Here is a 60,948-nt window from a genome sequence, read left to right on the forward strand (position 1 = left end):
GCAGTTAAAAATTGGGAGGGATATCTCGGCTTTAGAGGTCTCCCCTGAAGAACGAGGAGTCCAGCCCCACAATGGGATCCCCAGTCCAGAATTCCAGTGCTGAGGGGAGAAGTTCCCATAACTTCTGGCTGTGAAAAGCAGCAACTATGGTGGCTGATTGAAACAGAGTGCTGCTGGAGTCCTAGGAACTCCTCTTAGCTCCACTCTTAGCTCCAGCATTGGAGCAAATAAAGTAGCAGAAAACACCAAATCTGAAAGGCAACAAGAAAACAAATCCAAAAAAATGAGAAAAGTTAAGAAGCATCTATGAAAACATGAAGTGCACCAACATTTACATCATAGGGTTACTAGAAAAAGAAGAGAGAGAGCAATAAATCAAAAACCATTTCAAGAGATAATGACAGAAAACTTCCCTAACCTGGTGAAGGACATAGACATACAAACCTGACAAGCACAGAGTCCCAAAGACAATGAACCCCAAAAGGCCCACACCAAGACACACTATAATTAAAATATCAAAGGTTAAAGAGAGAGAGGGAATCTTAAAAGCAGCAAGAGAAAAGTAGTTAGTTACCCACAAGGGAGTTCTCATAAAACTGTCAGCTGACTTCTCAAAAGAAATTTTGCAGGCTAGAAGGGCTTGGCATGAAATATTCCAAGTGATAAAAAGCAAGAACCTACTACCAAGATTACTCTACCTAGCACAGCTATCATTTAGAATCTAAGGACATATAGAGAGCTCCCCAGCCAAGAATAAGCTAAAGGAGTTCATCACCGCCAAACCTAAAAAGTTAAAGGGACTCTTTTAAAAGATTTTTTTTTAAAAAGATAAAAAATATGAATAATATAATAAGGGGGTCAAATATATGGTAAGTAAAGGAGATTTGACTTTGGGTGGTGAGAATGCAATGTACAGATGATTTGTTATTAAATTGTACACTTGAAACCTATATAATTTTATTAACCAATACACCTCAATAAATTTAATTAAAATATGAATAATAAAATGGCAATAGCTACATATCTAGCAACAATTACTTTTAATGTAAATGAATTAAATGCTGCAATCAAAAGACAGAGTGGCTGAATGGATAAGAAAAAAAAAAACAACTCACATGTACTGCCTAAAAGAGATTCACGTCAGGTCAAAAAACATACAGAGACTAAAAGCAAAATGATGGGAAAAAATTTCATTAAAATGAAAAGGAACTCTCATACACTGCTAGTGGGACTGCAAATTGGTACAGCCACTATGGAAATAGTATGATGGTTCCTCAAAAAACTAAGAATTGATCTACCATATCCAGCTATTATTCTACTGGATATTTACCTTAAAAACTTGAAAACCCATATCCGAAATGATATTTGCACATCGATGTTCATAGCAGCATTATTCACAGTGGCCAGGACATGGAAGCAACTAAAGTGTCCTGTGATAGATGATTGGCTAAAGAAGCTGTGGTACATATATACAATGGAATATTACCCATTCATAAGAAGAAATGAACTATTGCCATTTGCGACAACATGGGTGGACCTCGAGATAATCATGCTAAGTGAAATAAGCCAGACAGAAAATGTTGGAAACCACATGATATCACTTATATGTGGGATATAAACCTAAAAGCAACAAATGAACAGAACAAACAGAGACTCGTGGACATGGACTATAGACTAGTGATTACCAGAGAGTAGGGGATGTGAGAGGAAGGGGAAGGTAGATAGGATAAAGGAGGTCAAATATGTGGTGACAGAAAGAAATCTAACTATGGGAGATGAACATACTGTGTAAATATATATACGCCTTATTTTTAAAGTATACAGCTGAAACTTATTGGATTTAGTTAACCAATGTTGCCATAAAAGTAAATTAATTAATTAATTATTTTAAAAAAGAAGAAGAGGTGGTACATATATATGCAATGGAATATTAACCATAAAAAAGAATGAAATCTTGCTATCTGCAACAACATGAATGGGCTAGAGAGTATTGTGCTGAATGAAGTAAGACAGACAGAGAAATACAAATGCCATGTAATTTCACTTATATGTGGAATCTAAAGAATGAAATAAACAAAGAAACAAAAAACAAATAAACACAGATACAGAAAATATTTGGATGATTTCCAGATGGAAAGGGGATTAGAGGATGGATAAAAAAGAGGACAAGCATAAGGAATGCAAATTGGTAGTTACAAAATAGTCATTAGGATGTAGAGTATAGCATCCTAAGGAATATAGTCAATAATATACTAACTATTTATGGTGCCAGATCGATACTAGATTTGTTGGGATGATCACTTTGTAAGTTATATAAATGTCTAATCACTATGTTGTACACCTGAAACCAATATAATATTGTATGTCAACTGTAATTAAAAAATAAAAATTATCAAATAAAAAAAATACCAGGAAAAAAAGAATGAAGCAAGGCAGTATTCATAATTATTCTGGGACAACAAACATTAACCGGAATGCACTTGGGCAAATCAGGATATGTAAATGCATTCTGTCAGTGTATTGACATGTACATTAAAAATAAATATTTGTTTCATTTATTCATGTTAATTAAATTTATTAGGATTACATTGGTTAATAAGATTATATAGGTTTTTAGTGTACTATTCAATAATACATTACCTGTATTTTGCATTATTTGTTTACTGCCCAAAGTCAAACATATTTTTTAATAGATAATATACCTACATTGTTTTAAAAATCAAAATAATTTATAAATTGTATATGTAGGAGAATATTTCTCCACCCCAGCTCACATGACCTTTTTACCTCTTGCCATCCCTCATCCCTACAGTAAGAAACAACTTTCATTGGTGTTTCTTATAACCATATAGTTTTTCTTTATGCAAAAACAAGTAAGTATAAATATTCTTATATGATCTCTGGAGATCATTTTATATCACTGTAGAAATTGAATTTTGGCAAACAGCTCCATGCCGTTCCATTGTGTGTTTAATTCAACTGTCCCTTATTGAAAGGCTAATGTGTTGCTTCCAGTCTTGCTATTACGAACAGAATTACAAGGAATAACTTTGTGTATACATTATTTCATATCTATGCCCATACATAGCTAAATGATTCTTGGAAGTGTGACTGCTGGGCACAAGTGAATATGTAGTATGCATAACTATTGCTTAATTTTCTTTCTAATTTGTTATGCTATCTTATACTCCTATAAACAATGTATGAAAAGGTGTTTTTTTCTGTAACTATGCCAACAAATTGTGTTTCATTATTTTGTATCTTTGTGGATCTAAAGGTGAAGAAAGTATCTCAGTGTATTTAAATTTGCATGTATCTCATCATGAGTTAGGTTGCATACATCTCATTATAAGTTAGGTTGAACATCTTTAATATGTTTCGGTGCCCTGTGGGTATTTTAAATGTCTCCGCCACTCCAATGTAAGCATTTTAAAGAAAGGGACTATGTTTTATGCATCTCATACTTTCCATAGTATTAGTGTGGAAAATAGAAAGCATTTAATAAATATATTTAATGAATAAATGACAGAATCACTGTGATTTCTCATCTCATATTATTAAGATACTTTGGATAACATATTTTCTAACTTTTGGATCACATTTGTTTTCCTGGAAAACAATATTACTTATAAAACCCTAAAGATTCCACCAAAAAAAAAAACTATTAGAAACAATAAATAAATAAAGTCGCAGAATACAAAATAAATGTACAAAAATTAATTGTGATTCTATACACTAACAGTAAAATTTCAGGGAAAAAAATGAAAAAAAAACTATTCCTTTTGCAATTGCACCAAAAAGAATAAAAGACCTAGAAATAACCTTAAAGCATGTGAAGGACCTATACATTGAAAATTATAAGACATTATTTTAAAACTTGAAGATGACACAAAGAAATGGAAAGATATTTTGAGTTCATAAATTAGAAGAAAAACAGTTAAAATGGCCATAATACCCGAAGCAATATAAAGATTTAATGCAAACCCCAGAAAAATCCCAATGCCAATTTTAAATGAAATAAAACAAAAAAATTATAAGATTTGTATGGAATAACAAAAGACCCAAAATAGCCAAAGTAATCTTGAAGGGGAAAAAAAGTTCTGATGTATCACACTGCCTGACTTCAAATTATACTAGAAAGTGACGATAATCAAAACAGCATTGTACTGGCAGAAAAACAGACACACAGGCCAATGGAAGAGAATTGTGAGCCCAAAAGTAAACCACATATATATGGGCAAATAATTTTCAACAAAAAGCCAAAAATATAGATAGAAATGAAAGTCTCTTCAATAATGGTTCTGGGAAAATTGAAAAGCCACATGCAAAAGAATGAAACTAGACTGCTATCTGTCACCATACACCAAAACTAACTCAAAATGAATTAAAAATCTAAATATAAGACCTGAAACAATACATTGCATAGAAGAAAACATAAGTACTAAACTCATGGACCTTGGATTTAGGGATGACTTTATGAATTTGATCTCAAAGTTAAGGGAAGTATAAGCAAAAATAAATAAATGGGACTACATCAAACTAAAAAGCTTCCTTCCGCATGGCAAAAGAAACCATCAACAAAACAAAGAAGCAACAAACTCAATGGAAGAAGATATTTGCAAACAACATCTTCGATTAGGAGCTAATATCCAAAATATATAAAGAACTTATACAACTCAACAACGACAACAACAAAACAAGCAATTCTATTAATAAATGGGCAATGGACCTGAACAGACACCTCTCCCAAGAAGATAAACAAATGGCCTACAGACATATAAAAAGATTCTGAATTTCACCTAGCTATTAGGGAAATGCAAATCAAAACCACAGTGAGCTATCACTTCACACCTGTAAGCATGGCTATTATCAATAGGACGAGTAATAACAAGTGTTGGAGAGATTATGGGGAAAAAGGAACCCTCAAACACTGCTGGTGAAAATTAATTGGTACAGCCATTGTGGGAAACAGTATGAAGGTACCTCAAAAAATTAATAATAGAATCACCATATGATCCAGCAATCCCTCTTCTGGATATCTATACTCAAAAAAAAAAAAAAAAAAGTTTATTTTTAAAGATATATGCACCTTAATATTCGTTGCAGCATTATTCATGGTGACCAAAATATGAAAATAACTGGTGTCCTTTGATATATGATTGGATAAAAAAGATGCAGTACATATATACAATGGAATATTGCTCAGCCATAAGAAAAGATAAAATACTGTCATTTGCAACAAAATGGATGAATCTTGAGATTATCATGCTGTGCGAAATAAGTCTGAATGAAAGTTGAGAACCGTATGATTTCACTTATATTTGAAATATAAAACTAAAAGCAACAAACAATAAGACGAACAAATAAAAACTTATAGACACAGACAACATTGTATGGTTATCAGAGGGAAAGTGGGGAGAAGATACGTAAAGGTAAAAGGGGTCAAATATATGGTGATGGAAGGAGGTTTGACTCTGGGTGGTGAACACAGAATACAATATACATATGATATAGTATTGAATTATACACTTTAATCCTGCATAATTTTATTAACCAATGTCACCAAAATAAATTTAACAAAAATAAAAAATAAATATAACCATAATGAAGAATGTTTAGAAGAATAAAAAAATCACTTGTAAAAGTAATTCAAAACATTTATTTATTTATTTTTCTAATCATTTCCAACCTTTTTCAGATATCAACAATCATATTGTCAAATTCTGATGCTTTTGAAATTCTACTTTCTTCACTTAACAGTACAACAGGAACTCTTAGTTGTCTCTTTTTCTAAATCATGAATTTCTTGATGAAAATATCAGAACTTATTCTTTTCTCTTGCCCCATTTCTAACACAGAATACATATTAAGTGAGCATGCTCTACATTTGGGGATTGTATGAGAAGAAAATAAACATTTTTCTCAGCCAAGCAAAGCCTAAACATGGAACATTTCAACTTTTCTCTCTTCATGCTACTTTTAACTCAAACTCCTCATTCCTAATTCATATCCAATGCTAAATCTTTATCATACTTTTTTGCACTGATTTGAGTTCATGTATAAGCCTCTTAGAAACACATATTTGTGTCAAATTAGTTGCTTTTTGAAGGTAAACCCACAGCCATTGTAATATACTCGTAATGAGAAGCCATGATAATACAATTGGGCACTACAAAGCATGGGGGAAGTTTGTCTCAGAATCTGTCTTACTGATCAATAAACAAGACTGGAATTAGAGGTGTTTGCTATTAGGGACTCTGGAGAATGAAGCAATTTATCAAATGGCAATGATAAACATCCATCCTAGAGAAAGGCAGGTGTTCCAGATAAAGTAGAATCTAGGAGTTGAGTAGAAATGAAGCTGATTGAAAAATCTTGCATGGAGAATTTTTTAAAAATGGTACTCAGTTATGGAGTGCTTAAGGTAATACTCTCCACGTGTGCACAACATTATGCAAGATGGGTTGTCTCTCCCCATACAAAGCTATGTGGAACTTGCAGAAAGTTCTAGTGACCCAGAGGGGACGATGTCTCTGAGATTGGATTCCAGAGCCTGACAATTATGGTTGTAGAGTTGAACAAAATCATTTGAGAAATTGAGCTGATTGCCTTCACTTTCTTGTGCCCAACATCTTTTCCCAGAGGAATACATACTGAGAGATAGTCACGCCCGACAACTTCAGGGAACGCACAGCAAGGAGCACCCAGGAGACCAACATTTGAAGGAACATGAAATATAAGAAGGGAAGTATATTGGAAGTAGATGTGACACTGAAGAAGAAGCTACAAGTCTGAATGCCATCAAAACAGTCAGGTAGTAGGCAGAGGTGCTACAATAGAGATGAGAGTAGCTGAAGAAGAGGACAAGGAAAGGGCTTTGACCTTTCTTAGGTGAAGTCTATTAGAATGTTGGAGGAAAACTCTAGGGACAAAGGTATGGATGTCCTCCATAACCCACTGACATTTTTCAGTGACTTTAGGGAACCATAAATTATCTGTATCATAGGTCTTAGAAAACATCTGTTCAAAACTTTTTATTTTAGAGAAGTTGAGGTTATATAAGGAGAAGTTGCTTAGCCCAGTGTGCATTGCCAGTTAGTGACAGAGCAAGTTCACAAAGTCAAATTCCTGACTTAAGTAAGGCTTTTAAAAAAAAACAAAAAACAAAAAAACAAAAAACCGAAAAACCACCAGGAGGTTCTGACCTAATGGTTTTCCTCCATGAGAATTCCTTGTGCACGTCTCATTTGGAGATCATATTTTCAAAGGCATAATGTATCTACTGAAATAAATTATCTTCAGGCAACATGGACCTGTGATATCAGGGACACTTCTTAGAGCTTCTGCATTTCTTTTATTTCCCATTTCTTCTAGTCCTCATGAGAACATTATAAACTATGGAGAGGATTCCTGAAAGATGTCTCAACAGTCAGTTTTAAAGGATGACTATCATCTTTTCTCCATAGCCCAGTATAGTTTTTATATATTTTACCATTAGAAACTATAGGAAAGATAGAGGTAAAAATTTTCCTTCTTTTTCTTTTTTACTGATGGCAGAGTAGGAAAGAAATCCAGTTGCCTGAGTATCTAGAGCCTAATATAACATATAAAAAAAAATGAACTACTATCAGGAGCCTTAGTTTCTAGTTCCAGCCCTGTCAACAGCAGATTATAGGATATGGTTCCAACTTCTGCTTTTGACACTGTAGTTTCTCTCTTACAAAATATCCAAGTTTCTTTTAGGTGTTCACATTCAGTGTTCTTGGAACTAGAAAAATTTCTGAATAGAGGAAAAATACAGAAGTAGTAGTTATTTTATCTTTGTCTCTTGTTCTCAGGAATTATGGATCATGTCAATCACACATGGACTCAAGTGTTCATCCTTGCTGGTTTTACTATCACTGGAACCCTACAGCCTCTTGCATTCTTGGGGATCCTGTGCATCTATCTCCTCACCCTAGCAGGAAACTTGTTCATTTTTATCCTGGTTTGAGCAGATTCTGGACTTTTCACCAATGTACTTCTTTATCAGTGTCCTCTCCTTCTTGAAAATCTGGTATGTCAACACCACAGTGTCCACACTGCTGCATACTTTGCTCCATGGATGTTTACCCATCTCATCAGCTGTGTGCTTCATCCAGCTGTATGTCTTCCATTCATTGGGCGTGACTGAGTGCTATCTGTTGGATGTCATGGCTCTGGACTGCTACCTTACCATCTGTCACCCACTCCACTATCATGTTCTCTTAAGAAGAAACTTACAGTTATGGCTAGCAGGGGCCACTTGGGTGGCTGGCTTCTCAGCCGCACTTGTATCTGCTAGCCTCACAGCCACTCTGCCCTTCTGTTGGAAAGAGGTAGTTCATTACTCTTGTGATCTGGTACCACTATCACAATTGCCATGTGTGGACACAAGCTGATATGCTCGGGTCCATGGGGCAGTGATTGGAGTGGCCACTGGGTGCAACTTTTTGTTCATTTTGGGGCTCTATGGGGGTATCTTGAGAGCTGTGGTGAAACTGCCCTCAGCTGCCAGCCGTGCAAAGGCTTTCTCCACCTGTTCCTCCCGTATGACTGTAGTGGCACTTTTTTATACTTCTGCCTTTACAGTTTATGTGGGCTCACGTAGGATTCACCCCGAGGGCATGGAGAAATGTATTGCCTTGGTATATGCTCTTTTTACTCCTTTCCTCAATCCCATTATATATACCCTTCGTAACAGGGAGGTGAAGGAAGCCATGAAAAGGGTCACTGTCAGAATCAGGACTATTTTAAAGGCACCCTGACAAACTCTATTATTATAGCCCAGCTTTTTGGTAACTGTAGAATTCATCCAGTTGATTAATTAATCATCTTGTCAGAGTAAAAGTAAACATCAATGAAAGAATCAGTCAGATTATTTGTCGAACATACTGCAAACACCCACTCAAAAAGACAGTCCTGGATTTATCAGAGTTCGAACATGTAAAGAGAGAGGAAGTATGTCTTTGACTTCATCCTAATGTAATGGGGGAGAAGTGACACAAGGAGGTAAAAAAATCAGAGACTGTTTTGCTGAATTTATGACTTCATGCCATACTGGGAGAAAGAAGACCAACTAAAGCTTAGAGGGAACATTTTCGTCAAGATAGAATTCTCAGAGAAAGATTGAAAATGTGAAAAACAATATTGGGAACAAGAAGACTAAAATTATAACTTGTGTAAATTTCATATGTGAAGCAGTGATCCATGGGCAGAAAGTTTATCAAAGTAGATTTCAGTGATCCAGGTCTATCTTGTGATCAAAGGTAGCTTAGTGGAGGAGAGAATGAGCCTATTGGGAATAAGGCTGGAAGCTAGAGAGAATAATTACTCTCTAATGAGGCAATAGGGTATTGGAAATAAGGGTGCTGTCTGAGTTTATTTTTAATATCATGAAATATACCTTAGAAATTATCTGGAGCCAAACGAAAACAACAAAAGAGCGGCAGAGAAACCAAATGCTTTGCAAATCTTGTATATAAAGGACACATGTACAAATTAGAAAGCAGATTGAAATTTGAAATTTGAATAAAGATATGGACCTAAAGCTCTGATCACATTCTATCTTCTCTTTTCTCTCCCCATTCCCCAGCCACTTCCTCTATTGAGCAGAGATTGAAACACTCAGGTTCAATTTCCATACTTTAGTGATGTGTGAATTGAAAGCCAAATACCTGCCAAAGGATGTTAGAAAATTAGTGAGAAAGACAGGACCAAAATCTCAGCAGAGATTAGGCTATTGTATAGGTTTTAAATACTTTGCCTACTTTTCATTCTCATATAAGTAAGTGCTAAGATATAAACTATTATTTTTGTATGTCTGCCTTATATCAGAAACAGTGATAGCTGCTTTCAAATGCATTTTTTATTTAATCCTCATAGGATCCCTCTGAAAAAGGAAGACTTAATCCAATATTTACATAATGAAATTATAAGGATTACTGGACTTGTTGTAAAGAGACATGAAGTTAATCCTAAATCCACTTCAGCGGGCTGGTGGCCTTTTCAAGATCTTCTCAGCTTCATTCTTTCCATTTGCCAAAGGAGAGGCTGGGGGTGGATGACTGCATACATCCTTTCCTGCTTAGGGAGTTTAATTCCATGATTTCAACATTTCTTAAGGAAAGCAGGATCTGAACTAGACTCAGATGGGTATAATATAAGTATCCAGAACAGAGAGCAAAAGTGGTTGTTACAAATCCAAGTTTTGCCAACAAGTGGTCCCAGACAAAAAAGAAAGTAATTTTTCTCTGACCTCGATTTTGTCTTTCTTAAAAAAAAAAAAAAATTATATGATAAAGAGATCAAAAGTTAAATGAAATAACACATGCTAAGTTTTCAATACGTGAATTAGACTCATCATCTCAGAGACAGGGCAGTATAGCAGTTAGAGTGTGGATTTTGATGCCTGTCTGCCTGGGTTCAAGCATTAGTTCCACCATTTACTTGCTGTGTGATCTTCAGCAATGCACAGCTGCCCTGTGCCTCAGTTTCCTGATCTGTAAAATGAAGACAATAATGGAAACTTAAGCACTATTAAATCTTAACTATCATTACTTCAAAAGTTTTCACATACATCTATAGTGAGGATTTCTTGAGAAAGTTTGTATAGATAGATAGATAGATAGATAGATAGATAGATAGATAGATAGATCGATCTCCCATTTTTATTATGTATGAAGTCAGTATTAACATTCCAAGTGAAGCATCTTCTTTTGATCAGTTTCCAAAGTCAGCTTTGCATAACATGAGGAATGATTCCTGCTCTCATGAAGTATATGTTGTTTCCCTAAATGCAAATGCAGTACTGCATTCTGCTGGCCTGTGTAGTCTATTGTATTTAAGCTCTGATCTTTTCTCTCCTCTTGCACCTCATTTCACTCTGACAATTCTTTCTGAGGTAGTGGTTGTGGTGGGCAAAACAAAAACTACTGAGGTGGCAGCACCAAAGAATGGTTGGAAGTTCCTTATCCTTGCAATGGCTTTAATTAATAACACATTAATTTATAGAACTATGAGTCTCATCTCTGCGGAGTCTATAACATGCAGCAAGTCTGGGGGCTTACAATCCTGTTTTGGAGACATAAATAGTTAACAACTCAAGGCAGCATCATTAACTTTTAGTACAGTGCTTGATTTTCATTTATGAACGAATGAATAAATGAACGAATAGACTCTTAACAGTCAAATGAGTGTAATAGTTAGTAAGTACCTCTCCTAAAACTCCACCAGTAGATAGTCTCTTTCTTAGAACTATTTATAGCTTTGAATTCCCCTTGTCTTTCATTTTACAATCTTTTCTCTCTTGCAAACTCCTGGGTCTTTTCCTTTATAATATGACACTAAGATCATCCTTAGCGCGGGTTCCCAACTGATATATATAACAGGAATGCTGAGTAACTGATGTTCCACCCCTAATGCATGCCCTTTGAAGTGTCAGGTAGGGCATGAGGGAATTGGTGTCCCTGACTGATTGCCTCTTCCTGTTCACCTAAGGGTTCTCTACACATTTATCACTTTTTATATGTGTTATGTGTGGGTAAAAAAGTTTGAGAAGCAATGCTTTAGGGTGCATAAGTGCCCAAGATAAGGCCCAAATTATGGTTGCTTCTCTCCTGGTGACATTTGGACAACGATTCTAGCAGGAGAGATGAGAGAATAAGCCAGGAATGAAATACACTATAATCAGATTATACACTGTACTAGCATTGAGGTTAAAATTCTATCACATAGAGTGTTTATATGGTTTGTTGTCCAAACTGAAATACATTAGAGAGCAGACAAAGGTGTTATCAATAACAACTCAGGTACAATATCAGAGTTGTCTAGGGCAAACAAAAACATATGACCACAGCACACCACCGAACTAACATAATTGTATGTATGTATGTATATATGTATGTATGTGTGTATGTATGTATTTATGTATTTAATTTATTTGTGGTGACATTGGTTAATAAAATTATATAGGTTTCAAGTGTACAGTTTAGTAATGCATCATATGTATATTGCATGTGTGTTCACCAAAGTTAAATTTCTTTCCATCACCATATATTTGACCCCCTTTACCCTTATTTACCTCTCTTTAACATGATTTTCTAAATATTTCTTTGCTTCAACAAATAATACAACTAGAGGGTTCAAAAATCGAATCAATCTAAAAATATCTACATAGAGAAGTCTTGCTACTCCAATTTCCCAATCTATTTGCTTCTCTCTGTTCCTGATCCTAACCCCGATAGATCTTTCTTAATAATATTTCCTCTATGATTATGTTATTATATGCAAAATTCGCATATAAGAATATTTTATAATCCCCCATTTTTAAGTTTAAGGCTTCATATTGCACGCTTTTTTCTGTCTTTGCTTTTTTTTTCTTAATAAGAAATCTTAGAGATCTTTTCATTTCCCTGTAGAGAATGCTTCCTGTATTTAAAAATAGCTCCATTGTATTTAATTATGTTTAACTTGTCCTTATTGAAGAACTCTTGGGCTGCTTCAGATTTTAGCTATTAAATATAGAACTACAATAAATAACCTTGTATATACATCATTTCATATCTCTACATACAGATTCCTAGAAATGGGATTTCTGGATCACAGTGTAAATGCACATGTAATTTAGGTAAATATTTCTAAATTTTTCTCAAAAAGGATTATGTCATTTAGATTTTCCACCAGGAGTGGAGGAAAGTATATCCCATAGTGACTTTGTTTTCCTGCAGTGACTTTTATAAAGTGTTTTCTCAAACTTTTGGACCTTTGTAAATATAAAAACTGAGAAATGGTATCTTGTAGTTTTCAGTTTCAAATTTACTTGTGTATGAGGTTGAAACTTTGTCTTATGTTTAAAATATTTATGTACTTTTAAAATGTAATTGGCTCATTTGAGGGCCTGTTTCCCATACTCTACAGTAAATATCTTAAGGGAAAGGACTGTGCTTTATGTATCTCATTTTCCCCAGTTCCTAGCATAAGGCCTGGGCATAAAAAAGATTTAAAAGATGTTTTAAATAAAGGAATAAATGACCGTCATTTCTTATGTTTCTCATATTATTTGGTTATACTTGATGTAATTTTTTTCTAACCTTTAAATCAATTTTTAAAGAATGCATTACATAGAAACATAGCACATAAAATGTTTAGATGAATAAAATGTTAAAATCACTTATAATGCCATTACCTTGAAATAATTAATAATGTGTTCATTTCTAATTTTTAATAAACATATACTTATTTCAAATATTAGCAATGATACTGTGAATTTTCAAACATGTGAATCTTACGTTTTCACTTAAGTTTTAAGTAAAGATAGTTTTAGATGCCATATTTCTCCCAAAATCATTACTTAATGGAGTCATGAGGTCTTATTTCTTCTCTCACTCCATTTCTGAGAGAGAATAAATGCTAGGTAAGCACTTTCTACTAAAAGTTAATGACGTGAAGAAGAAACAACTTATTTTGGCTAGGAAAGGCCTGACTATATTTGGAAGGCTCTAATTCTTTAGTATATTTTTCTGATTTCTGCACTACTGATTCTAGGTAATGTCTACAGTTCCTATGCTCAGGTATTTACATAACATTGATAGCTTTTTATCTCCTCAATTAATGCCAAGACATACAGATAAACAATTCAACACTACAAAGGAAGAAGCAGGTCTGTTTCAGAGTCTGGTTCAGAAAAGGAAGCTTTAGGAAAACTAATGTGATATGAATCTATAAGGAACTAAAAATAAGTAATGAAGTGGCCACTCTGAGTACAGCACAATTATTCAGTTGAAGAGACTAGATAGCTGGCTAATCTATTCAAATCCATGAAACGAAGATAAAAACAAAGAGTGTGTTTTGGTATTCAAGACTGTGGAGGATGCAGTAATTTAGTGAAATAGCAGTTGCAACTATCCATCCTGGAGAAAGATCAAGTGTTTCACATGAAGTGGGATGTAAGCTCAATGCTGGTTGAGGTTCAATGAGACTCTCTGATTGTCTAAATATTTGAGAGTTTTTTAAAAACTCTTCCAAACCTGAAGTAATATTAGTACTCTCAGAAACAAATACCTTTTTTTCATTTTTTTCAATAATCTCCAGCTCCTGCAGGAAGTTTCTTCAACTGGATCACAGAATATTCAACAATTTCCTTCTTTTCAGTACTTGTTCATGTTTTATGGTTACCTCTTTATCTTAAATTTAATTTAACAACTATTTTGTGCCCACCTTTGATTCTAAAAAAAAGAAAAAGGTATATTTGATTCAAATGCATTACTTCCAATTGAAAAATGCTTTTATTCTATTATTTTCTGAATTGCATATTTATCTAAGTAGATGCTTGCATGTAATACTCAGATGAGGTCAAAGCTCAAATGCTAATTTCAGGGCTTTTGATGAAAATATTGATTATATGGATATAAATAAAAGTGATCATAAAAAGGTAGATAAGCCTCATGAGGAAGTCTTCATGTAATAGTAGTTGTAGTGGTATAAGAAATGATAGCAATACTCGTAATGCAGGTTTAAAACAGTGCACTTAGAGCAGTGCTTTAGAATTTGATAAAAGGTTATTAAGCCAATGAATGAGAGATAGAGGACATAATGAAAGAAGAGGCAGTGATAAGAGTAATGGAGATGGTCAGCACAGAAATGATAGTGGTACTCATGGTGATTGTTCTCATAAGGATAATGAGATTTGTGGTTATCACAAAGAGAAGTTGGATGAGAAATCTCCTCATAAGGTAAAATTTTAAACATGACACTCACTTATGGGGTGCTCAAGGTGTTACTCTCCATGTGTGCATAAGATTATGCATTATGGGTTTTCTCTCTCCATACAAAGCTATGTGGAATTTGCAGAAAGTTCTAGCAAACCAAAAAAGCCAATGTCCCTGAAATTGGATTCCAGAGCTCAACAATCAAGTTTGCAGAGTTGAACAAAATCATTTGAGAAATAGAGCTGATTGCCTTCACTTTCTTGTGCCAAACATCTTTTCTCAGAGGAATGCCTACTGAGAGCTAATCACACTCAGCAACCCCAGAGAACAAACAGCAAGGAGACCAACATTTGCAGGAACATGAAATATAAGAAGGGAAGTATATTGGAAGTAGAAGTGACACTGAACAAGAAGCTACAAGTCTGAATGTTATCAAAACAGCCAGGCAGTAGGCAGGGGTGTTGCAGTAGAGATAAGATTAGCTGAAGAAAAAGACTAAGAGAGGGCTTTGACCTTTTACAGGTGTTATATGTTAGATGTGTGGTGTGAAAACTCTTGGTACATTGATATAGACCACCTATCTCCAACCTTGCCCCTGAAACATTTTTTTAAGTGGCTTTAGAAAACTACAGAGTACCAGAGCTGTCAAGGGGCTTTATAACGCAATTATTTAAACATCTTCATTTAAGAGAAGAAAAAGTTGAAGAAAAGAGAGAAATGACCAGGTTCAATGTTCATTTTGACCTAGTTGCAAAGCAAGTTTAAAAAGCCAATTTTCAAAGAATGTGTTTTTTCTTATACTAAAATCCTAGATTGACATTGCAGGGTCCTGACTTTATCAATTCGTGTGCGCGCGCGGGCACGCGGGCGGGCGGGCGCGAGCGCACACACATACAGAGGTTTCTGATACATCATTTCCTCTGGGAATTCTTTCTTAACATGCACCATGTCTACTCACTGATTCCCGCTCTGGCTCTACTGCTCTGAACTCTGAGGAACTCTTCCAAGAGTATTCACATTTCTTTCTTCTCCCATCTCTTCCTTCTTCAGACCTTACTGAGAACATTCTTGAGTTACAGAGAAGCTCCCTGAAGGAGTCTTAGCAGTAAAATTTTAGAAAATATTTGTTTCCTTATTCCACAGTTTAGTACAACTGATTATTGGATACAAGGGGTATGCTACAGAAGGATGTTTTACAGAATCATGGGTTATTTCATTTGGATTGTAAGGATAGGTGTGTTTCTGGTGTGCTATGTGGGAGAAAATTCTAGAACCTGGGGCTCTGATGCCACATTCTATACAATAAAAGTACTGGGCTGTAAAGCAGGAAACCTGACCTATACTCCAACTGTCAGCAACAGACTGTGATATTATGCAAATTACTTCTGCCTTCTGGTCTTCAGTACCTCTTTTGAAATATGAGGGAAGTCTGTTTGATAATGCATAAGTTATTTTTAGGCTTATACATAATTTTGGGGTTTAGGGAAATTTCTCAAGAAGAAGAAACTTAAAGTAGTTCATCTGTCTTTGTCCCTCATTCTAGAAATCATGGATCTATGTCAATCACACATGAACTCAGAATTTTATCCTTGCTGATTTCATTTCCACTAACACCCTACAACCTTTTGCATTCTTGGGAACCCTATGCATCTATTTCCTCACACTGGCAAGAAATTTGTTAATTATCATTTTGGTTCAGGCAGATTCTAGATTTTCCATGACAATGTACATCTTTATCAGTGTCCTCTCCTTCTTGGAATTCTGGTATGTCAACACCACACTGCCCATACTGCTTCATACCTTGCTCCATGAATGTTCACCCATCCATCCCATCAGCTGTATGCTTTTTCTATCTGTATGTCTTCCTTTTCTTAGGCTAAATAAGTGCTATTTGTTGGGTGTCATGGCACAGGACTGCTATATTGCCATCTTTTGCAGAAAAGCACAGTTATGTCTAACAGGGATCACTTAAGTGACTGGCTTCACAGCTGCATTTGTGCCAGCCATTCTCATAGCTTCTTTCCCCTCTGATTTGAAAGTGATGGCCCATTACATTTGATAGTTGGCACCACTAATGAAATTGGCGTATATAGACACAGGCTAGCATGCTCAAGTCCATATTGTAGTGATTTACATAATCAACACATACAATCTGGTGCTAATTTGAGGAATCTATGGGGGTATCCTGAATGCTACAACAAAGATGCCCTCAGCTGCCAGCTGCACCAAAGCCTTCTATATCTGTTTCTCCCATATAACTGTAATGAAACTATTCTTTGGCTCTGCCTTCATTGTCTATATAGAGCCACCTGAGAGTCGCCTTGAGAGCATAGACAAAGTTATTGCATTAGCGTATGCTTTTCTTACCTGTTTTCTCAATCAAACTTTTTATATTCTTTGTACCAAGGAATTGAAAGAGGCTGTCGGGAGGATCATCCAGAGGATCAGGGCTATGATGAAGGGACCTTGAGGATCTGTAGAGTCATAAGCCATCCATTTGATAACATCAGAATTTATTTGGTTAATCAAATAATCAAACACATAACTTGTCAAACATACTACATATACAAATTAAAATAAACTGAGTCTTGGATTAATTGAGAAATTTGTAGAAGGAGGGCTCTGAATTCATGCTCATCTAATATGGATGAAAAAAACACATAAATTAAAAAAATAAGGATTCAAGTGTATATGTTTAGGTAGACTTGGAACTTAGAGAGATAGAATTATGAAAAAAAATATGGAAGAACCAAAGCTAACTGTGGGATTATGTTCAAGACAGGATTCTTGGGGAAGCATTGAGAAAGTAGTAAATTGAGTTAGCAAAAAAAAAAATGAAAAAAACTTCTTGGGTAAATGTTCAAGTGTGGATTGGTAAGCCATTGGAAAAGGGTTCATAAGAATATGAAGTTCAGTGTTCCCGGCGATTCTACAGTAAAAGAATGTTTAAAGCCAGAGCTGAGAATTACTATCTAATGGGAAATTAGGAGATTAGAGATGAAGATGCTGGTTGTGTCGGTAGTTAAAAGTGAGTAGAAATATATCCTGCACTTTAAATTAAAAATCATTAGTTATTCAACAAGGCAATGTCATTGATAGAGGTTCTTAAGTGCAAAACTGGTTCTGGGAACAAAGAGGAATATAAAAGTGAGCCACAACTTCTGTTTTCAAAGAGCTTACCATTTTGTTTTAAAGAGTCAGTAGTTTCTCTCTCCCTCTCTCTCTCTTTCTCTCTATCTCACATACACACACACACACACTGCACTACCACCACCACCACCACCATATTGACCAATATCAAAAAAGAAACTTTTCCATTTTTATGTATATTTGTCATGGTGGGAGGTCTTGAAAAGTGGAGAAAAGGAGTGCATGGATTGGCAGAAAGGGAATGAGAAAAACAAAAGTAAGCTTTACAGACATTTATTCTAACATTTTTCCTAAGCTTTAGACTTTGGAATCTTAATATCCTGGGAACCCAGTTGGTAGTTCTCTAAAAGTTCTCTGCAGAGTCAGCATGAAACTGTAGGATTCCCCTAGGAGATTCTTTGTCTCAGGATACAATGGTCACAGCTCTACTGAAAATACAAAAAGAAAAATCATTTTTAAAATAATTCTTCTGGGTGGCATTTTTTTAACAGACAAGGGAAATTAGTTTCAGTTTCCCTGTTCTTGCCTAATGATGTTGAAATAATTAATTTAAAAATTAATTTATTAGAGTGACATTTGTTAATAACGTTAGATAAGTTTCAAGTGTACAACTCTATAATACATCGTTTATATACTGCGTTGTGTGCTCACAGCCCAAAGTCTAGTTTTTTTCTGTCACCATGTATTTGACCTACTTTACCCTCTTTATTCTCCCCCACTCTCCTTTCCCACTGGTAACCTCCATACTGTTGTCTATGAGTTTGTTTTGTTTCTACTCTGTTTTATATCCCACATGTGAGTGAAATTATATGGTTCTTATCCTTTTCCATCTGACTTATTTCCCTTAGCATGATACTCTCAACATCCATCATGTGTCACAAATAGCAATATTTCATTCTTTCTTATACTTGAGTAGTATTCCATTGTATATATGTACAACATTGAGGCTTATTTTAATAATGCCAGTCAGTCATGTGGTCACCCCTTCATTCCTTTATTCTAAGTTACAGAGCAAAAGACCTGCTAGTGTGGGTGGATCTAGGACAGAAGAGTTCACAGGGATCCGGAAATAGGATTTAATATCAAATCAGTAATTTACGTGAAAAATTTAAGACTCAAGTCAACCCAGAGGATAATACTTTATTTCTAATGCAAGCATGACTTGGTGTTTGTTTTAACTTATCTTAATTGGAGGAAAATATGTATGGGTGACATAAAATAGCATTGGTCTCCCTGCCAATTCAGTAATCCTGAATGGGATCATGGAATATTCTGGAATCCCTACTTATTGAATGGGGATAGGCTGTTCAACTCAAAGTTTTGTTTTTGTTTTTTGACAATGTAAGTTCAGCCTCAGGTCAATTTCCCTGACCATTCAGCTCAGATCTTGTCTACATTCTCTACTCTGACTTTGGTGGATCCTAAATAAAGAGAAACACATTTTAACATTACTAAATCATAAAGACTAATCATGTGGTAAGAAAAACAACAATATGGTACAAAAAACCAAACCTGTGATTGTTTTTTTCTTTTCCATCAAAGCAATTTTCTTTTGAAGACTTACTTTGAGAAAACACTATTTCAAACTATGTGAATCCACCATTAAATTACTAAACTTCTGAGTTAGGCAGGGTCTAAGAAGACATCTGGTCAAAACCTCTCTTTACAGAAGATAAAACTGAAGTTGAGAGGTAGAAAATAACTTAACCAAGATTACATAAGAATTTAGAATTTGGCTGGAAATGGGACAGCACCAAGGTTTTCTAACTCTTTCCATTATTATCACTATATCATTTGGCTTCTAAGTTGCTTTATTTACCTGAAGCAAAAAGTTTGTGGCACTGAGTGGATGGAAAAGGAAAGCTGGTGAGTCATAGACTTCATCTGGGGGTTATCTTTCCCATAGACCAACTATCCTACTTATAGAAACCATGGCCTGTCATAAGGTTTTACAAAGCTTTCTCTGGTGAGCTTTTCTACTCTTGGCTTCCTACCATCTCTACTTTCCTTTCTAGAGGTAGGAATGGGCTACCTACTTCACAGACCAACACATGCTTTTTTCCTAATTTTAGATTCTCTTAATGCAGACATACCATTAATACTTCAATATTTTATGTCCATTTTCTGATTAAATTCACCACAGCAGGAACATGAATAAATGTCTTTCCAAAGTCAGTTAATAGGTAAAGGATCTAAACTCAATTCAAAAATTTTAACTTTACTGAGCAAAAAGAAAGAACAGCATTTCAAAAACCAGAGGATCTGATTCTGTTGACTGAGTAGTCACCATTTCTACATTTCTGCCAAATGAAAATTTTTCAGAACCAGTATGAACCCAGGAATCAGACCATATATCACTTTTTACTTAAATGTAGGCTAGTTAGAAAAAAATCCTTTTAAATATAATTTATGTTAGCCTGCAGAATTGTTGAAAAAGTATTTTGTTCTCTACCATCATAAAGGTCTAAAAATAAGAAATTATAAATAATTTCTTTAATTCTTTGAGTAATCTTGTGAGCAAGTCAGTCAACATTTATTTAAGCTTTTCCCAAACGCAGGGGTATTGATTAGTTAGGGAATAAATAAGCTCAAAAAACTTGGAATCTTCTTAACTATAGATAAGGAATTGTATTTTAATGAGAATATGCATTCAAGACCTATTAAATTAGAAACTTTGAGGGTGGGTTCTAGCAATATGTTTTTAACAAACCTCAAGATGATTTAGAGCAAGTTAAAGAATGATATAATCTGATTAGTGACATTGGAAGAGGAACTGGCTGTATGCAGCCCAGCCCGTACCTCTGCTTCTCTCGAGAGCCAGCCTGCCCAGTTTGCATGTTCCCTTTGCCATGGAGTGGAAGATGTCTGTCCCCATGAAGTAGGTCTGTGGCGTTCAGTGCTTCTTAGTAATTAAGTAGGAGAACTATAAGAAAAAACACAGCCACTATTGTAATAAAATGTTTAAACCCTTCCCTGAGTAAATAATCTACCAGGCAGATAAATTATAAGTAAGGATAAAAAAGATTTAGAGAATAACAAGACCCACCCACTGAAAGCACATAGAATACAGATCAACATCAAACACACATGAAATTAAACAAATACTAGACCAGAAAATAAAGGTCACTGAAATTTTATGATTTTGTTCTGAAGATCTAATGGAAAGAATGGAGACCACAGTTAATGGTTCTGTACTGTATGACTGGAATTTGCTAAGAGGGTGGATCTTAAGAGTTCTCACATGACATACAAATGGTCAACAAATATTCGAAAAGAAGCTCAACATCACTAGCTATTGGGGAAATGTGAATCAAATCCACAATGAGATACCATCTCACACCTGTTAGAAAAGCTATAATCAACAAGAAAAGTAATAACAAATGTTGGAGAGGATATGGAGAAAAATAAAACCCTCCAACTTTGCTTTTGGGACTACGAATTGGTACAGCCACTATAGAAAACAGTATGGAGTTTCCTCAAAAAACTAAGAATTCATCTACCATATGATCCAGCAATTTTTGTACTGGGAATTTATCCCTAAAGACTTGAAAACCTGTATCCGAAAAGATATGTGCACACGGATGTTCATAGCAGCATTATTCACAGTGGCCAGGACATGGAAACAACTAAAGTGTCCTGTGATAGATGATTGACTAAAGAAGCTGTGGTACATACACACGATGGAATATTACTCAGCCATAAGAAGAGATGAAATACTGTCATTTGCGACAACATGGATGGACTTTGAGATAATAATGCTAAGTGCAATAAGCCAGACAAAAAATGTTGGAAACCACATGATATCACTTATATGTGGGATATAAACCTAAAAGCAACACATGAACAGGACAAACAAACAGAGACTCATGGACATAGACAATAGATTAGTGGTTACCAGATGGTAGGGGGTGGGGTTGGGGAAAGGTAGACATGGTAAAGGGGGTCAAATATGTGGTGACAGAAAGAAATCTAACTATGGGAGGTGAATACACTGTGTAAATATATATATGCCTTACTGTTAAAGTGTACAGTTGAAACTTTTTGGATTTCATTAACCAATGTCACCATAAAAAATAAATTAATTAAAAATAAAATAAGAGTTCTCACACACACACACACACACACACAAAAGAATCAAAGAAAGTGATTAGTATGTGAGGTAATAGATATTTTTTTGAGGCTGATTTAATATAATTTCTTTAGGTAATAGTTATTTTTGCATATACAGAGATAATGCAGTGGTAAGAACAGAACATAAATAGACATTTCAAGAAGATGGAACTTTTAACTATCTTGATTACTGTGCAGAGGACATGTTTTGAATGGTAACTGAGAAAAAACTTCACATTTATTATGTTTGTTGGTGTTTATTAAATGCAGGCATGATCACAGAAACTAAAGAAATAGGAGATTACTTTGGGCTAGTGATAAGGTCCAGGTTATGCTTGTGACTTACAATTGAGAAAGGAGCAGGCAGGAAGCCAGGGGATGTCTTACCTGCAACATAGTTACCAGTAGCTCCTGCCCAGAGGCAAGGCTGGAAGCCTAGCACTAGCATTATTCTGGCAGCAGCATTTTGCTGACAACAGCCTTTCCCATAGCCACAGCAGCATCTAACCTGGTAGCATGTGCAGGTGGTGCAGCTGCCATCGGTGAGAGATATTTTAATTAACTTGATTGTGGTGATCATTTGACAAGGCATACACATATCAAAACATCAAGTTGTACACCTTGATTACATACAACTTCTATTTGTCAATTACACTTCAAGCTGAAAATAAATTAAATAAAATAAGCCTTAGTGATGTCAGAAGCATGGCAGAGTGAGGGATCTCCCTGGATCTCTCCCCTTAAAATAACTACAAGCTGAACATCTGCAATTCAACAAATAACACCTAACCTTCACATGAGCATGTCAGAGAGATCAGTGCTTCAGAGCATCTAAGGGTCCTCAGCTGCAAGGACAATTACAGATACAAAGGAAATAGGTGGAAAACGACAGTCCAAGCAATGGCATTCAGAGAAAAGCGGGCGTAGCCCTACTTATATCTGATAAAACAGACTTCAAGATGAAAAATATAATGAGAGACAAAGATAGACATTTCATAATGATAAAGGGGACTATACTTCAGAAAGACAGCACATCAATATATATGCTCCCAAACAGGGAATATTGAAATATAGAAAGCAACTTCTAACAGACTAAAAGGAGAAACTAACAAAAACACAATTATAGTAGGGGACCTAAATACCCCATTGACAGCTATAGATAGATCATCCAAACAGAAAACCAATAAGGAAATAGCAACCTTAAATGACACATGAGAATAATTAGACATAATTGACAATTACAGAGCCTTTCATCCCCAAACACCAGACTATACAGTCTTCTCTAGTACACAAAGAATATTCTCAAGGATAGATCATATGTTGGGACATAGAACTAGCCTCAACAAATTCAAGAAGACTGAAATCATACAAGCATATTCTCTGACCACAATGTTTTAAAACTAAATATGCAAAAAGAAAACAGAAAAAATGCTTGAAACCTATTTTATTTTATTAACCAATGTCATTCCAGTAAATTTAATAAAAAATAAAATAAAATAAAAAATAAAGTAATAAAATAAATAATAATTCCATTTATATCGTTAATTGTTTTATTCCGTTGATTCCGTTTCATTCTCTTCCTACCTGAGCCTTGTTCAGTAAAGCACATTCTATGGTGTGGGATTAAACACTGTTCCTCTAGAACTCAGATAAGAGACCCTCATTTTCTCAATTTTAATTTCCCTCAAACTGAAATTGAAACCTCAGAGAACAAAGCACTAAGTCTGAATGTTAGCCATGAAAACCTCTGGTTTGGATCAGTTTAACCAGTGGTATTCCTATGCATAATTAAATACCGATTTTTTCTTTAAAAATAAATGTTTTATTGTTTACTTTGCTATAATAGATTTCCTACCATGTAACTTATATCTTTGGACTAAACAGCTCCAATGCTGGTTAAAGTAAAATAGGAAGATAAAATTTATTTTTGACGCATACCTCTCCTTTCAATAATCTCTTCCCAATCTATTCCCTTCATCAACTTCAATTGCTATGTTCAAAGAAATTAGTAAGTAGTCTGTATTTTAAAATAGATCTTCTTATAAATTATATCAGTTTTATAAGTGCTTTATGTGTAATAAAGTATGTATTTCCTCTATATGTTTGGTATGTAGGATATATACATATACATGTTTATATATAATATATAATTTATACATCATATTACAAAATATGACATATGTAGCTTAAGCTTCATTATGTATATGTTATGATATATAAATAATATCTATTTATCTATCATCTATCATCTCCCTCTCTCTCTCTCATCATCATCTATCAATCTATCATCTATCATCAGGCTTAAGCTGAACTTTTCCATAACCTTATTTATTTACCTGTCATAATCATTTTCATTTGTCTCTAAAACATGTAAAAATGTATTGATCTCTTCTTATATTTTTGTCATTTTTTTTCTTTTACATAATTTGAAGCTATGTTGTTAGATGTAACTTAGGTGAGGATATTATGTTTTTGATGATACTTTATGATACTTTAAAGTTTTTCTCTATATTGCTAATGCTTCTACGTCATAAATTCGATTTATTATTAATATTCCCACACCAAACTTTTTCTCTATTTCTTTCCATATTTTGTGTCTGTATGTTTAGATATATGCATTGTAGGCAGCATATAACTGGATTAAAAGATCTAATATGATATTTATATTATAAAAGGTATATTTAATATATTTACGTATTTATGATTTGACTATGTTTGGAAGTAGTTCTACAAAAATACTTTTGTTTCTTGTTTTTTAAAATTATTTTCTCTCTAAATTTTTTCTTCCTTTCTGTCTCTAATTGGTTTTATAAAATTTTTATTATTTTTCTCTATAAACTGATTTTCTCTGCTAGTTGGGAAATGCAGATAATATTTCTCTTTTTAGTAATTACTCTTTTTCTTTATTTTTATTTTTTCCTTTTTTAAATTAAATTCATTGAAGTGATATTGGTTAATAAAATCAAATAGATTTCAAGTGTACCATTATATAATACATCATATGTATATTGCATTGTGTATTCACCATTATTATTCCATCACTATATATATATATATATTAGCTTCATGTATACAGTAGAATGATTAGACATTTATATAGTTTATGAAGTGATCCCCTGATTACTCTAGTACCCATCTGGCTCTATACATAGCCATTGCAATAATATTGACTACATTTCCTATGCTATACTTTACATCCCTGTGACTGTTTTGTAACTATTAATTTGTACTTCTTCATCTCCTCATTTTTTTCCCAGTCCCCCTAAACCCCTTCCATGCTTTGCCAATTATTTAATTGGATTGTTTGTTTTCTTCTTGTTTTGAATCGTATGAGCTTTTAAAATATTTTTTGTATATTAGCTCTTTATTGAAGGTGTTGTTTATAATTATTTTCTCCTATTCAGTTTGTTGCCTCTTCATCTTGATTTCTTTTGCTGTGCTTTTTAGTTTGATTTTTGCCTCTTTTATTTTTGCTTTTGCTTCAGATTCATAAAAATCTTCTCTAAATTCAAGGTTTATGAGTTTAGCACCTGTTGTTTTTTTCATGCAGTTTACTGTTTTGGGTCTTATATTTAGGTATTTGATCTCTTTTGAGTTAATTTTAGTGTACGGTGCCAGATAGCAGTCTAGTTTCATTCTTTTGCATGTGTTTTTCCAATTTTCCCAGCACCATTTATTGAAAAGGCTTTTTTTCTCTACTGTATATTTTTGGCTCTTTTGTCAAAAATTATTTGCCTATATATATAGGGGTTTATTTCTGGACTCTCAATTCTGTTCCACTGGTCTGTGTGTCTGTTTTTCTGCCAATAAGCTGTTTTGAATATTGTATATATATTTTGAATATTGTATGATATATATACAATATTGTATATACATATTGTATATATATTTTGAATATTGTATGATATATATATACAATATAGATATAGATATATATATAGATATATATATAGATATATCTCTCTATATATGATATATATTTATATATATTTTAAATGCCATTGTGATTCTAATGGGGAGTGCATTAAATCTATATATTGCTTTGGGTAATATGACCATTTTAACTATGTTAATTAGTCCAATCCATGAACATGGAATATCTTTTAATTTGTGTGTCTTCAATTTCTTTTAATAATATCTTACAGTTTTCAGTGTATAGGTCCTTCACATGCTTTGTTAGGTTTATACCTAAGAAGTTTATCCTTTTTTTTGCAATTGCAAAATGAAATTTTTAAATTTATTTTTCTGAAAATTTATTCTTGGTGTATAGAAATGCCATGGACTTTTACACATTGATTTTGTATCCTTCATCTTTACTATATGTGTTTATTGTTTCTAACAGTTTTTCAGTGGAGTCTTTAGGATTTTCTATATAGAGAATCATGTCATCTACAGAAAGTGACAATTTGACTTCTTCATTCCGTTTTGAAGCCTTTTATTTTATCTCCTGCCTGATTGCTCTAGCAAGGACTTTCAATACTGTATTGAATAAGGGTAGTAAAAGTGGGCATGCTTCTTTTTCCTGATTTTAGAAGGAAAGCTTTCAGTTTTTCACCATGAAGTATGATATTAGCTAAGAGTTTGTCATATATACCTTTTTTTATGTTGAGGTACTTTCCTTCTACACCCATTTTATTAAATGTTTTAATTATAAATGGATGCTATACCTTGTCAAAAGCATTTTCTGCATTTACTGATATAATCATATGGTTTTTATCCTTTATTTTGTTTATGTGGTATATAACATTAATAGATTTGCATATGTTAAATCATCTTTGTGCCCTGGAATGAACCTCATTTGATTGTGATTTCAATGTATTACATTTGATTTGCTAGTACTTTGTTTAAGATTTTGCATTTGTATTCATCAGAGATATTGGTCTATAGTTTAATTTTTGCTTGTTATCTTTACCAGGTTTTGTATCAGGGTAATATTGGTCCCATAAAATAAGTTAGAAAGTACTGCCTCTTCTTCAATTTTGTGAAGGAATTTGAGAACAGGTATTAAATCATCTATGAATGTTTGGTAGAATTCACTATCAAAGCCATCTGGTCCTTTTGGGGAGATTTTTGATGATTGTTTCAATTTCCTTATTGTTGATTGATCTACTTAGATTTTTTAGGTATTTTTTGTGATTCAGTAGAGAAAGGTTTTATATTTCTAAGAACTTGTCCATTTATCCTAGGTTATTAAATTTGGTGGCATATAATATTTTATAGTATACTGGTATGACACTTTGTATTTCTGTGGTATCTGTCATAACTTTTCCTCTTTCATTTCTGATTTTGTTTATTTGTGTCTTTTCTATTTTTCCCTTAGTCAGTCTAGGCAGAAGTTTGTCAATTTTATTGATCTTTTCAAAGAACCATTTATTCGTTGCATTAATTTTACTGATATGATACTTTTTATTTCTGTGGTATCTGTCATAACTTTTCCTCTTTCATTTCTGATGTTGTTTATTTGTGTCTTTTCTATTTTTCCCTTAGTCAGTCTAGGCAGAAGTTTGTCAATTTTATTGATCTTTTCAAAGAACCAGTTATTCATTGCATTAATTTTATCTATTGTCCTTTGATTCTCAGTTTCATTTAATTCTCTAATTTTTATTTTCTTCTTTCTGGTGACTTTGGGCTTCATTTATTCTTTTTTTCCTAGTTTTTAAAAATATAATGTAAGGTTGTTTATTTGGGGTTCATTTTTATTTCTGGAGATAGACCTGTAATGATATGAACTTTCCTCTTATTGCCACTTTTGCTGTATCCAAAAGTTTTAATATATTGTATTTTCATTCTCATTTGTTTCTATGTATCTCTTAGTCTTTTCTTTTATTTCTTCTCTGACCCAGTTATTCTTCAGTAGCACATTGTTTAATCTCTACATATTTGTGCTTCTTCCTGCTTTGTATATTTTTGGTGTTCCATGTTTGAGAGAATACATACTGATAAATGTTATGTTTTCTTGATTGTATTGTTCCCTTGAATATTATGAAATATCCATTTTTTTCTTTTGTTACTTTAAAAAAATTTTTTTTTTATCGAAGTCTGTTTTGTCAGGTATAAGTACACTATGCGCACTTACTCTGGATACCATTTGCTTGGAGAATCATTTTCCATTCTTAAGAGTCTATATTTCTTTTTGTAGCTGTGAAGTATTTTTTTAAGGCAGCATATTTTTTTGGCTCTATTGAAATATAATAGACAATTTGTCACTTATATTTACAATGTACAATTCAATGATTTTTTTCAGTTATAGTTAGCATACAATAATATACCATTTTCAGTTGTATAACATAGTGACCAATGATCCACATAACTTTCAAAGTGATCACCCCACTAAATCTAGTACCCTTCTTCCCCCTTATATATTTAGTATGACATTATTAACCATCTTCCCCATGCTACACTCTACATCTCCATGTCTAATCTACAACTATCTATTTGTACCTCTTAATCATCTTGCCTTTTTTTTTGCTGTCCCCGCAACCCTTCTCTCATCTAGTATACCTCTAAATATTCTCTATATATATGAGTTTATTTCTGCTTTTATCGTTTTGTTGATTTTGCTCTTTAGATTCCACATGTATGTGAAATCATGCGATATTTGTCTTTTTCTATCCGACTCATTTCATTCAATGCAATATCCTCTAAGTTCATCAAGGCAACAACTTTTTCCATCCCCTTCCTTTTAGTCTTTGAGCTTCTTTTAATCTGAAGTAAGTCTCTTGTATGCAGCATCTTGTTTTCTTATCCATTCAACCAATCTTTTGGTTGGAGCACTTAATTCTTTTCCATTTGAGGTACTTATTGGTAAGAATGTGCTTATTACTATTCTTTATTCCTGTTTTTGATACATGTTTTTTTTCTTCTTAAAGAAGTCTCTCCAACATTTTCTATAATACTGGCTTGGTGTTGATAAATTCTCTCAGCTCATTTTTGTCTGTCTTTCAACTCTAAATGATAGCTTTGCTGAATAAAGAATTCTATTAGCTGCCAGTCTTATGGGTGCTCCCCTGTAGATAACTAATTGCCTTTCTCTTGCTGCTTTTAAGATTATCTCTTTATATTTAACCCTTGGCATTTAAATGATGTGTCTTGGTGTGGGCCTCTTTGGGTTCATCTTTTTTGGTACTCTCTGAGCTTCCTGGGGTTGTTTGTCTATTCCTTTTACTATGTTAGAGAAGTTTTCCATCATTATTTCTTTAAATACCTCTTCAACATCTTGTTTTCCTTTCGGTACCCTATGACGTGACTTTTTTTTTTTTCATTTAATAGTGTCTCATAGACTCCTTAAATTATTATTATAGTCTTGGCTTCTTTTTTCTTGCCATTCTGAATTAGAGTCCTTGGTTTCCCATCCTCTATATAGGTCATTTGATCCTCTTTTTTATTCATTTATTCTATTTAATATACTTTTCATCTCAGATAATATGTTCTTCATTTCTGACTCGTTCTCTTTTATAATTTCCATTTTCATGTTTTTTATCTCTTTGTTAAAGTTCTTACTGAATTCATCTACACTTCCCCTAAGTTCATTGAGCATCTTTATAACCAGTGTTTTAAACTCTGCATATGTTAGGTTGCTTGACTCCATTATTTCTGGATCTTTGTTCTATTCTCTCATATGTTTCTGCTTCCTTGTTTTTTTTTTTCATTTTGGCTGCCTTTCTGTGTCTGTTTCTATGTACTAAACAAAGCCTTTAATTTTCTCGGTCTTGTTAATGTGGTTATGTGAGGTAGGTGTCCAGTGGCACAATCCTGAGAGAGATTTAGCTATAGGCCAACTTTAGCCCGAGGCAGTGCCCCTCCAGGGCCACCGTTAAGAATCAGCAAGCGATCCACAGATGCCTCAAATGGCCACGCCAGAACCCACAGTCACCTGCCAGCAGTGTGAGTCTAGGTGCTGCTCAGTAAGGGGTGCCTGACTTGCTGAGGACACACCTGGATGTGGCTTGGGTAGGGTTACAAGTTGGGGGAGGCAGAGTTTCAGAGAATTCTCTGAGTATAGTGACTTTTGTTATCCAGTTTGATGACATTTCCGCTATGGCAGCTCTGAATCCACACACTGGGGGATGGGGGTGGAGTGGGTGGGGGCTCAATAGAAGAACAATGGATATTGCCGGCACTTCTATACAAAGTCTTGCCTTCGTGTCTCAACCTGACAACTCACTGTCCCTCTAAGTCCCTGGTGCCCCCTGTGCAGCCAACCGGTGCAGGTGCTCAGAGTGAGCAGGTCTGTCACTGTGAATGGCTCTCTTAAGAGGTGTCTACAGCTGCTGGCTGCTGCTATGGCCTCTGTCTCACTCGGTCACTCAGGACCGGGCAGCCTCATGTCCTTGTCCCATCTTACCTCCTCCCATTGTAGGGTTATTTGTTATTTCCCTAGTTGTAGGGCTTGTTCATATAGATTCCAGAAGATTTTTTTTTTTTTTTTTTGCTGTTTGCTCCTTGTTTCTGTCACAGCTTTTATTTGGTCTCAAGAGGGATGAACAGAGCCTCTATCATCTATGTCATTTTTTCCTCTCCCCTCTGATTTTTTTAAATCTAATTTGCTACTCTGTGCCTCTTTATTGGTGAGTTTAGTTTATTTACATTTAGAGTAATAATTGATATATGAGAATTTTTTATATCCCTTCCATATTTTGTTTTCTGGTAGCTCAGTGTCTCCATTGTTTCTTTGCCCCTGTGTTTCTGTCTGCATTTTTGTTTGGTGATATTATATAATTTTTTGCCTGTTCCCTCTTTTTTATGTTACATGTGTTTTCTAGATTGTGTGTGTGTAAGTTAATGTAAAAGAAAGTTTCATATATACAGTAGTCCTTTCTTCTACATGCATCTTACATCCATTCCCATTTGTAAATGCAGACTTTTATTCCCTCTCTTTTTCTGTTTTTGTTGTCACAAATTATCCCTGCTTATGCTGTGAGTTCATTTCTGAGTTGCAGTAGCTAATGTTTTCTTTGTCACTTTTTTAAATGACAGAAAGCTCAAATTTGCAGTTTTAAAAAATTCACATGTACACAAGAAAAGTCAGATAGGCAGTTTAATGAACTCAGAAATAAAATTAATGATAAAAAATACATTACCAAAGAAATTGAAACTTAGAAAAACAACAAAATAGAAATTCTGGAGTTGAAGACCTCAATGAAAATGATGAAGAATGAAATAGTGAGCTTAGAAAATACAGCTGACCAGATGGAGAAAAGAATTAGTGATATCGAAGATGGAAATTCAGAAATAACACATGGGAAAAGAGAGTGAAAAGAAATAAAAAGAGTAAAAAAAAAAAGGTGGAAAAAGAAAACAAAAACAACACTCTACAAGAACTATCTGACTCCATCAGAAAGAGTAACATAAGAATAATAGGTATACCAGAGAAAGAAAGGGAAAAGGGAACAGAGAACCTATTCAAACAAATAGTTGATGAAAACTTCCCAAACCTATGAAAAATACTGAATCCTCAAATTCAAGAAACAAACAGAACAACTAATTATCTTACCCATAAAGCCTTATCCTGGACACATTATATTAAAATGGTCAAAAATTAATGACAAAGAAAGAATTCTAAAGGTAGCCAGGGAAAAGAAGATAGTAACCTATGAAGAAAATCCTATTAGATTATTGTCAGATTATAAAGCAGAAACTCTACAAACTAAGAGGAATAGGAAACAAATATTTAAACTATTGAGAGACTACCAGCCAGAAATAATATATCTAGCACAGTTATCCTTTAAACATGAAGGAGAAATGAAAATCTTTTCAGAGCTGAGGAAATTTTTCACCATAAGTCCTGCATTACAGAAAATACTACAGGGGTCATTCTACCTAAAACAAAAGATACAAAACTGTAAGTAAGATGACTAACAGGCAGACAGACATAGGAAATTGCAACTCTTCTTCCGAATAGGATTTTATACACTTAAGTATTATATACCTTTTTGGAGAAATGACTACTCAGATCTTCTATTAATTTTTTAATTGGATAATTTTTTATGGTATTAAGCTATATGAATTCTTATATATTTTGGATATTAATCTCTTATTGGATATATCATTTGCAAATATCTTCTTCCATTTAGTCAGTTCCTTCTTGTTTATTAATCATCTCCTTGCTGTGCAAAAACTTGTTTAGTTTGATATAATCCCACATGTTTTTTTTTAATTAAGTTTATTGGAGTAACATTCATTAATACAATTATATAATTTTCAGGTGTACATGATAAGTTGACACCTGTATATTCTATTGTATATTTACCACCCAAAGTTTAGTTTCCTTCAGCTAACATACATTTGATCCACTTTACCCATTTCACCCTCCCCCTAACCCCTTATATTTGACCCTCTTTTACCACATTTACCTTCCCAATTCTCCACCACGTCCTACCCTCTGGTAATCACTAGTCTATAGTCCATGTCCATGTGTCTCTGTTTGTTTGTCCTGTTCATGTGCTGCTTTTAAGTTTGTATAACACATACAAGTGCTATCATGTGATTTTCAACTTTTTCTGTGTGGCTTATTTCACTTAGCAAGATTATCTCAAGGTCCATTCATGTTGTCACAAATGGCAGTATCTCATCTCTTCTTATGGCTAAGTAATATTCCATTGTATATATGTTCCACAGCATCTTTATCCGATCATCTATTGTAGGACACTTTGGTTGCTTCCATGTCTTGGCCACCGTAAATAATGCTTCTATGAACATTAGTGTACAAATATCTTTTTGGATACAGATTTTCAGTCTTTGGGGATAAATATCCAGTAGAGAGATTGCTGGATCATATGGTAGATCAATTCTTAGTTTTCTGAGGAACCTCGATACTGTTTTCCACACTGGCTGTACCAATTTGCAGTCCCACTAGCAGCGTATGAGGGTTCCTTTTTCTCCGCATCATCTCCAACATTTATTATTGTCCTGCTGATTATAGCTATTCTAACAGGTGTAAGATGGTATCTCATTGTGGATTTGATTTGCATTTCCCCAATAGCTAGCAATATTGAGCTTCTTTTCAAATATTTGTTGGTCATTTGTACTTCCTCTAGGGAGAAGTGTCTGTTCAGGTCCTCTGCCCATTTTTTGATTGGATTATTATTTTTTTTTTTATTGTTATTAAGTTGTATGAGTTCTTTGTATATTTTGGATATTAGGACCTTATTGGAGTTGTTGCTTGAAAATATATTTTCCCAGTCAGATGGTTGTCTCTTTACCTTGTTGATGGTTTCTTTTTGCTGAGCAGAAGCTTTTTAGTTTGACGTAGTTCCATTCATCACTTGCTTTTACTTGCCTTGCCTTTGAAGTCAAATTCATAAAATTCTCTTTATGTTCAAGGTCCTTGAGTTTTGTTCCTAGGTTTTCTTCTATGCATTTTATTGTTTCAGATCTTATATTCAGGTCCTTAATCCATTTTGAGTTAATTTTGGTGTGTGGTGATAGACAACAGTCTAGTTTCATTCTTTCGCAAGTGGCTTTCCAGATTTCCCATCACCATTTATTGAAAAGGCTTTCCTTTCTCCACTGCATATTTTTTGCTTTTTGTTAAAATTATTTGCCCATATAAATATGGGTTTACTTCTGAACTCTGGATTTTATTCCACTGGTCCATGTGTCTGTTTTTCTGCCAATACCATGCTGTTTTGATTAATGTCGTTTAGTACTATAATTTAAAGTCGAACAGAGTGATGCCTCCAGCCTCGTTTTTCTCATAATGGCTTTGGCAATTCAGGGTCTTTTGTGCTTCTATACAAATCTGAAGATTTTTTATTCTATTTCTTTAAAAAGTGCTGATCAGATTTTGATACAAAATCAATGTTCAAAAATCCAGATTGCATTAAATCTGTATAATGCTTTAGGTAATTTGGTCATTTTAACTATGTTGATTCTTCTAATCCAAGAACACAAAATATCTTTCCATTTTTTTGTATATTCTTCGATTTCTTTTAATAGGGTCTTACAGTTTTCATTATATAGTTCATTCACGTTTCGTTAAATATATTCCTAGGCATTTTATTCTTTTTTGTTGCAATTGCAAAAGGAATTAATTTTTCCACTTCTTTTTCTAACAATTCATGATTAGAGTATAGAAATGCTTTGGATTTTTGAACATTGATTTTGTATCCAGAAACTTTACTGTATTTGCTTATTATTTCTAGTAGTGGTTTTATGAAGTCTGTAGGGCTTTTTATATAGAGAATCATGTCTTCCGCAAATAGTGACCGTTTAAATTTTTCATTTCCTCTTTGGATGTCTCTTATATTTTTCTCTTGCCTGATTGCACTCGCTAGGATCTCCAATGTTATATTGAATAACAGTGGCAATAGTGGACAGCCCTTTCTTGTCCCTGATCTTGGAGGAAAGGTTTTTAGTTTTTCACCATGAAGTATAATGTTGGCTGAGGGTTTGTCATAGATGGCTTTTATTATGTTAAAGTACTTTTCTTCTATACCAATTTTGTTAAGTGTTTTTATCATAAATGGATGCTGTATCTTGTCAAAGGCTTTTTCTGCAACTATTGATATGATCATATGTTTCTTATTTTTTAATTTGTTTATGTGGTGTATCACATTAATCGATTTGAGTATTTTGAACCATCCCTGTGCCTCTGTGATGAAGCCCACTTGATCGTGGTGTATAATCTTTTTAATATGTTGCTGTATTCACTTCACTAAATTTTTGCCTCTGTGCTCATCAGAGATATTGGTCTGTAGTTTTCTTTTTGTGTGTTATCTTTACCAGGTTTTGGTAACAGGATAATATGGTCCTTATAAAATGAGCTTGGAAGTATTGTCACCTCTTCAACTTTTTGGAAGAGTTTGAGGAGAATAGGTCTTAAATCTTCTTTGAATGTTTGGTAGAATTGCTTCACCAGTGAAGCAATCTGGTCCTGGACTTTTACTTTTTGGTAGTTTTTCATGATTGTTTCAATTTCCATACTGCTGATCAGCCTATTTAGATTTTCCAGTTCTTTTTGATTCAGTCTAGGAAGTTTGTATTGTTCAAAGTACCAGTCCATTTCTTCTAGGTTATTAAATTTGGAGTTATATACTTTTTCATAGTATTCTTGTATGATCCTTTGTATTTCTGCAATATCAATCATAATTTCCCCTCTTTCATCTCTGATTTTATTTGTGTCCTTTCTCTCTTTTTTTTTAGTGAGTCTAGCCAGGGGTTCGTCAATTTTATTAATCTTCTCAAAAAACCAGCTCTTTGTTGCATTTATTTTTTCTATTTTTTTTTTTGATTTATTTTATTTCTGTTCTAATTTTGATGATTTCTTTCCTTCTGCTGACTTTAGGCTTCATTTGTTCTTCCTTTTCTAGTTTTTTTAAGATGAAATGTTAGGTTGTTTATTTGGGCTCATTCTTATTTTTGGAGATAGGCCTGTAATAATATGACCTTTCCTCTTATGACCACTTTTGCCATGTCCAAAAGTATTAATATGTTTTACTATCATTATCTTTTGTTTCTGTATATCTCTTGATCTCTTTTTATTTCTTTTCAGATCTAGTTATTCATCAGTACCATGGTATTTAAACTCCATGTATTTGTGGTTCTTCCTGATTTCTTTCTGCATTTGATCTCTACTTTCAAAGCATTATGATCAGAGAATATGGTTGGTATGATTTCAACCCTCTTATACTTGTTTATGCTATCTCTGTGTTCTAGTATGTGGTTGATTCTTGAGAATGTTCCATGTGAAGTAGAGAAGAATGTATAAGTAGCCGTTTTGGGATGGAAGGCTCTGTAAATGTTAATTATTTCCAGTTAGTCTAATGTGTCATTTAAGAATGGTATTCTCTTATTGATTTTCTGTTTGAATAATCTTTCCATGTCCAACAGTGGGGTATTTAGGTCCCCTACTAAAATAGTGTTTTGGTCTGTTTCTCCCTTTAGTTCTGTTAGTAATTGCTTTACATATTTTGTGGCTCCCTAATTGGAAGTATAGATATTAATAAGTGTTATGTTTTCTTGGTCCATGATTCTTTTTATCATTATGAAGTGTCCCTCAGTATTTTCCTTTACCTTTTTTATTTTGAAGTCTATTTTGTCTGATATTAATACCACTACTTCCACGCTTCTCTGAATGACATATGCTTGAAATATCATTTTCCAACCATTCACTTTGAGTCTGTATTTGTCTTTGGAGCTGAGGTATGTCTCCTGGAGGCAGCATATGGTTGGGTTTTGTTTTTTGATCCATTCTGCCACTCTGTACCTTTTATTGGTAAGTTCAATCCTTTTGCATTTAGAGTGATTATTGAAATATGATATCTTCTTATAGCCATTTTATCTTTTGCTTTCTGATAGCTCAGTGTTTCCATTGCTTCCTTGTCCTTGTGCTTCTGTTTTCTTTATTTTGATTGGCTTTGTGGGTTTTCTCTCTGATCCTTCTTGTTTTATGTTATATACTTTGGTTCTGAATCTTTGTTGTGTGGTTACCATTATGAGTATGTAAAGGATCGTGATGTATATATAGTCATCCATTTTCTTCTGCATGTACCTTATCTCCATTCTCCTTTGCGAATTTGTATCTTTGAATCATCCCCTCTTTAGTCATTGTTATCTCAATTTGTTCCTATGTATACTGAATGTTCATTACTATCTTGCTAAAGTAATTCTCTTCTTATTATTTAAGCTTAATGGCCTGTTCTCTGTAAGGGTTACTCTCCTCTGCTTCTATTTGCCTGATAGTCACTCTACTCCTAATTATGTTTTTGTTATTGTTGTTGTTGTTATTTTGTTTTAGATTAGCTGACCCCTTTCAGTATTTCCTGTAGTGCAGGCCTCGTAGTGGAGAATTCTCTCAATTTTTGTATGTCTAGAAAGGTCTTTATTTCTCCTTCATATCTAAGAAGAGCTTAGCTGGATACATTATTCTAATTGGTATGTCATTTCACTTCATAGTTTAAATATTTGATTCCATTCCTTTCTGTCTTGTGCTGAGAAGACTGAGGAAAATCTAATGGGTTTTCTGCTATAAGTTACTGTTTTCTTCTCCCTGGCTGCACTGAGAATTCTGTTTTGTCATTGATTTTTGATAATTTTAATACAATATGTCTTGGTGAATGCCTTTTTGGGTCGAGATAATTCGGTGTTCTGTTGACTTCTTGAATTCCAAGCTCCAGCTTATTCCTTAGATTTGGGAAATTCTTGTCAACTATTTGTCTGAAAATGCTTTCTAGTCCCTGCTCATTTTCCTCGCCTTTGATATTGCCCATTATTCTTATGTCTCCTCTCTTGATGCTGTCAGCTGGTTCTTGAATTTCTCTTTCATTATTTTCATTCTTCAGTTTCTCTCTTGTTCTTTCTGATTTATTTCTAGATGTCTGTCTTCAATATTACTGATCCTTTCCTCCATTTGGTCGACTCTATTTCCCAAGCTTGTTATTTCATTTTTCAACTCTTGCCGTGTGTTCTTCATCTCCAGAAGTTATATTTGGTTCTTTTTAGGGTTTCAATCTCCTTGCTCTGCTCCTCTAGGTATTTCATCAATACCTGAAATTATTGATATCACTCATTGCAGAATTCACTGAGTTTTTTCAGAAATACCATCTTGAATTCTGTCATTTAAGTTCCATATTTCTATGTATGTAAGCTTATTTTCTAGAGATATTTCTCTTTTTTTCTGAGATGCCTTGTCACCTTGGTTGTTCATGGTGTTTAATGGATTATTTCTCTGCCTAGGCATTAATGAAAGTGTATTCTGCTTTTTTTTTTTTTTTTCAATCCAGAAAGATTTATTATATAAAGTTCTCCCTTTAGCCTGCTACAAAGAAGGCGCTTTTCTTTTGGTTTCCAGTAGATGGCATCTAAGCCTCTTGGATCCCTGCTTTATATAAAGCCTTAAAAATGTCTTTTTATTTTCTTATAGATGTTTAATCATGCTAGCTACCCTCAGTCTCAGTTTCTGGCAGTGTTAGTGACAATTTTGGTAGGGCTTGCTCAGATTCGCCTGGGACTACATGGTGATCAGTCTGGGAGAGTATGACAGTAGTAGCCCATATGTTTATTTTTATCTTTGTTGCCCTTGTTTAAGGCAACATATCAGAAAAAAATATTACTAAGCACAATTCCAGGGAGTTTACTTCCTATGTTTTCTTTTAGAAGTTTTGTTTTCAGGTCTTTAAAGTCTTTGATCCACTTGAGTTTATTTTTGTATGTGGTGTAATAAAGTGGTTTTACTTCATTTTTTTTTTTTGCATGTATCTATCCCATTTTTCCAATATCACTTATTGATGAGACTGCCTTTACCCCATTGTAGAGTCTTCCTTTCTTCATCATGGGTAAATTGGCTGTGTAAGCAAAAATTTTATTTTGGGGCTCTTTATTATATTGCATCAATCTATATATCTGATTTTATCCCAGTATCATGCTGATTATTGTAGTCTTGTAGTTTAGTTTGATATCAGGTAGAGTGATATTTCCCACTTTTCTTTCTTAAAATTGCTTTTTGGCTATTCAAGACTTTTGTGGTTCTATGTAGATTTTAGGATTAGTTCTAATACTCAGAAGAATACCATTGATATTTTAATAAGGATTGCATGAAATATGTATATTAAATTAAATAGTAAAAACTTTTTAATATTAATTGTTCCAATTCATGAGCAAGATATATCTTTCCGTTTATTTGTATCTCCTTCAATTTTTTTTCTCCAATGTCTTATACCTTTCAGAGTATAGGTCTTTCATTTCTTTTATTAAATGTATTTCTTGCTATTTTATGTTTTTTAATGCAATTGTAAATGGGATTATTTTTTTAATTTCCCCTTCTATTGTTCATTATTCATGTATAAAAATGCAACATATTTTTGTATATTGATTCGGTATTCTGTGATTTTACTGAATTATTTATTAGTTCTAATAATTTTTTGGTGGAGTCTTCAGAATTTTTTGTATATAATATCATGTCATCTGCAAATAATGAGAGTTTTACATCTTCCTTTCCAATGTGGATGGCTATAATTTTTTTTCTAATCATACAGCTGAGGCTAGGTCTTTTGTATGCTTTTTTTTAAAGAATGAATATACTACTGTCACCATATATTTGATCCCCTTTGTGGAAGGAAATTTAACTTTGGGTGGTGATCACACAAGGTAATGTACATATGGTGTATTATAAAACTGCACACTTGAAAACTAATTTTATTAACAATGTCACTCAAATAAATTTAATAAAATTATAATAATAATGGAGATACTAGTGTATTATTAAGTGTAGAAAACACTAATAAAATAAAGAATGGAAAGCAAAGATTTACAAAACAAAATAAAAAAAAATAAAGTCTTTGAAAGATAAGACTTGAGATCCATTGCATGTGTGACTATTTAAGGTCAGGACAAAAACGGTACATAGAACATTTATGAGATCAACAATGAAGTCAAGGAAGGATGTTGGTAGGAGGTCAATGGTGAGTTGCACTAACTCTCTTCCCTTTCTGGAAGATGATTCTCTTAATGGACTTAATGAGTTCCTTGTTACGGAGACTGTAGATAATTGGGTTGACTAGTGGTGTTAATACAGAGTAGATTACAGCAAGTGTCCGATCAATGGTCAGTGAATAGCTCTTCTTTAACCGCACATACATGAAGATAATGCTCCCAAAGAAGATGAGGATCACAATGAGATGTGAGCCACATGTAGAAAAGGCTTTCTTTCTTCCTGCTGTTGTTTTCATTTTCAGTATGGTCCAAATGATTCTTCCATAAGAAACTATAATAAAAAGGAAGGTAATAAGGATAATAAAGGCATTGATGGTAAAGTCCACCAGGACATTAGTGGTTGTGCCTTTGCAGGCCAGGGTCAGCAGAGGTGGAAAGTCACAGAAGATGTGTTCAATTTCATTGTAGCCACAGAAAAGGAGCTGGGAGACCAGGATGACTTCAGAAATGGGACACAGGAAACCACAAGTCCAACAACCAGCAGCTATCTTCACACAGAGTGTTGGGGTCATAATTGCAGGGTAGTGGAGGGGCCGGCAGATAGCCAGGTATCGGTCATAGGCCATGGCTGTAAGAAGGCAGCATTCAGAGGCTCCTAGGGAGTGGAAGAAGTAGGTCTGAAGGAGGCATCCTGCAAAAGATATGGTCTTCTTCTCACTGAGAAGATTAGCTAGCATCTTGGGGATTATGGTAGCTGTATACCAGAGCTCCAAGAAGGAGAGAATACTGATAAAATGGTACATGGGTGTGTGTAGGGCTACATCTAATCGTATGACTAAGAAGATGAGCATGTTGCCACAGACAGTGAACAGGTATGCCACCAACAACAGGACAAAAAGCCAGCCTGTGACAGGTCCTCCTTCAGGGAAACCAAGGAGCACAAATTCAACCAAGCTTGAATGATTGTGTTTTTTCATGAGAGGCTGAGATGGAGAAGGTAAGGAGAAAAATATAAATTTAGATGAATGCCAAATCTAACTCCAAACTTTATTTCTCTCTTTTTGTTTTTTAATTTAAAGTTAGCACTTGAATTACTACTGCTGCTGTTACTACTATTTGTACTATTCTAAAACTAATAATAGCTGACTTATTAGCGCTCACTAAGCATCAAGCATTTTTACAAGTGTTTTGCATTCAATAGTTTACTTATTTTTTACACAACGAATGAAATCTATTGCCATATCTATTTTAAAGATGATAAAGTTCAGGAATGAAAAAAAAAATTATGAAACTTTTCTATTTCAAATAGATACCATGTCACAGAAACAAAATTTGAACTTATATATGCTAACTCCATTCTGTTTATCTCTATACTATGTGGCCTTCTCCAAACATTCTATCTCCCCTCTCCAATCATAGTTTTTCTTTCAGTTAAATCTCAAAGAGTAAATTTTGTATATGAGATTAATGCAGCGGTAAGTCTTTTCTTATTTTTCAGTTCATTTATATGCACTTGTCAGTATAAGGAGTATAAAATTCAACAAGGTGAAAGTTAAGCTACCAAGAAGCTTACAACATCCTAGGGAAGCAGACACATCAGTCAGTCATCTCAAGGTAGTCTGTGAAGTAAAGGGAACTGCAGAGTGCTAAGATAGGGGCTCATTTCTCAGATCAGAATGACTGAAAAAGACTTCTAGGAGGAGGAAGCTTCTGATCTGAGTTTTCCCAGAAGAATAGGAGTTAGTTAAATAAAAGGAAAAGAAGCATTTCAGACAAAAGCAGACCCCGAGCTAAAAGCAGCCTGAATTAGGGCAACATATGCTCTCCTGTATAATAAGATAACTGGGAAAGCTCATCCAATGATTTGGGACCTTGTCCCAGAAGGCATAGGGAGCCACTGAGAAAAAAATATTATATAGACAAATCGCATGATCAGATTTAAATTTTAAAAATATCACTGATATTTAACTATTTTAACCTCAAGCTCAGAGATGAAGGTGTGACTTTGCCTTGTGAGTGTTTCTGATAGAAAAATGAGTAGAGTGGTTAACACATTTGCTGAGAGAATGCAGACTAAAAAACAAACCTGATAAAGTAGCAATATACATAAAGCCTGCATTTTCAGAAAAGCAACTATATAAGTATAGGTTAGAAATATAACTGGCTTGGTAATGTTTCATGGAAAAAATATTGCACATTATCGTGTTCTTAAACACATTGTGAAGAAGATGTAAAAAAAGAAAAAGAGAGAGAGAAGAAACCATCTCAACAAAAACATAAAAAATGTGACTTTAAATGTATAAAAATGGTAGCCAGTCTTAGTCATGCCATACCATGTGTAGATCACACTGCATTTGAAGAGGACTGTCCAAATTTTAGCCACCAAACTGACAAACCGCAGTCTCTCGCTTATTTTTGTAATCCTAATGCTTAGCATAATGGCTGTCACTGTAAAGGTATTCGATAAAAACTAATTGTGAGAGAGGAGTGGAGGCATCTGAAAGTAAAAATAGATCCAAAGGAAAGGGCTGCAGAAATAACCGACTCGGCTGGTTAAAACTGCTCTCTCTTCCTCTATTCTGCCCTATGCTCTTCAGTTAACATGTTTTCCACAGCTGCATCCCCCACCTCAATGATTCTCCGGCCCCTTCCCTATCTCTGTAGCTGTATAAGAATGTCAAGACTGTGGAAATGTTTGCTGTGTTATAGCGAGAGCTCAGCCTTTGGATAAGGACCCCTCTGAGTGGCTCAGACATCAATGAATGCTGCTCCGTGTCTATAAGCCTAGGAGTGCCATCTCTTTGTTCAAGAATCCAATAAAGGTGCTGGTAAGACCAAGGGTCTGGAAATTCCTCCCCTGCAGTCCTCCACCAAAGCTACCTGTTCTCACTCTGAGTAAGGAGGAATATGTAAAACCTCATACAAAGGAATCACGGGGCCCTTGCATGGACACTGTACACTGTGAGGGTATATAAGCTGTAAGAAATCTAACCAAAGGGAGATCGTGCTTTGGGTCTGTTGAATGCCCCATACTCTCTGCCAGCATTAAATTCTCCTTCCTCTAACAAAGTTGTCTGAGAGTCTGAATTCCTCCATTGGGTGTCGCTTCCTGCAACAATTGTTTAATCAAACTAATTAATTTAACACCTAGTTTTATAATTAGTAGACCCCCTCTTAATACTTTCCCTTTACTACATACTATTCACCCAAATCCAATCATTGCTCTCAAATGCAAATGACCTGCAGTAAAAATAAACTTTTGGGTTTGATATTTTAACATGCTAAAATGATTTTAAAAATTAGGGTTTAAGGCATTCTTCTTGAATCTTCTCTATTCTAAAGAGACTGTATACTTAACTCTCTGATTACAGGAGACACATGTTAAAACAGGAATCTTTGCTTGATTACAATTCTGGCATTTACAATTACAATTGGCATTACAATTCCTAACCATTTGTTTCTGACTTACCTCCCAGCACTTCTTCTCCATTTGGCAACAGCTTCTCATCTTTCAAAATTAGGTTCAATGTCAGCTCTTTAGTGAAGCCTTTCCCAACTCTCCTTGAAAAAGTTACTTATTTCTTCTATGTCCTTCTAACATAGGGAAGAGGCATGAGAATTAAAATGTTAATCAAGCCACAATCAGAGACTGCAACATACTGATTAGCCCTGCAGTCAGGCCAGGAGGACACCTCAGAACAAAGAAAGGTTTCTGCTAGGATTGCTAAAAACCCATTCTCCACACCTGTGAAGGGGAAACAGGAACCAAGAGTCATTCCCTATGGCTAAAACCATGGGGAACCTATGTATTAGAGGCTAGGAACTGCCAGCAGGCGTTTCACTCTACGTATTGTTACCTTTTCATGCTAAAATACTTTTCTCCTTCCCCTCCCTCACTGTATGTCCATATCAAAGGAAATGGAAACTAAAGAATGATATATAAACTGAATTTTTTGAACACTCAGGGTCCCTCTCAGTGCTTTTTCTCTGTTTCTCACTGTCTATCTCACCGTCCGCCTCACTGTCTGACTCTGAGAGGAGACCACACTAGTGGTATTATCTCTTTTCTAATAAAATATCCTTTTGACTCTAACTTTGGTGTGTATGTTGAATTCTTTTTACACTCTCCTCCAAAGGACTCTCTTTTTCTCTCAGTGCAGGGCTTGCTCTCCCTCCAACTTGGGGAAATTTGCTCTGTCTTGCATCAGTATCAGTATCCCAAGATCAATATCTCTAAATGAATTTAGTATCTCAAATTTTGTCCTGCCTTCTTTCTCTAATGCTATTGAAGAAATCATCATTACTCTCACTCACTCAGAGAAATCAAATTAAAAAAATTGTTTTGATCATCTTTTGTGTGTAGGTAGCTGTTATTGATGATGTTTTATCTTTCTGCAAATTAACTTTTCTGAAACCAATTGTATGTGTAGACCAAGTAAGGTCTTGCAAACATGGAATGATGTCAGGAGCATCCTGAAAACCTCTAGATCTTTAATTCTTACATCACCAATATGGGTACTAGATTGACTGGGACAAACATATAAATGTCTAATCACTATGTTGTAAACCTGAAACTAATATATTGTATGCCAACTGTAATTAAAAAATAAAAAAAATATTTTAAAAAGTATCCTCCATTAGAGAATCTGTGTATGACCCTCTCTAGGTGAAATCTTTTAAATACAGCTGCTACTGGTTGATACAATAACTCATTAGATCTTTAGAGTCACAGCTCCTATGTCAAGAATAACATCCTCAGAAACCTTTACTTTCTGCCATCCATGTAAGCACATAGCTAGTCTCTGGCAGCAAAACAGGGCAATTTCCTATCTCTCAACATTTTCAAAGCAGGTGTTAGCCAAACTCTTGAAGAGTTAATTTAAGTATCAAATGGGGATGATGATGGAAAGGATGGCCTTTAAAGTCTCTTTCAATCTGATACTCTATAATCCTCAAAACTGGACATTCTAAGTGCAAGTTATTTCAGTCACCTTTCCACTGAATCTACTCTTTGACTTCAAATCCCTTATTATAGCACCCATCTTTCAGATCCCCAATTACTATAGCCAGAGTAGCCCCAGATCACTTACCAGCCACTGGACATCATTCAGTACCTGCTTTTGTCTTGTCTGGCTCAGATATATGTGCAAAATTGAGTCTGGATCTCGGAGCCTTTCCTCTTCTTCAATGAGTCCTATCTTTACAGGGCATAGTCCCCAGAGATAACCCTGACTATTTCAGGCCATTAGGGGCACAGACACAGGAGAGATCCTTTATCTCCGAGGCAGGTAAGAATTTGGCTGAGACTAGGCTCCTGGGAGAGCACTTGGATAGAGACTAATTTTGCCTTCTTCCGAGTGGGCTCAGAGAAGCCCAAAATGCTTGCTATATGATCACCCCTTCCTCAACACCCAACACTGTCCCCATCTCCATTGACTTTTAATCCAGACTCAGACTCTGGCTCTAAAAATACAACCCTAAACCCTCCAAATACTCTTTTCATAAACACGTGCACTCTTACATTTCCTCGTCTCATTTCATGAATCCAAAGATGCTTTGTATTTCTTTTTAATTGCTTTTGATGTCATTTTGCTTTTCCAGCCCAACTTTGTTCTTCCTTTGAGAAGCCTCTGGATAGGAGCTGTCTGTTCTGGAAAAAAGCATGAATTTAGAGCCTCAGAAGGCTTCATTTCAATCCCGGCTCTAATGTAGGGAGGAGTCAAGAGAATTAAAAATGTTAGATCAAGCTATATTCTGAGACTACACAGTATGTTGATCAGCCTTGCAGCAAGGGCAGGAGGATACCTGGCAGTACAAAGGAAGATTTTTACTGGGATTGCTAACAATCCATTTCCCCACAGCTGTGCAAGTGGAAACGAGAACAACAGATTCCTTAAGTGACTCCCCTACACTAAATAAAATCATTCATTCCCTATGGCTAAAACCATGGGGAACCTATGTATTAGAGGCTAGGAACTGCCAGCAGGCCTTTCACTATTATTCTTACTTTTCATGCTACATATTTTTCTCCTTTCTTACTGTATATCCATACCATAGGAAATGGGTTAAAATCTTTTCAACTATAACTCACAGGAACTAAGAAATATATAAACTGAATTCTGGAACACTCACACCACCACACCAGCATTCCCCACTCCCTACCCCAGCCCCAATTTCACCCACACACACACACACACTATCTTTCCAAGTCTCTCTTCTTGATCCCTCTCACTCTCTGTCTCCTCTCTGTCTGTGGAGTGTTATCTCTTTTCTAATAAACTTTCATTTTGACTCTAACTTTGGTTTGTGTGTTGAATTCTTTCTACACTCTCCGCCAAAGGATCTTCTTCTCTCAGTGCAAGGCTTGATCTCCCCCAACCAACTCAGGGAAATTTGCCCTGTCTTGCATCAGCTCCAATAAAATCCCCACTTACTGAGACTTTGCTGGGTAACTCATATCATTCTAAGCATAATGAATGTATCAAATAATATTTTTACCAGAGAGTGGGGATCCTCTCCTGGCACGTTGTCCAGGTTCTTGATGTCTCAAACAAAGAATTGAGCAAGACATCAAAATACAGTAGAAAAGAAGTTTTATTAGAAAGAAGAGTGGGCTTGAGCAAGAGAAACGTGGCTCAAAAGGCCTAGTAACAAATACTTCAGGTTTTTTATCCCTTTTTGCTATGAGTGGTCACTTAGGGTGGGCTTCCTTGATTGACAATTAAGATTAACAGGACTCAGTGATTCATCATTTTGCTTTCTGTGCATGTTTGTTCCCAGAATTCAGCATGTTATAATGATATTAATGAACTTCCAGGCATATGCATCATATTTTAATGATGATATAATGAGACTCAGGTGAGTTGAAGGTCACTGGGGTCTTCTTTGCTCTGGTGTGAGTGACTGGCTTAAACTGGTACCTAAATTTCTGCCTACTGGTTTCTTTGCGTGAGTTAAAAAAGTGCCTTCTGGCTTGCTTAATTGTGGGCAGATTAGTGCGAACTACTTCTAAGATAGGATGACCTCAGTCAGTGTCTTTGCAGGCAGACCCAAAACCCCAACTAACTTTCCTGCCTACCTCTTTTCTAAGAGCCATGAACCCCCTTTTTATTAGTATGGATGGTGAGGGACAGGAGGTTTCTTCTTCTGTATCTGTTTCCTGCTGCGAATGGCCATAGTCCCTGCCTACAGGGGTTTCATAGAGCTCTTTCCCTTTCTGATTTAGTCAGGGTGCAGTCTTGGGTTTTCTGCTGAAGTGCCACCTCAGTCTCTAGACAAAGAAAAGAAAATACAAACTCGTTATTTAAATCATACATCTATTAATTTCTATTAGTGATTTGCCTATTAACTGAGTAAAGGGAAACAGGCTTGGTTAATATGTTTCTTAAAGAGTAAAAAGACCTTTGGCCTAAAGTCCCCTCCCCCTCAGACTCTAAGGGCCCTGCCTGGCTTAACATCATTTCTGTTTAACAATGAGTTGATGACCCTTGTCAATAGCCAGAGGATTTGAGTGCCAGGGCAATTATCACGATTTGAGGGAGTGGGCCTTTTTTCCAAAGAAAGGAGGGAAGAAAACTTAACTAAGGTTACTAAAAAGATGAACTCTACAAGAGATGTCCTATTTTATTTCCCTGCTAAGAGATGAAGAATTTTACAAGTGATGTCTCGTCTCAATATAATCCTCACAATTGCTCTATGAAGTTGGTACAATTGTTATTCCCACTTTAGGTTCGAGGAAACTGAGGCACAGAGAGTAATAATGTGCTCAAGATCACACAGCTAGTAAGCGCCAATGTCAGGATTATGAACCAAAGCACTCTGACCCCAGAATCTGTGCTTATCACTTCTAAGCTCCGCTGTCTCCAGAAGTGTTATAATGGTTGTGTGGTAGGAGTTATACTAGTCCTCCACCCCAAAGCAGCCAAAATGAAAAAGAGCCTTGACTTAGCTGTCAGATCTGACACAATAGTGAGGCAATGATAGGGAAATTCCTCAACATAGGCAGGCACAGAAGGACAGCTGGCGTGACCTAGAATTCACCTCTTCTTCATTACATGGTCATCACAATAAATTTATATTTCAGTTTTGACCCACCCCCCCATGGGCAAACCAGTGCATTATGGTTGTACACATGCTCAGAAGGATATATAAGAAACCTGTCTGTCAATCAAAGCTTGTAGGGGAAGGAAGGACTACGGTAAAAAGAGGAGGACCAAAGCCTTGCAGGCGGAACAAAAGAGCCTAAAGCAGGGGGCTTTAGGGGCTGACTTCTCTTGGCAGCCCGTTATCTTTTCAGAGAGTATACTTTATCTTTGAGGTTGACCAGTGCTGGCAGCCTACTCTCCCACCTGAGACATATACTTTTGCTTTCAATAAAACTAGTTTGATTACAAACTGCTGGGCATCTGCCTTCAATTCTTTGTCAGCCAGATGCCAAGCACCAAGGTCCAGGAGTTCCAGGACTCCCTAACCTAGTAACAGTTGAAGGAATGTAACCAAGGTCACATAGCCACAAATGGTGCCTGTTTCAAGATCTGTCCTCCTGACCACCACTCACTACCTATATTCCATTAAGTATTCATTTATCTCTTTGAATCTGTATTTTCTCAAATGTGGGTTGCTTGGGTTAAGTGAGATGAAATACAAAAATATGTGTTTAGTTCTAAACACATATTTCTGTTTTACTTAGTATGTAGAGTAAAAATTTGTTAATTAAACTCTTCCCAATAACTGTAATACATCTCAGTAAGTTAATGTTGCACAGCTTTGTTTTCTTCACCCTTAAAGAGGGCATATTTGGCTTGCTTTGAGAATTAATGACATGGTAATGCTTACCTGCCAAAGAACAGAAACTCATCTATAGTTTAACAAAATTGATGTTGGGGGCGGGCGGCAGGTGGGGGGGGACTCATCAAAAGTAACTTCTAATCATAAATTCCTAACTAGGCAGGTCATAGTGGGTAGTCACACCTCAGGCCCATAACTTTCACCAGTAAAAGGTTTATCTTTGCCTTAAGCAAGCCCCATCTATTGTTTTTGTGCATCTAGGTTAACACACTTTTGAAAAAATGTCATTTTTTTAGATCCCTCAAGGGAGCACATAAGCTTGTTATTAGAATGTTTATGTTCCCATAATTAACAGCCTATGTTCTCATGGCAATAGCTAAACAGTAATTTCCAACAAGTAATAAATTTTAAGCAGTAATCTTCCTAAGCAAATAATAAATTTTAAGCAGTAATCTTCCTAAGCAAATAATAAATTTTAAGCAGTAATCTTCCTAAGCAAATAATAAATTTTAAGCAGTAATCTTCCAGCCAACACATTATGTATTTACATATATATTTCTCTCTCTTTTTATTAAATGTATTGGGTGATATTGGTTAATTAAATTACGTAGGTTAAAAATGTATAATTTACTAATATGTCATATGCATATTTCATTGTGTGTTTACCACCCAAAGTTAAATTTCCTTTCATCACCAAGTATTTGACCCCATTTACTCCTATCTGTCTCTCCCCTCCACGCTTCCCTCTGGTAACCACTAATCCACTATTGGGGTTTACGAGTCTCTGTGTTTGTTTCTTTCAGATTTATATCCCACATATGGGTAAAATAATATGATTTTTAACTCTTTCTGTCTGAATTATTTCCCTTAGCATGATTATTTCAAGATTGCCTCTTTGTCTTGTTGATGGTTTCTTTTGCTGTGCAGAATCTTTTTAGTTTGATATAGTCCCATTCATTATTTTTTTGTTTTGTTTTTGGTTTTACTTCCCTTGCCTTAGAGTCAAATTCATAAAAATCCTCTCTGAATCCAAGGTCCATGAGTTTAGTACCTATGTTTTCTTCTATGCAATTTACTGTTTCAGTTCTTATATTTAGGTCTTTGATCCATTTTGAGTTAAGTTTAGCGTATGTTGATAGACAGCGGTCTACCTTTATTCTTTTGCATGTGGCTTTCCAATTTTCCCAGTATCGTTTATTGAAGAGACTTTCCTTTCTCCATTGAAGAGACTTTCCTTTCTCCATTGTATGTTTTTGGCTTTATTGTCAAAAATTATTTGCCCATCTATTTGAGAAAAAGAGGTATGGAATCATCTTGAATGTTTGCTAGAATTCACTGGTAAAACCATCTGGTCCTAGACTTTTACTTTTTGGTATGTTTTTGATGATTAATTCAATTTCCTTACTGTTGATTGGTTTAGATTTTCCAGTTCTTTATGATTTAATCTAGGAAGATATTATATTTCTAAGGACTTGTTCATTTCTTCTAGGTCATTAAATTTGGTGTCATGTAATTTTTCATAGTATTCTTGTATGATCCTCTGTATTTCAGTGATAACTGTCATGACTTCTCTTTCATTCCTGATTTTGTTTATTTGAGTCCTTTCTCTTTTTCTTTACTGAGTCTAGCCAAAGTTTTGTCAATTTTATTAATCTTCTCAAAGAACCAGGTCTTTGTTACATTTATTTTTGCTATGTCTTCTTGTTCTCAGTTTTAGTTAATTCTGCTCTAATTTAATTATTTCCTTCCTTCTGCTGACTTTCAGCATCATTTGTTCTTCCTTTTTTTTATTTTTTTAAGCGATAATGTGAGATTGTTTATTTGGGCTCATTCTTATTTCTTGAGATAGGCCTGTAATGATATAAACTTTTCTATTGTCAGTTTTTGCTGTATCCCCATAGTTTCGATATGTTGTACTTTCATTCATACTTGTTTTCATTTATTTCTTGATTTCTCTTTTTATTTCCTCTCTGACTTGGTCATTCTTCAGTAGCATTTTGTTTAATTGCCACATATTTGTGGTTCTTCCTGCTCTCTTTTTACAGTTGATTTCCAGTTTCAAAGCATTATGGCTGGAGAATATGCATTGTGTGATTTTAATCTTCTAAATTTGTTGAGGCTAATTTTGTGTTCCAACATGTGGTCTATCCTCAAGAATGTTTCATGTGTACTAGAGAAGAATATATAAACTATTATTTTGAGATGAAAGGCTGTATAATGTTTATTATGTGCAATTGTTCTACTGTATCACATAAGGATATTATTTCCTTAATAATGTTCTGTTTGGATGATCGGTCCATATCCGTCAGTGTGGTGTTTAGTTCCCCTACTATGATTGTGTTTTTTTCAGTTTTTCCCTTTAGTTCTGTTAGTAGATGCTTTATATATTTTGGCACTCCCTGATAGGGAGGATACATATTAATAAGTGTTAGATCTTCTTGATGTATTGTCCCCTTATCATTATAAAGTGTCCATCACTGCCTCTCATTACCTTTTTATTTTGAAGTCTATTTCATCAGATATAAGAACGACTACATTCGCTTTTCTCTGGATACCATTTGCTTGGAGTATCATTTTCCACCCTTTCACTTTGAGTCTATATTTGTCTTGCAGCTGCGATGGGTCTCTTGAAAGAAGCATATGGTTGGAATTTGTTTGTTGATCCATTCTGCAACTCTGTGGCTTTTTATTGGTAAATTCATTCCATTTACATTTAGGGTGATTACTGAAATATGAGGTTTTCCTATGATCATTTTATCTTTTGTTTTTTGGTAGCTCGGTGTTTCAATTGTTTCTTTGTTCTTGTGTTTCTTCTGTTATTTTTATTTGGTGCTGTTTTGTGGATTTTTTTCTCTGTTCCCTCAAATTTTTTGTTTTTGTTTTTGTTTTTGGCTGTCTCAGCTCTGGATTTATGGAGTGCGATTACCATTAAGTTTATGTATAATTTTATACACACACACACACACACACACACAGAGTCCATTTTTTTTCTGCATGCATGCACCTAATCTTCATTTTCCTTTGAGGATTTGGATCTTTACTCCCTTCCCTTTTCTGTTTTTCTTGTCTTAAATTATCATTATATATGCTGAACATTCATTTCTAAGTTGCAGTAGCTGTTTTCTTTTTCTCCCTTTAGTATTATTATTATTATTATTATTATTATTATTATTATTATTGCCTTTAGCCATTATCTAATGTTTAAGCTTATACTTTGTTCTTTATAAGAGTTGTGCTTTTCTGCTTCTATCTGCCTGTTAGTTATCTTACTCACAGTTTTGTATTTTTTGTCATTTTGTTTCAGTATTTCCTGTAATGCAGGCCTTCTGGTGGAAAATTCCCTCAGCTTTTGTATGTCTGGAAAGGTCTTTATTTCTTTATCATATTTAAAGAAGAGCTTTGCTGAATATATTATTCTTGGCTGATTCTTTCTTTCAATAGTCTGAATATTTGGTTTCACTCCGTCTTTGCTTGTAAGGTTTGTGCTGAGTAGTTTGATAATAGTTTAATGGGTTTTCCATTGTAAGTTACTGTCATATTTTTTCTGGCTGCCTTGAGAATTCTTTTTTAGTCATTAATATTTGACAATTTTAATATAATGTGTCTTGGAGAAGGCCTTTTAGGGTTGAGATAATTGGGTGTTCTATTTGTTTATTAGATTCAGAGATCCAGCTCTTTCCATAGATTTGGGTAATTCTTGCTGACTATTTGTTTGAATATACTCTGTTCTCTTCTCCCTCTCTTTTCCTCCCAGTATACCCTTTATTCTTATGTCGCTTTTCCTGATAGTATCAGATAGTTCTTGTGAAGTTCATTTATTTATTTTTTTATTCCCATGTCCCTCTCTTCTACCTTTTGTGTCATTACCAGATTTCTATCTTCAATAGCATCAATTCTTTTCTCTATGTGGTCAGCTCTATTTCCTAAGCTAGCTATTTCATTCTTCAACTTTTTAAGAGTGTTCTTCATCTCCAGAATTTCTATTTGGTTCTTTTCTAGGGTTTCAATCTCCTTGTCAAAGTATTCATTTTGTTTGTTTATTTTGTTTCTAATTTCCTGGAATTGTTGGTCTGAATTTTTTGCATCTTGTTGAGTTTTTTTCAGAAGTGCATTTCTGAATTCTTTATCATTTAAATAGCATATTTTTATGTCTTTAAGCTTATTTCCTAGAGGTTTTTTACTTTCTTTCTGAGCTGCCTTGTCATCCAGGATGTTCATGGTATTGGATGGACTATTTCTCCACCCAGGCATTTATACTCTTCTTTTGTTTCAAAAAAATTATTATTAGAGTGATCTTTCTTTAGCAGGTTGATAAGAAGAGGTTTTTGCTTCATTTTCCAGTAGATGACACCCAAGCTTCCTGCACTTCCCAGGACCTCTGAATCTCTGCTCTGTGTGGGAAAATGCCTTTTATTCCCTTGAGAAGTATGTGTCTCTTTTCTGACCAGGTTGCCTCAGTCTCAGGGCTCAATCCATGAGAGAATGTGAAAGGCAATGGGATTCAAACCTCTGAAGAGCTCCTGAAATCTCAATACTGCCACAAGAGCCAGATGCCATCCTGTTTTGTTTGGTTTTTTTTTTTAAATTTTATTCTTTCTTTCTTTATTTTTTTAAATGCCTATCGCACCTAGTATTCCTAGGTGGTTTCCCATCCAAGTACTAACCAAGCCTGATCCTGCTTATCTTCCAAATCAGACAAGATCGGGCACGTTCAGTGTGGCATGGCCGTAGACAGTACTGGGTTTTGATGCTAGCTCTGGGAAGCTATAGGGAGGAACATTCTTAGAAGGTGGAGGTAGGTGGGCAGACTCCATGACTCAGCTTTCTGCCTAGCAATGGTAGTTACTAAAATACAGCTGTTCCCCTTTGTATTTTGTCTCTGTCCTGTTCTCTGCTCTGGTCACTGGACTCAGCCTGCATGGAATATGCTGATCACTCACTTAGGCAGGACTGCTCAGAGATTCAAAGAGCACAAACTGCACGTAATTTCTCCTGTCCTTGCAACCTGCTGGAAGCTCTGGGCTGTGTCCACAGCACCAGTCTTTACACTACTCTTTGCTCCTCTTTATTTCCTCTACTCTTGCTCACTGGATTTACCCACTTTCAGATGCTCTGATATGCTAGGCTGGGTGATTTCTGTTGGATTATAGCTGTTCATTTTTTTTTTTTTAATTTCAAGAGGAGAGATCAAGAGAGATCCTCACCCCATCATTCTTCTTACATCATTCTGAATGGAATTATTATCTTAGTCTGGTTCCTTTGAAATCTACCTCCATCCAGATGGCAGATGCTTTCTCCTTTATTCCTTTTCCTTTTACTTCCTTAGGCTAATATGAACACTGCTTGTCATAGTTGTTGTCACCAAGTTTATCTCTTTTTTCTCTTTTCCTTTTGCTATCATAGGTGTTGATCTACCTGTCTTCTCAGCCAGATAAGCCTCTTGATAAGTTGATTCACTAGCCGACAACAAATTTTGAATAGCGATAAATAATCTACAGAATTCTATGCTGAGCCGTATGATCTTCAGAAGAATGAGAGACTCTTATTCCTGCTGTCTGTGGACACTTAGTCTGAACGGAGATGTGGGACAAACAAGAAACAACAAGAAAAACAAAAAGACAGACAGTAAGTCACATCAAAATACGGGCCCATATTGGTTCTGACATCGGTGCCAGGGATATCAGTGTGAGGAAACTTTCTTGAAGATTGCATGAATTTGGAGTAAATTGAAAAATAGGGGACACTAGTGGTAAAAATAATCATTTTTGAGCTTTAATCCCAAAGGTTAAGGATGTTCTGGTGAAAAAAATCAATGGGTAGGATTGAGAGCAATGAAAGGACAAAATAAAGATATATGTATCTAAGAGGTTGAAGCACAAATGCCAAACATTGTAAGATTTAGAGGAGACAGAATAGTTTAATGGTTGGGACAGTGGTTTATAGGGACTATTGCATCTCATGTCAAGAAAAACAGTGAATTCAATGGATAATGACATTTTTAGTAATAGCATTAATAATGAGTCATTAGACTCGAGGCCTTCAGAGGCCAAAACCATATATATCTATATCTATCTATCTATCTATCTCTATCTATCTATCTATCTATCTATCTATCTATCTATCTATCTATCTATATTTAGGCGAGGCAACCCTTGGTTGACCTCACAGAATGCAAGGACCTTGTCAGCTTACAATCTCTTATTTTTTAATTTTTTTACACCTACAGCACCTGGTCTTCCTAGGTGATCTCCCATCCAAGTACTAACCAGGCCCAACCCTGCTTAGCTTCCGAGATCAGACGAGATCGGGCTTGTTCAGGGTAGCATGGCCATAGACTTTCTGCATAATAATTAGTAACGAAATTTACTCACTGAATACCATATTTTTTGGAACTCTTCTTTGGTTTAGTAATTGATTTAGAATGAAATACATAAGGAATGTGCACAAGATTATGGTAAATAAGAGCCTGGCTCTGGGATCAGATAATATTGAGTTTCTGACCTGGATTCCTAATAATTATCTCTGTGTACTTGACTAGTTATTGAAACTCTATGTTTTATTTTTCTCATTTGGAAAAAGAAGGGTATGTATTTATTCTACAGGATTGTTGTGAAGATAAATGAGACAATACATGTAAGATTCTTACCATAAACTCAGACATTATTCAGAAATCTTAGCTCTTATAAATCTCAAAAAGTCCTAGGTCTAGAAATGATCTTGGGGATCATCTAATCTAGATATTCCCAAATCTAACCCATTATCATAATTTTCTTGAGAGCTCTTCAGAAATGCAAATACATAGGCTTTGCTTTCAGATTTTCTGAATCATGAGTTCTGATTAAATCCACTGATCTGATCAATCACATAATATTACAGACTAGGTAGGAAATGACACAACTTGGTGGCAGGAAAAGATACAAAATCTAGTTCTTCAACCCTGTAGTCCAATATTCTTTCCATGATACTATAAACACCTGAGGACTGGGAAATTCACAGAGAAAAGAACCAATAATTACTATGACTCATCAAAGATGGGTATGGTTTTATAAAAATTTTAGGGAAAAAAGTTTGTTTAATTCCATTTCCTGAACACCAGATAGACGAAACAAGAGTATGTACGTATTGGGGACATAGAATGAAGTAGAGTCTTCAGGTTAAGTTTCAGTTCTGTCAACTAACTCCATGACCTTAGCCAAGTTGTTAAACTCTGAGCTTTAGATTCAACATTTAAATAGTGGCAATACCTGACCAAATTACTTTAGGATATTTTAAATTTCAAGATGGTCTATGGCCATGATACACTGAACAAGCCCAATCCCATCTGATCTCAGAAGCTAAGCAGGGTCGGGCCTGGTTAGTACTTAGATGGGAGACCACCTAGGAAGAGCAGGTGCTACAGGCATAAAAAATAAATTGAAAAATAAGGGATTGTAAGCTGACAAGATCCTTGCAATCCGTGAGGTAAACCAAAACCTCACCTGAAAACAAACAAATGAACAAACAAACAAACAAATAAATAAATAAATTTCAAGATGATTTGTATATGTTAAAATATTTAAAATACTAAATTGCTAGAGAAATATAGTGGACTATTATTGATATTAATTTTATGTCACTCCATTTGGCCTAACATTCTAGAACTTATGGTGTATATAATCAGCCTGTAGCTGTTGAATTGAGTTTGTAGATTACATAAGCTAAAAGTGGAAATTGTTCCTCTCTAGACTCAAGAAATTGCTTATTAATATGAGATACTGAACAACAGGAAATATATTACTGGAAGGAAGATTAGGAAGAAGTTCACAGTAGCAATTTTCAAAACTATGATGTCCTTCATGTCTCCTTTATTCTGTTTTCTCGTCTCACCGGCATATGGAACCACAGAAGAGAAAGCAGGATCCCAGCTGGGAGAGTGTTAGGAAGAACCTAATCTGTGTTGTAAAGCAGGAGAATCAGGTATTCTGCTTCAGCTACCATAAACGTGGTAGAGGCATTGATGTAAACAGGCTATGCAATTGCCATCAATTACCTGGACACAGCACTTTTTTGTTCTTGTTTATAATGATAGAACACATAACTGTGGCAATAAAAAAAGAACATAATCATGAACAAGATAAGAAATAGGGAAATTCCAAAATTCCAGGAGGTTCTTCAGAGTCTCTAGGGTCTAGATCAATTTCCTAAAACCACCAGCCCTGTTCTGATAGCAGAAAAGCCTCCCAATAGCATCTTTCATATCCTTGTTTCTCAAGCTATAGATAATGGGGTTGAGGAAGGGAGCAAGGATAACAAAAGTGATAGCAATCACAGTGTCCCATAAAACTGAGCAGGTGGCTGAGAATCACAAATACATGACAGCCACTCTGCCAAAAAATAGCAAGAACACAGCAAGATGGGCAGCACAGGTGAAAAAGGCCTTGTGATGGCCCTCAGTTGAGGGCATTCCCAGAATCACCATGATGATCCAAATGTAGGACAAGGCAATGATCAAAAAAGAGGACCAAATCTCCACCACATGTATGGCATCTGCAATGACCACCAGGGAAGTATGCGCCTGCCAAGCTTAGCACAGGTGTAAAGTCACAGAAAATCTGCTGGATCTCATTGGAACCACAGAAAGTAGGGTGGCAATCCACACAATCTCAGGGAGTACAAGGAGGAAGCCACAGAGACAGGATCCAGCTGTCAACTGAATACAAAGTTTGGAAATCATGATAATTGGGTAACGAAGAGGATGACAGATAGCTATGTACCTGTCAATAGCCAGAAGTCAGAACACAGACTTCTGTGATACCAAGAGAATGGAAGAAGTATATCTGCACGAGGCAGCCAGCCAGAGAGATGGTCCTCTGATCACTGACTTGGCTGGAGAGTATCTTAGGGATGGTGGTTATGGTATACCAGATCTCCAGGAAAGAGAAGACACTGATGAAGAAATACATGGGGGTGGGCAGGCCCATGTCCAACTGGATAACAATGAATATCGTTAGGTTCCCAATTATGATAAATCCATAGATGATAAGCAAGAGAATAAAGAATAATAGGCCACCTTCACCTTCATGCACATAGAAAAGAGGAACTCAGTGACCATTGTCTGATTCCCACGGGCCATAAATCATGTGATCTGTGAGGGGAAGAAAGGAGACAAAGAACTTCTAGAATTGAGATGGTGACTCTTTACTTAAAATTGTTTCACTCCTTTCTGTACTCAGTTACTTGCTGAGTCTGTTATCCTAAACAGGTCAGTTAGAAATATCTCTCAGCTGTACCTCCATGACAGAAGTATGTGACTTCCTTAAGAGGGATGAAATATGCAGCGGAGGAGTTATATGCTTATAACTTATTCGCTTATGGATTTCTAAATGAATCTTTTTGTAAACATCTTCAACTGATGCAAAGAAAACACAAAGTGACATATAAATTAAATCTCTGGAAATATTTTCTGGAGGTTAAGTCACTTATTGCATTTCTTAGTCCTTCTCCTCACTCTCTGCTCCTCTGTTTAGCTTTCTAAAAAATATTTTTTTATTATTCAATCACAATTGGCATATAGTATTATATTAGTTTCAGGTGTACAGAGCAATGATTAGACATTTATATTACCAATATAAATTAGGAACCTATCTGACACCATTCATAATTATTGTAATATCATTGGCAATATTCCCCATGAATGTTGTGTAATTACCAACTTGTACCTCTTAATCCCTTCACTTCTTCACTCACTTCCATGACCATCACCTCTGCATCTGGCAACCTTCAAAATATACTCTGTATCTATGAGTCTGTTACTGTTTTGTTTGTTTGTTTATCCTGTTCTCTAGGTTCTACATGTATGTAAAATCATATGGCATTTGTCTTTCTCTGACTGACTTATTTCATTCAGTACAGAACCCTCTAGGTCCATCATGTTGTTGCAGATGACAAGATTTCATTCTTTTTTATGGCTGAGTAATATCGCTTTAATACATATACCTTTCTTTCCAACTATTCTTTACTCCTGTTCTTCAGAAAAGTAATTAAAAAAATATAAAGACACTGTAAGAAGCTCTTCTCTTTGCCTTTATATTATTCTCCCCATCTTTTTTATCTCTGATATTTAATCTGAGTTTGGCTAAATTATGTATGTTTATCTCTTTGCTTTTTCTGTTGGTTTCAGAGTAACATGCCTGTTTCTCATTAGATGGTAAGTACCTAGATGTCAAGAAATATTCCTCCTTTTCTTCTCTTTTTTATCTATAACTCCTTCTCCTCTCTCAGTTATTGATATTGATAGCTGCTCAAGCCAAGAGTCTCTCCAGAACCACCTTGAACCTAATTAGTGGCTGTCAAATTTTGGACAAGCATATAACTCCTCCGCTGCATATTTCATCCCTCTTAAGGAGGTCACATCCTTAAGAGACAAAGGAAGGAAATCATTCTGAACAACAATAACAAAATCACTTCTTTATAACTATAGTTATCTTGGGAAAAAAGTGTCACAAAAATCAGGTGCAATAGAAATCATACAACATCTACTTGTTGGGCAAAAAGAGTGACTAAACTTTTTCTCAAGGCTAATTAAAGTGATAGCAGTACACATTACCACTTGACTATTTTAACATCTTTTTTATTGGAATTCTTATCTCCAACAAGTCATTCTACAGATGAGGATTCTTAAGCATAGCTTTTACTGACCTTCTTTTTTCAAATGCATTTAAGGGTAAAGCCCAAAGATCTAGGCTTGATATTCCTTTTCTTCTTGGATCTGGTTCTAATTAAATTTCAGAAGCAAATATTTTTCTGCATACTCATCAGCTCAATCAAATAGGGTTATTTTCCTGCATTTCTATTTTTGTTTATGTCATTCCTTCCTTCCATTTTCTTGATCTCTTTGTTTTGGAATCCTAGCTGCCAATATCCATTAAATGTTCCCATTATCATGGAAATCCCATTGATTCTCACTGTCAGAAGTAAATATTCTCTCCTCTGACCCTTAAAAGTGCTTTATATTTCATCTTTTATGATTTCTAACATATCCTTCTTGCATTTTAAATATTTGTATATCAGTATATCTCCCTCAAGTAGACTGAAAGCTCCCCATGAAGAATAATAAAGGATAAATAAAATGGTGTTATTGAAAAGTTATCATTTAATGGTCATAATATTAGTCACTTTACATATTTTATTTCATTTATTCCTACTTATGATAGACAGATTATTATTACTGTGTTGTAAGTAAAGAAATTGAGAACCAAAGGGGAGAGATAATTTGTCCAAATACAACACAGCTAGGATCCAGAATAAAAACTGGAAGCCTGGTCTGTAGGCCTTACAAGCCCACTCTTATTATTTATACCACAGTTGGAAATCTAGGTCAAGATTTGTCAGTCATTCTGTCTGTTTTCTTCTCTGTGTACCACTATATATTTAGAACTAGTCAAGGTGTTGATGTCTTTTCCATTTGTTTATTTGAGGGTAAAAAACAGATTAAAACAAATGCATTGCAGACTAGGAAGATTATTTTATAAAGAATGCCTCTTTCCTTATACCTGAGGCCTTGAGGAAGAAAAATAGGAGAGACTAGCTTTAGAATGGAAAAAGCAAGAGTGCTTAGCAGAAGGGCAGACTGCATGAGGAAAGATGTGAGATCTGAGTGTTCCCTGACTGGAGCAGTCACTTCTTTGCTTTTATGTTGTCTTTTCTCAGCCTAAAATACCAGAGAATGGCCATGCTAAACTGTCATTATGGAAAACAGGTGAACAAAGCACTATAGGGCTATGAGAAAAGGCAAGAAAAGTTCAATGATGAATGGCTCATAAGAGGCAAATGGAGTAGTTATTTTTCTGCTCTGAATGAGGCCTTTCTCACTAGTAAGGCTGCATCATTATTCATCATTCATACATTTATTCAATTAATGCTCATATACTGATTGATTCTCTGTTATGTGCCAATCACTACCATAGGTTTAAGGGCTATTTATAGTTGAATAGAACATTATTCTTGCTTCTGAAACACATAAAAGACATTTTTTAAATGACCTAGAATGATATATAACCAGCCTACAAACAAAGCTCAGCCTACAAATATTCTTGTATAGTAAAAAGAAACTTGAATTAGATTTTAGTCCTGAAACAAAAGCAGTTAAGTTTCTCTGTGGCTCCCTAGGAATCCGCAATTCTTTAAGCTTCAACAAAATTTTACTGTTGGGAAAACCTTAGATATTATCAATATCATCTGTTAGCTGAACTATATTTCTTCTAAGGTCCTTTCTTGGTTTCATGTCTCATATACTAACATCTCCATTCATGTAATAAATTTTAAAAATATGAAGTATTACCCCATATATTGAGAAAATTTTATCCTGAAAGACTAAGGTAAATATGGGTCTAGAATCATTAAGGATATATCAGAGTATTGGGCAGGCACAATAAAGGAGTAAAAGGCAGGTTAACATTCTCAACCGAATAATGTCGTTTCAATAGTTTTAGCACTTACCCTGCCTGAGACACAAGAACTTACCTTAGAATCTCTGCAGTAACTTGCCCCCCTGTGCTAGTTTGTCAATGAAGATATACATGTCTCTGAAGCCTCTTTAGGGAACATTCAGAATGGAAAGCAAAAGTGTCTTTCCTGGAGTTTCTCTTTAGATGATGAGGATCTAAAGGAAAATGATGCATCTCACTCTCTCTTCTAAGGGACAAATTAGGGGAAAAGTGTCACATAGTAATTAGACATTCCCCAGGGTCATATCTCAAAAGTATTCCAGTGGCTAAATAATCTTTTCTCTCAGAAGAGTATAGAGCTGGTCACTGGGGCCCATAAT

The 60,948-nt window shown here is 34.9% G+C and overlaps 1 protein-coding gene and 3 pseudogenes across 1 annotated transcript; 1 reads left to right on the forward strand and 3 right to left on the reverse strand.

The window, feature by feature from the left end:
• Positions 1–39,379: 39,379 nt before the first annotated feature.
• Positions 39,380–40,333, reverse strand: LOC120584254 (olfactory receptor 6N2-like). The gene has a single exon (XM_039839929.1). It carries the CDS (start codon positions 40,331–40,333, stop codon positions 39,380–39,382), a length of 954 nt encoding a protein of 317 aa, XP_039695863.1.
• Positions 40,334–54,360: 14,027 nt separating this feature from the next.
• Positions 54,361–54,479, reverse strand: LOC120584322 (uncharacterized; annotated as a pseudogene).
• Positions 54,480–55,426: 947 nt separating this feature from the next.
• LOC120584327 (uncharacterized) lies at positions 55,427–55,545 on the forward strand (annotated as a pseudogene).
• Positions 55,546–56,310: 765 nt separating this feature from the next.
• LOC120584263 (olfactory receptor 6K6-like) lies at positions 56,311–57,255 on the reverse strand (annotated as a pseudogene).
• Between the last annotated feature and the right edge of the window lie 3,693 nt (positions 57,256–60,948).

Source organism: Pteropus medius, unplaced genomic scaffold, assembly GCF_902729225.1.
Source record: "Pteropus medius unplaced genomic scaffold, Ma_sr-lr_union100, whole genome shotgun sequence".
NCBI lineage: Eukaryota > Metazoa > Chordata > Mammalia > Chiroptera > Pteropodidae > Pteropus > Pteropus medius.

Coding starts and splice junctions, on each gene's coding strand:
- LOC120584254 (XM_039839929.1), bottom strand. CDS start 40,333: ATGAAAAAACACAATCATTCAAGCTTGGTTGAATTTGTGCTCCTTGGT.